Source organism: Miscanthus floridulus, chromosome 7 (genome assembly GCF_019320115.1).
Source record: "Miscanthus floridulus cultivar M001 chromosome 7, ASM1932011v1, whole genome shotgun sequence".
NCBI lineage: Eukaryota > Viridiplantae > Streptophyta > Magnoliopsida > Poales > Poaceae > Miscanthus > Miscanthus floridulus.
This window is the reverse complement of record NC_089586.1, coordinates 15,114,617-15,186,705: the sequence shown is the minus strand read 5'-3', so window position 1 is coordinate 15,186,705 and position 72,089 is coordinate 15,114,617. Positions and strand designations below refer to the sequence as shown.

Sequence of the window (72,089 nt, the reverse complement as noted above, 5' to 3'; positions counted from 1 at the left end):
AAACGCAGCCCACCTTTAGTCCCGGGTGTAGCCACGGCTCGGGAGTAAAGGGCATTTTAGGCCCGGGAGTAATGGTGGTCTGCAGTTGTCTTTCTCCGGTTTCCATAAGTTTTTTCCTTTTTTATATATTTCTTTTATATAAAAATGCATATAGTTATTAATTGCTTAATAAATAAAATATTACCAAAAAAATTATAAAAAAATCCTAGACTTGGTTTTGCATTATTATACACAACAAAAAATTGTAACCTAAACTCTTTTTGTTTTACTGTATGAATATTTGACATAGTGTAAATAATAATTACAATTTGCACCATGCAAAAATATACTACTTAATTAAAATCATTAAAACTATTGCTTTTCGACAGGAAATTAGTTTTCACATCTTATTAACGTTGATCATTTGGTTTTTCATCACACATTCTCCACGGGAAATCCACCGTCTAGCAGAAAATTCATTTAAACCGTAGAAAATATGAAAACACGACAAAAAAATCTAAAGTCACAATTATTACATAATAGGTCTAATACATCACTAAATATATCAAGCGGGCACAGTAGTGAACTTCTTAACGTATATCCCTTGGTTATGATCGCGTTGTAACCATGGAGTGTCCTCATCATTTAGCTGGATGCTTGGGTCTTTGTTCACTGTGAAGGGTGGAATTCGGTCATCCTTTTCATAATCTTCTGATATGTCTGACTTGTCTTCAATTCCGACGATGTTTCTTTTCCCTAAAAAAACTATGTGGCGCTTTGGCTCATAGATTGGGTCGTTGTTGTTTTTTCCTCTCTTCGGTTTTGTAGACATGTCCTTGACATAAAACACCTGATTCACATCCTTGGCAATGATGAATGGTTCGTCTTTGTACCTAATATTGTTGAGGACTTAAGTAATGGCGTCCATCATCTGTCTTCTCTAGATGTAGGTTGTCTCGTTCTTTCAAACATCGTAGGTCCTGTCGTGCTTCAAGTGTGTCCTTAGGCTTCCCATACACACCCATGAAGCCTAACAGGTTCACACAAAGATTCTTCGTCAGGTGTATCACGTCGATCGCGCTACGGACCTCTAGGACTTGCTAATAGGGTAGCTCCCAAAATATGGACTTCTTCTTCCACATGGGTGCGTGACCGTCGGCGTCGTTCGGAACAGGTTCGCTGCCATGTGCTTTTCCAAATACTACTTTCACATCCTTGACCATATTGAGTACATCCTCACCAGTTCGGTTGCCTGGCTTGGACTGGTGGTCTGCCTTACCTTTAAAATGCTTGCCTTTCTTTCTTAGGGGGTGATTTGTAGGAAGAAATCGACGATGGCCAAGGTACACGACCTTTCGACATTTTTTCAAGAATATACCTTTAATGTCATCGAAACAGTGTGTGCATGCATTATATCCCTTGTTTGATTGTTCTGAAAGATTACTTAAAGCAAACCTTAAGTTTCTTGCGTCATTTGCAAACTTCGAGAATTCTCTATCGATTGCTCTCCACTGGGACCCATCAGCAGGGTGTCTCAACATATTGTCTACCTTACGGTCTTCTTTGTGCCATCGCAATAACTTTGCATGGTCTTTGTTTCTGAACAGACGTTTCAAGCATGGTATTATAGGAGCATACCACATAATCTTGGCAGGGATTTTCTTCGTGGGATGTTCGCCCTCAACATCACCAGGGTTATCTTGCCTGATCTTATACCACAATGCATGACATACCGGGCATGCATCTAACTTCTTGTACTCCTCGCCACGGTAGAGGATGCAGTCATTAGGACATGCATGTATCTTCTAGATTTCTAATCCCAAAGGGCAGACTACATGTTTTGCTTCGTACGTAGTGACGGGCAATTCATTATCCTTTGGAAGCATCTTCTTTTGGATTTTTAGTAACTCCCCAAATCCCTTGTCAGATACACCATTTGAAAGCATCTAGGCCCCTAGTTGGATTTCGGTGATTAATGTCAATACAAAATTACTATGACTAACGTGTGTTTTGCAGAGGCAATTAAGTTAGGTCATGGTAATGGAGATCGATTAGGCAATCGAGGTGGTCATGCCCCTACAATAGAAATCGTTTCAGTTTCAAAGGATGGACGATAAGGTTAAGGATGACTAGTTCTAAGTGTCGATTGGAGTTGGAGTGACACTTAGAGTAGTTTAGGACTTTGTTTTTCCTTTGGCCATACTATTAAGGGGGGTATGGATGGGTAGCTTGACCTAGGTGAGTCTAGTGAGTTAGGTGTGGTGCACACTTGTTAAAGCTAGCACTAGGTCGCTCCTACGAATGCCTAAGACCCTTTGGAGCAAACTTCATTCACATATGTTCGAGAGTTGGAAGTGAATGGAGGGTCAAATGCTGACCGGACGCTGGCTCCGGTGCAACCGGACGCTGGCCATAGGGTCCGGTCAGTTCATTTGATCAAGGTGATTGCGTTTGGTGCGACCAGACGCTGGAGTGGTCAAGTGATCGGACGCTGAGAGGCAGCGTCCGGTCGACTCCAGTAAGGTTCTAGAGAAGGGAATCTGTGACCGGACGCGTCCGGTCAGTGCTGACCGGACCTTGGGGGTTCAGCGTCCGGTCGAGTACAACAAGGTTCCAGTGAGGGTTTAATGCGACCGGACACGTCCGGTCAGTGGTGATCAGACCCTACCAGCGTCCGGTCAACACTTTATCACTGGTGTGCAGGTTGAACTGACCAGAGCGTCCGGTCAACATGACCGGAGCGTCCGGTCACCCCATAGAAGCTCATAACGGTTCGTTTTTTAGGTTGCCTTATAAATAGAAGCTCCACTCATGTGTGGAGTTACTTTTGCTCATTCCAACAGCTGAGAAACACGTTTGTGAGTGCCAAGAAGAGCAAGGTCCTAGTGAGGTGATTGAGATTTGAGAATCCAAGAGAGTAGCCTCATTAGTGAATCAAGAGTAGCAAAGTGTGCATCCATCTTCTCATTAGGCTTCGCGTGGTCAAGTGAGAGTTCGTGCTTGTTACTCTTGGTGATCGCCATCACCTAGATGGCTTGGTGGTGATTGGGAGCTTGGTGATCACCCGACGGAGCTTGTGGGTGACCCAACTCAAGTTGTGAGCGGCTTTGGGTGATTCGCCGTGATGGAGTGTCGAAGAATCAACCCGTAGAGAGCACTTGATCCTTACGCGGATCAAGGGGGAGCTACACCCTTGCATGGGTGCTCCAACGAGGACTAGTGGAGAGTGGTGACTCTCTGATACCTCGACAAAACATCGCCGCGTTCCTCTCTCTCTATTTACTTTGAGCATTTACTTTGAGCAATTCAATACTTGTCTTTATATTCATAGAATTGCCATGCTAGAGTAAGTTGGGAACATAGGTTGCAAGTCCGTTGTGCATTAGAGTAATAGAAACACTTTTCTAGGCACAAGGGGTTAATTGGGCTAACCATAAGATTTAATTATTGCAAGAAAATTTAGAATTAGCCCAATTCACCCCCCCTCTTGGGCATCTTGATCCTTTCAATTGGTATCAGAGCCTCGTGCTCATGTTTTAAGCTTAATCGCTTAGAGCAAGATGTCTCACGGGGATGGACCTCCTCCTATCTTTGAGGGAGATGACTTTCCATATTGGAAAATCTGCATGGAGGCATACTTGGAAGCTCTAGACGTTGGTATTCTTAGAGCTGCCTCACAAGGCTTCCCAAAACCTCGGGATGCTACTAACTTACAAGGCGATGAGGTTAATTATGAAAAATGAAATGCAAAGGCTCGAAACACCATCTTTAGAGGCCTTTACAAAGATGTGTTCAACCGCATAAGGAACCACAAAGACGCCCATGCACTATGGTCGGATGTTTGTGCGCTCCATGAGGGAACCAAGAGTGAGCGTGAGGAACGCTATCATCTTGTAATCAAAAAGCTAAATTCTTTTGAGATGCTTCCCAAAGAATGTGCTAATGAAATGTATTCACATTTAAATGTTCTTGTAGAGGAAGTCAATGGGCTTGGACTTACTCAAATGTCACCATCCGATGTTGTGAGAAAGATCTTGAGTGTCCTTCCCATTGACAAATATGGGCATATTGTGACCGTGCTACATCAAGGTGATCTTTCCGCCGCTACACCGACACAAATCTTGGGAAAGATCAATGCTCATGAACATGCACATCACACCACAAGATGGCTCATCCTCTACCAAGAAGAAAGAGAAGGACATAGCATTCAAAGCTAGCCAAGATAAGGGCAAAGCAAGACTTGAGTATGAGAGCTCAAGTGATGAAGAAGATGAAGATGAAAATCTTGCTCTCATGGTGAAGAAAGCTACCAAGATGCTAAAGAAGCTAAACAAGAGTGGCATTAAGTTTGACGGCAAGAAGAAGAAGTTCTTCACTAGCTCAAGAAGAAAGCCAATCTCCGAAATGGATTGCTACAATTGTGGCGAACTTGGCCATCTAGCTCATCAATGCACAAAGCCCAAGAAAGACAAGTTCAAGAACAAGAACAAGGGCAAGAAAGATGACTCATGCAATGAAGATGAAGATGAGAAGAAAAAGAACAAGCCATACAAGAAGAGAGATGGCAAAAAGAGGGACTTCTATAAGAAGAAGAAGAGTGGAAAGGCCTACATCGTCGGTGATTGGCTCACGGACATTGACTCATCTAGTGGATCATCCGATGATGATAGTGACAATGAGAAGGTGGCCGCCATTGCTATTGATCTTCCATCTTCACCGCCACCATCGCCATCATCCTCTACAGACCTATGCCTTATGGCCAAGGGTGAACGCAAGGTATCAAATGATGATGATAGTAGTGATGATGAACATGCTAGTGATGATGATAGTGATAGCGATAGCGATGATGATGATTCACCTTCATATGATGATCTTGTCAAAATACTAAGAAAATACACTAAGATCATTAGAAAGAGTAGAGCTAAAAATGAAAAACTTGATGCTAAAAATGATTCACTCTTAGCTAAATGTGATACATTGGAAAAGGCTAATGTTGAGCTCAAAGAAACAAATGATTCTATATCATCCAAACTCAAGGAGCTCAAATCTTCTAAGAAAGAGCTTAAAGATAAACATAATAAACTTGAGTGGGTGCACAATGAGCTCATCACTAGCCACAACAAGCTAAAAGATGAATACACTACTCTTAAGATCAATCATGATACTCTTGTTATTGCTCAAGAATTTTTACCAAATGAGCCACATGATGCTACTAACCATGTTGTTAAGATTGATATAGCTACTTCATGTGATGATTTAATTGATGAGAGCATTGAGCAAGGATCTAGTAGCAAAGGCAAGCAAGTGGTTGAGTGCAATGACTATGATGAGTATGTCAAGCTCAAGAGTGATAATGAGAAGCTCATGAAAGATCTTGAAGAGATGAAAAGCCACAACACCATTGTGCTAGAAACTCTTGATCATGACAAAGAGTTGATCCTTGAGAATGAGAAGCTCAACGAAGAAAACAAGAAGCTCAAGGAAGAGAAGAAAGATGATGCTCTAAAGGAAGAAAATAAGAAGCTCAAGTTGGAGAAAGAGCATCTCAAGATTAGGTTGAGCAAGTTTGCTAGAGGCAAGCACCTCCAAAGTGAGCTACTTATGAACACCATCATGAAGATGGATAGAAGTGGCATTGGATATGTGGCAAGTGTAGAGAAGAAGAAGGCTCAAGCTCAACAACAACAATCAAAGCCAAAGCCAAAGCCAAAGCCAAAGAGATGTTTTGAGTGTGGACAAGAAGGCCACTTTGCTCATGAGTGTCAAACTCCACCGCCACAACCCTTGCCCAAGCATGCTAGACCCTTTGCCTTCAATGCTCATTACATGCTTAGAAAGGATTCTAGTGGAAAGATGAAAGTCATGTTCTTAGGACCCCCTAACAAGAATAGACCTAAGAAGATTTGGGTGGCTAAGTCACTTGTTGAGAAGGTGAAGGGCCCTCAACAAGTTTGGATTCCTAAAGCTTGAATCTCTTGTGTGTAGGTGAACTACAAGACCGGTGGAAGTCATTGGGTTATTGATAGTGGTTGCACTCAACATATGACCGGTGATCCTCGTATGTTCACCTCACTAGATGAAGAGGTAGATGGACAAGAGAAAATAACATTTGGAGATAATTCAAAGGGCAAGGTTAAAGGATTGGGCAAAGTGGCAATATCAAATGATCATTCCATCTCCAATGTGCTATATGTTGCTTCATTGAGCTTCAACTTGCTATCCATTGGATAATTGTGTGATCTTGGCTTCCAATGCTTGTTCACCGAGAAGGAGGTTGTTGTATCCAAGGTAGATGATAATCAAGTGATATTCAATGGATTTTGATACAACTTATATCTAGTGGACTTCACCTCTGAAGATGCAAATTTGAAGACTTGCCTATTCACCAAAACAACACTTGGGTGGCTATGGCATAGAAGACTTGCTCATGTTGGTATGAGTTCACTCAAGAAGCTTATGAAGAATGATTTGGTGAGAGGGTTGAAGGATGTGAAGTTTGAAAAGGATAAGCTTTGTAGTGCATGTCAAGCCGGCAAGCAAGTTGCAAATACTCATCCAACCAAAGCTTTCATGTCAACCACAAGAGTGCTAGAACTCCTTCATATGGATTTATTTGGACCAACAACATACAAGAGTTTGGGAGGAAATCTTTATTGTCTTGTGATCGTTGATGACTATTCAAGGTATACATGGGTATTCTTCCTTCATGACAAATCCGAAGTTGCATCTTGCTTCAAGAAGTTTGCCAAGAGAGCTCAAAATGAATTTGAAGTGAAGCTCAAGAAGATAAGAAGTGACAATGGAAAAGAATTTGACAACACAAACATAGAAGCTTATTATGATGAAGTTGGGATCAAGCATGAAGTCTCCGCAACTTATACTCCTCAACAAAATGGTGTAGTTGAGAGGAAGAACCGGACTTTGATCACTCTTGCAAGGACAATGCTAGATGAGTACAACACCCCCGAAGCTCTATAGGCGGAAGCAATCAACACCGCATGCTATGCATCAAACCGCCTATTCCTTCAAAAGTTCCTTGGCAAGACTCCTTATGAGTTGCTCAATGGGAAGAAGCCGGACGTCTCCTTCTTTAGGGTGTTTGGTTGCAAATGCTACATCTACAAGAAGTGGCAACACCTAGAGAAGTTCCAAAGACGTTGTGATATTGGTTTTCTTGTTGGTTACTCATCAAAGTCCAAAGCATATAGAGTATTTAATCATGCCACCGGCTTGGTTGAAGAAACATATGATGTGGAATTTGATGAATCTAACGGCTCCCAAGGAGCACATGAGAATCTTGATGATGTAGGTGATGAACCATTGAGGGAGGCTATGAAGAATATTCCGGTGGGAGACATCAAGCCAAAAGATGATGAAGATGATGTACAAGTCATCGATCAACCTTCTTCATCAAGTGTGCCACAAGATGGTGAAAAAGATGGGAGAGTAGAAAATGAAGATACTCATATCTCCCATGAGCAAATGGTGGTACAAGCACAAGATGTTGATGCTCCACAACCTCCTCCTCAAGTGGTCAATAGAAGAAATACACCTCTCCTACAAGATCATCCACAAGATCTCATCATAGGGAGTCCATCAAAGGGTGTAATGACTCGATCTAAAAAACTTACTTCATTTATAACTCATCACTCTTTTGTCTCTTGCTATGAGCCTACCAAGGTAGAAGAAGCTCTTAAAGATCCGGATTGGATCAATGCCATGCATGAAGAGTTGAACAACTTCACTCGCAATGAAGTTTGGACTCTTGAAGAGCGACCAAAAGGTGCAAGAGTCATTGGAACAAAGTGGGTGTTCCGCAACAAGCAAGATGATCAAGGAGTTGTTGTGAGGAACAAGGCAAGACTAGTTGCAAAGGGGTTCTCCCAAGTTGAAGGTTTGGATTTTGGAGAGACCTTTGCACCGGTTGCAAGATTAGAAGCCATCCGTATCCTACTTGCATATGCATCACATCATGAAATGAAACTATATCAAATGGATGTGAAAAGTGCATTTTTAAATGACTTTATTAATGAACTAGTCTATGTTGATCAACCTCCTGGGTTTGAAGACCCTAGATATCCTAATCATGTTTATAGGTTGTCCAAGGCACTATATGGGCTTAAGCAAGCCCCAAGAGCTTGGTATGAGCGCCTTCGAGACTTCCTCATTGAGAAGGGCTTCACCATTGGGAAGGTCGACACCACACTATTCACCAAGAAGCTTGATGGGCATATCTTCATTTGTCAAGTATATGTTGATGATATCATCTTTGGATCATCAAATGAAGACTCATGCAAAGAATTTGGTGAATTGATGTCGAAGGAGTTCGAGATGTCAATGATTGGTGAGCTTACATTCTTTCTTGGTTTTCAAGTCAAGCAAATGAAAGAAGGCATCTTCATCTCTTAAGAGAAATACACAAAAGATCTTCTCAAGAGATTCAAGATGGATGAATGTAAGCCAATCAAGACACCAATGCCTACCAATGGACATCTCGACCTAGATGAGGGAGGTAACCCGGTTGATCAAACTCTCTACCGTTCCATGATTGGTAGATTGTTATATTTAACCGCATCTAGGCCCGACATCATGTTTAGTGTGTGTATGTGTGCTAGATTTCAAGCTAATCCTAAGGAAACACATTTAATTGCCGTAAAAAGAATCCTTAGGTATCTTAAGCACACACCAAGCATTGACCTTTGGTATCCCAAAGGAGCTATATTTGAATTAATTGGCTATTCCGATTCGGATTACGCCGGATGCAAAGTTGATAGAAAAAGCACATCCGGAGGGTGCCATTTGCTTGGTAGATCACTTGTGTCTTGGTCCTCCAAGAAACAAAATAGTGTGGCTTTGTCCACCGCCGAAGCGGAATACATTGCCGCGGGCGCTTGTTGTGCACAAATATTATACATGAAACAAACTTTGCTAGACTATGGTGTAGTTCTAGAAAAGGTACCTCTTTTGTGCGACAATGAAAGTGCGGTAAAACTTGCAAATAATCTGGTTCAACACTCTCGCACCAAGCACATAGATATCCGCCATCACTTTCTAAGAGATCATGTTGCTAAAAATGATATATCACTAGAAGGTGTAAGAACCGAAGATCAATTAGCGGATATCTTCACTAAACCGCTAGATGAGGCTACATTTTGTAGATTGCGGAATGAGCTCAATGTACTTGATTTTAGTAACTTCACTAAAAATTGAGCTTGTGTTGTCCCTTGCATTCATTGTAATATACAACATGTTTAAATTTTGGTAATGCATATAGGGCTTGTCTAACATGGTTAAGATAACCGCCGAAAAGCGTGTGAAGAAGCTTAACCTTGGATCAAACTTGACAAGCAACTAGATTTACTTACAAAGTACTGCATATGCATGGATGTTGTTTTGTCGTTTTGTTCCATTTGCCCTCTTATTGCCTATTTTCTTAAAAAGAATTATAGCCTAAGGCAAAATATTTTGAAAAATGTGAGGGTTTGAGAGAGGTCACTCATATCAGTCCCAATTGGTGTTTATTTGGATCTTATTCATGATGGGACTCGATTGGGAACAGGTAGCGCGAAGGAACTTTGAAGATTTGCTGGAAAAGAGTGACCGGACGCTGCACCGGACTCTGCGGTCCAGCGTCCGGTCAGTTCATAGGAGGTGAACAGAAGCTGAAGGAGTGACCGGACGCTGCATTTGTGCGTCCGATCAGGAAGGGATCCAGCGTCCGGTCGATCTACATGGAATTCAAGGCAACTGACTAGACCCAGGCTACGTCCGGTCATGGACCACCGAACGCATCCGGTCGTGATTCCAGAGGAATTGGACCTCTCTGGAATCGACCGGACGCTGGGTGGTAGCGTCCGGTCACTACCACCGGAGCGTCCGGTCAGTAGATCTCGTGCGGCTTTAGGACTCTTTTTCCGTTTCCTTTCTTGTCGCGTTGGGGGGACCTATTTTTACCGCGTGCCGTACCTTGCCCCACATCCGCCGTGACCTAGCCCTAGCCCGGGCCGCCGCCAGCTCTAATCACCGACGAGCACTACCGCCCACCGCATCAGCAAGACCGCGCGCCTCATCGAGCCACCTACGCCAACCTTTCCCACGCACCCGCTGTGCCCGTCCACCGCCACGCATATGCCTCCCTGCGCTTCCACCGCGCCGATCCGCCGTGCCAGCAGTGCTCAGGCTAGCCTTCAAGCACCACCGCAGCCGCAGTTCCCGTGCCCTACCTGGCCTCCGCCGCCGTGCTCCAGCTTCTACTACGCTGCAGTGGTTGCGCCATCCAAGCCCACACCTACCGTGCCCTAGCCCTGCCTCCTCGTTGGTAAGGCCAAACCCTTGCTCTCAATTTGCTTTGCTTGTGACCTAGATCAATTGCAAAGCACTGTTTTAAATTGCATTCAGGGCTTTCGATCAAAACCCTAGCCAGTTCCGAGGTTCCCCGCGTGACGTCTCTTCTTTTCTCGGATCGCCGATCGTCAGGTAGCATGCCCGTTGCTTCAATTTCGTACCTACATTGCTTGCTTCCTAGGGTTTCGCATCTACTAGATATATCATATTTATCTGTATATCCATCTATTCTATCGTGCAGCGAGTCGGTGCCGTTGTGGTTCTAATGGCAGTTGTCAGACAACTCGGGGCCAAGCTCATGAGTATGGATCGAGGCCAAGCCTCGGGAGTGTCAGTTTGATAGTTGATCTTCGTTAGCAGCAGTTCATCTTCTTGTCAGATCAGATGGCTCGCACAAAGAATGTTGGGGGTGGTCCAGGAGATGACGATCGGAGGCCCCCGCCTCACCAGCCTACAGGACCTAAAGGCAAGGCGACGAAGCAGGTTGCATCTAAGAAGCGCAAGTACCCCGATGTAGAGACTGCGAGAGCAGCAGCAGTTGCTGAGGCCGTAGAGCGTGCCGAGAGAGGAGGTGCTCGCAGTGGTGTGGTCATTGTAGATCAGCAGCTTACACCTGCATAAAGGGCAACAGTTGAGGAGGCTGAGCGTCGTCATGGTGGTCCACCTGGAACTGTCATGATGGCAGGACGTCATCTGGCTATTGAGGAGCCTCAGCCTCAGGGGGAGTCCCAACAGGAGCCACATCAGTAGCCCCCACCAGTAGAGACTCAGCCAGCTCAGGAGACTCAGGAGGGCCAGCAGGCCGAGGAGGCCGAGGAGATCGAGCAGGCACCCCAGCTACGCCGCTCTGGTCGTACCAATGCTACAGTTCCACCGAGGCTAGCTACACAGCACAGGGGTTCACGCCCACCGCCTAGACCACAGGGTCCGCCTCTAGTGGTACATCTTGACTTGAGGGCCACCATGGCCAGGCAGGTTCGGCAGCAGAGGTTTGTAGAGTTTGAGGTGTGGTTTCCTCCAAGGAGGGATGAGAGAGCAGTAGAGGGTTTCTATACGCCACTACAGGAGGATTTCTACAATGCTTATCTCAACAGTGGGGCAATGTTCAGATCTCAGAGAGTCTGTAGTATTGAGGCTATTGTGGCAGCAGCCGGAGAGCATATCCGCCCCTACTTATCATATTTGTCGGGGCTGACAGATCTGATTGGCTGGACAGGAGTCTATGTACCATCTTGGGTTCGGCAGTTTTATGCTTCGCTCTACGTTGACCCGCATCATAACTTCATACACTTTGCATTCAGAGGCAAAGACTACAGGGAGATGAGTTTTAGGGCCAGGGAGATACTGAGGCTATAGGAGCAGCCTATCAGATTGCATGAGGTATGTTATGGATAGCAGGAGCCTCCCAGGCGTCCTCATGGAGGGATGGTGCCCCCTACTGATCTTGTGCGACATTGCTTCAAGGAGCCCTTTGGTGAGGGGTCGAGGAGGAACCCCAGTGACCTTACTCCTACAGCTCAAGTGCTAGAGGCTATCATCCGGAGGACACTTCTTCCTAGGTTGGGATACAGAGAGGGCTTGACTCGCCTCCAGCTTTGGCTCCTCAACGCCCTGATGTAGCAGACCGTGTTCGACATTTGGGACCTCCTTCTATCATAGATGGAGGATACTATAGCTGAGGGCTTCAAGGGTCGCATGCAGCTTCCATATGCACATTGGATCACATTCCTGATGCTCAAGTCTGTGTAGGTTAGGACCCCAGAGATGGTTGCCGAGTATAGAGGTGCCACCATAGAGTTTACAGCTTATAACATGGCACAGAGGATCAGGCACAGCACACCACAGGCACCCACTCAGCCTAGCCATCGTCCAGATGTTCTAGAGTCAGAAACTCAGCAGGACGAGATTATCAGAGGCATAGCCGCTACTAAGGAGGAGCAGCTTGAGGCACAGCAGGAGGTGATAGAGTCTAGTGACAGTTCAGATGACGACTATCTACTGATTCCTCATATGCCTCCACGCAGACACGATGCAGAGGCCGGCAGTTCCAGCTCAGCTCCACCTGCGCCACAGATGAACCCTGCTTGATTGCCATTCTTGAGCGGATGCAGCAGGATCAGGCATGACAGGCTCAGGAGACCGCTGCCAACTTTGCATAGTTTTAGGCTCGTCAGGACGAGTTCCAGCGGCAGCAGCAGCAGCAGCAGCAGATGCATCAGCAGCAGTTACTCATGCAGCAACCGCTTATGGGATTTATGCAGCATGTAGTAACAGCACTTGGGGCCCCACGGCCACAGCTTTCACCCCAGCTTGCTCAGCCTGCCACCACTACGATGACTCCAGCAGTACATCCCAATGGGCTTCAGAGTCAGGGATAGCCTCCAGCTCTGTTTGCTTCACCCACAGTTCAGGTGTCCCAGTGGTTGTCCTCACCAGTGGTAGCCCTGTAGTTCACACCATATCATACGGGCTTCTCACCGGATCAGTCTTCCTTGCTATTTGTGCCTGACACGTCAGTCTCCAGGAGTCTTGGAGCATCCTTCAGCGAGTTGACAGACATGCCTACACCGCCTCATATGCATACCACCGGTCCTTCTACAGCAGCCCCTGTCGCCATGACTACTCAGAGGCTCCCTTCGTTTGTCGCCTCTTCAGATCCTACAATAGACGTACTAGCAGCATCACAGGCAGCACATGCCCCAGCTCAGACCCAGACCGCTTCAGAGATGCTTCCAGCCACAGAGGGTCAGTCAGTATAGAGCTCAGGGTCAGATGATGATGGCGCCTAGTTTCATCTTGCTGCACGTACTTCAGCGCCCGGCTCGTCCGCTGTAGCCCCACCGACCGACCCTTAGGTTTTGGTGTTTGACGCTAAAGGGGGAGAGGGTTCGAGTATGTAGACTCAGGGGGAGCGACATTTAGGGGGAGCTAGTTATCTATTATTAGCTTATTATATACATTTGGAGTCTTATTTGTGTGATACACTATTACGTTTATGCATTCGTGTGTTTACCTTCATGCATACTATTATATCTATGTGATAGTGATATCTACGTGATTGTGATATATGATATGTGTGCTCTCTACTTTACATTATTTATATGTCATATCACTTGTGTTATGCTCATTTGCCTTTGCTTCCACGTTTATACACCGATGCAAATGAGCTTTATTACTTGTACTCTTGCTTAATTCATATCCTTTGAGTACATCGTGTTGGCTTGGGTCATATAAGCTTGCCTAACTATTTTGTTCTTATTGACAAAAGCTTATATGAACCAAGCCCATCAAAAACCTCACTCTTTCACATACTCGAGGTGGTATTGTCATCAATCACCAAAAAGGGGAAGATTGAAAGCATCTATGCTCCTAGTTGGATTTCGGTGATTAATGTCAATACAAGATTACTATGACTAACGTGTGTTTTGCAGAGGCAATTAAGTTAGGTCATGGTAATGGAGATCGATTGGGCAATCGAGGTAGTCATGCCCCTACGATGGAAATTGTTTCGGTTTCAAAGGATGGACGACAAGGTTAAGGATGACTAGTTCTAAGTGTCGATTGGAGTTGGAGTGACACTTAGAGTAGTTTAGGACTTTGTTTTTCCTTTAGCCATACTATTAAGGGGGGTATGGACGGGTAGCTTGACCTAGGTGAGTCTAGTGAGTTAGGTGTGGTGCACACTTGTTAAAGCTAGCACTAGGTAGCTCCTACGAATGTCTAAGATCCTTTGGAGCAAACTTCATTCACATATGTTCGAGAGTTGGAAGTGAATGGAGGGTCAAATGCTAACCGGATGCTGGCTCCGGTGCGACCGGACGCTGGCCACAGGGTCCGGTCAGTTCATTTGATCAAGGTGATTGCGTTCGGTGCGACCGGACGCTGGAGTGGTCAAGTGACCGGACGCTGAGAGGCAGCGTCTAGTCGACTCTAGTAAGGTTCCAGAGAAGGGAATCTGTGACCGGACACGTCCGATCAGTGCTGACCGGACCCTGGGGGTTCAGCGTCCGGTCGAGTACAGCAAGGTTCTAGTGAGGGTTTAATGCGACCGAACGCGTCCGGTCAGTGGTGATCAGACCCTGCCAGCGTCCGGTCAACACTTTATCACTGGTGTGTGGGTTGAACTGATCGGAGCATCCGGTCAACATGACCGGAGCATCCAGTCACCCCGCAGAAGCTCATAACTGTTCATTTTTTAGGCTGCCTTATAAATAGAAGCTCCACTCGTGTGTGGAGTTACTTTTGCTCATTCCAATAGCTGAGAAACACGTTTGTGAGTGCCAAGAAGAGCAAGGTCCTAGTGAGGTGATTGATATTTGAGAATCCAAGAGAGTAGCCTCATTAGTGAATCAAGAGTAGCAAAGTGTGCATCCATCTTCTCATTAGGCTTCGCGTGGTCAAATGAGAGTTCGTGCTTGTTACTCTTGGTGATCGCCATCACCTAGACGGCTTGGTGGTGATTGGGAGCTTGGTGATCACCCGGCGGAGCTTGTGGGTGACCCAACTCAAGTTGTGAGCGGCTTTGGGTGATTCGCCGCGACGGAGTGTCGAAGAATCAACCCGTAGAGAGCACTTGATCCTTGCGCGGATCAAGGGGGAGCTACACCCATGCGCGGGTGCTCCAACGAGGACTAGTGGGGAGTGGCGACTCTCCGATACCTCGGCAAAACATTGCCGCGTTCCTCTCTCTCTATTTACTTTGAGCATTTACTTTGAGCATTTACTTTGAGCAATTCAATACTTGTCTTTACATTCATAGAATTGTCATGCTAGAGTAAGTTTGGAACATAGGTTGCAAGTTCGTTGTGCGTTAGAGTAATAGAAACACTTTTCTAGGCACAAGGGGTTAATTGGGCTAACCATATGATTTAATTATTGCAAGAAAATTTAGAATTAGCCCAATTCACCCCCCTCTTGGGCATCTTGATCCTTTCACCATTCTTTGCCTTCCATTGCAGCAATTCCAGTGTGGTACCCAACTTTTTCTGTCCCGCATCACAAGTTGGGTATAGCAATTTCTTGTGATCCTCTAGCATGCGCTCGAACTTGATCTTCTCCTTTTCACTTTCGCATTCTCTTTGTGCGTCACGAATGGCCTGACCAAGATCATCAGCGGGCTCATCTTCTGCCACTACCTCTTCTTCAGCTTCCCCCATTGCAATATCATTGAAGGCACCATATTCAGCAATAATGTCATCATCGTCTCATTGTTCTTCTTCACCTTCTTCCATTACAACCCCGGTTTCTCTGTGCTTCGTCCAACAAATATAGTTTGGCATGAAACCCGACTTCAACAAGTGTGAATGAAGACTCCTTGAGCTAGCATATTCCTTCAAATTCTTACATATGACACATAGGCAGCACATGAAACCATCGCGTTTGTTTGCCTCGGCCACACGTAAGAAAGAATGCACGCCCTCAATGAACTCTTGGGAGCGGCGATCAGCATTGTACATCCAATACCGGCTCATCTGCATTGCATGACATACATACCATATTAAAACCTAGAACATAATCAGCTAATTATACGACATGCATGCCACCACACAAGGTATTAATTTATGAAAGTCTCGCTACAATGTAGACAATCCCAACTACCACTAAAAAACTAAAGCTAAAATGCACTTCAGCAGCATAAGGATTTCGCGACCAATCCCAACTAAAACAGACAGATCATGCATTTGTTCAACATCTATGGGCTTCTTTCGCAGGATCACTGCCTCATCAGCCGCCGTAGCCGCCTATGCAAGAGAGTTTTGCACGTGTTCAACATACTCTTCCTTCTAGTACCAGCCTGAACATCCAGTTCCATCCCACTGAAATTAAAACAAAAAATTAGAACTTTAATCACAATCATCATGAAAATAAGTATAAATTAACCATAATCATCAAATGCGACAAAATAACTCACATTGCGATCCGGACACTTGTAGAAGATACGGCCCTTGTTGGGACACTCCTTCCTCACCCGATACTCCATCACAATCTTCTCCTCACACTTGCTGCATGCAATGAGAGGAAGGTCCGGCCTCAGTCGCTTTGGAACCCGATGAGAGGCCGAGGATCCGGAAGCAGTTGCCATCTACTCTCTATACTCATTTTTAATATAATATAAATTTCTCATTTTATAAACAAATAAAATTAAAAAAACTCTAGAATTCTCTATATCTCCAAACCATGAAGTGTGCTATGCATGCTAGAATTGAAAACTCAATACTAGTTTTGAATAACTACTTTAACCTTCCTTCATCCAAATACGCAAACTTTAAAGTGATTTTGAGCTTAATTGGCTTACAAATAAAAAAAATCTAACATAAAAAACCCACATATATATCTAGTCCACAAAATGAAATAAGCTACTAATGAAACATAAGAGTATAAAGTTGGTAACCTTCAGAACCGAAGAATCGATGGAGGAATAGAAGAAATCTTGTGATACACCGGTGATGAGGAAGAAGAGAGGCCGGCGATGAAGCAAGAACACTGAGCTCGAAGTGGCTCGGGCTCGGGGAGGAACAAGGGCTATATAGGAGGAGACCTTTAGTCCTGGTTGGAGACAGAAACCGGGATTAAAGGTCCCTTCCTAGTCCCGGACAGAGCCTCCAGCCGGGAGTAGACTTTTACTCCCGGTTGGAGGGACCAACCGAGAGTAAAATTTAACCTTTAGTCCCGGTTGGTAGCTCCAACCGGGACTAAAGGTCCCCTGCAGCAAAAGCCTGCCACAGTAGCCGTTGGGCAGGGTCCTTTAGTTCCGGTTGGAGCTACAAACCGGGACTAAAGGTATCTCTAGTTCCGGACGCGAAAAATACCGGGACTAAAGCCAAATTTTGAGGTGGGATCAAAGGTCGTTTCTCTACTAGTGGTATTAGACAAGAGGTTAAATTGTGGGTACATTTCAATGGAAAATAGTGCCTCTCCTGCACCATTGCGAGACAAGACTAACACTACTAATGGAGGTAACCAAAATAGAAGGGCAATTATTATTTTCAATACACCCTATTGTTTATATTATATAAATGATAATCAATAGTATATGGATGTAACACTGTAGGAAGCGATGTTGCACAACGCAAGAGAGAAAGAGATAAGGCTCGATGGCACGCAATGTCTCAAGAGAAAAGGGACGAAAAAAATAAAAAACATTGAGAAACATATAAAAGAAGAAAGCAGCAACAACTGCGTACCAAAACTACCAATGGTTGTATAGTAGAAATGATGGTGAATAATAATATAGATATTACTATTGATGTTTCTTATATGTGTTGTGTCACAATTGTTAGATGGTCAGGATGCATCAAACAAGGAAAATATGGATCCTAATGAAACAGATGACTGGTTGCATAGGAATGATTCACTCTATGCAAATGATATACTTATATCCAATCGGCTGTCAGGTAATTTAACTGTTATTAATATGTCATCAATGCCTACATTTTTGTGTTGGCGAATCTTTCTGTAGGTTTATATACAATGAGCGGATCGTTGATGGATATCTAGTGTGTTTTGTTTGTCTTGCTACTATTTTAACTCAAACACAACTATGTAGGTGATGACGATGAAGTAATTACTGCTGGTAGTATAGTTAATCAAGAAATGCAGTCACAATGCACCGATGCTTCACGTAAGAGAGAATTAACAAATGAACAAGTCATGGCTGATCGTGCAAGGTGTAAGATGACATATGCAAACATGACACCTGAGCAACGGGAACAAAGGCGCAAGCGACCGAGGCTTTACAATCAAACTCCATCTTGTAAAGAGGCAATGAAAGTGGCTAAAAAAACACTCCAGGGAGGTGCGGAGGCAGACCTTAAACAGTGAGTCCATCGCAATGGAGAATCCACTATTTAATCCAAAGATGGTGTGGCCCACTACAAACTCATCTAGGCCTCATGGACCCACAGTAAGCCCCAGCGACTGTGTTATCCCACAATGCAGTGCAACACCTATTTGCTTCCCACAAGCTACTGAGGAGATAAATGATGATGATGAATGCGGTGATATATTGCCTGGTCATATGACACATAGACAAAATGTTCCACCTGGTCAAAGACATGCATTGTTAGTCCGTCGCAACACTACGTTTGAGCGCCACATCGATCGAAACACAGGACTGGCTAACAAATGATGTTGAATGCATGACTAGAGACCACGCGGATGAAAATACGTCCTTACCTCACTCAAGCGTGACCAATAACGGTAAGTAACAAGGCCTCCCCACCCTCGTTCCTTACATGAAACAACTGTATTCCTATCTCAACCATGTCAATTATGTGATTGACAGAAAGCGCTGGACCACGCAATCAAAATGCATCAGCTACACCTGCACAACCATTATTTGATGACACCGGTAATTTGCACTACTTTTTACATTCTTTATTTTATTTGCTTTCCTTTATTGTTACCCAAGCTGTAATATCTCATGGCACTATCACGATCATAGACGATGATGAGGGCGATATATTCAAGGATGATGAGTAAGAGGACAAGAGATACTTGTTTGTTGGGCAAGGTATTTGTACTAAATACCGAATACCTTTATAAACATCCACTCCTTTATCTAACCTTTATTTTTGGCTTCAAATGTCATTTTAATAGAGGAATCAGATGATGATGTCCAAAGTGATACTCCTGAGGAAGACATGGCTTCTAACCCTGAAGTACCTAACCCATATGAAAAGGTGTATAGTAACATGCCTAGGGAGACACACATGCTAAAACCGGTCCCAGATTGCAGCCACTGCGGTGTGAAGAGGTTTCCAAAAGAACCTCCTGGGTTCTTTTGCCACAGTGAAAAGGTCGAGCTGAATGCGCCAGTCATACCAAACCAGCTCATGAGGTTTTAGACGAGCTCCGACGCAGACGCTAGGCACTTCCGTAACAATATCAGGTTTTTCAATGGCCACTTCTCTTTCACTTCCCTCTATTGTCGCCTCGACAGTGCTATTGCTAACATCAGAAACAGCGGCATATATACCTTCTGTGCACATGGCATGATCTATCACAACATAAGGTCATTTGGGAGAGAAGATGCTTACGAGTCCAGACATCTTGAGCTTTACTTCTATGATGATGATCCGAGCCTTGAGCACCGATACCGAAGGTGTCGAGAAGAGAAGTACCAAAAAGATAAAGAAGTTATAGAGAGATTGGTGGCCATCCTTCGTGGCAACCCGTACTCACAACATTTTAGGAGTATGGGACAGGTTGAACATTTCGAGGACTATCGTCTCACACTTAACCTTGATCAACGATTGGACCAAAGGACATACAACGTGCCGATGGCTTCGGAGGTGGCTGCTGTTTGGATCGAGGGTGGTGAACTCCTTGGTCAGTTTTAGAATAGTGTTGTCCTGCATGGGAAATATAGGAGTAGGCACATCATCCGATCATACCATAGATGCTACGATTCTCTTTCATACCCACTCTTCTTCCCTAGCAGTGAGCTTGGATGGCATATGGATATCTCAAAGAAAGGTGTTACCATGGAGGATGTCAACATGGCTCGTGCCCTGCGTAAGGCTGGTACAGAAGAAGAAGAAACATGTTTATTTATCTTCTTATACTTTTCATGTATACCAAACCGTTATCCTAGAAACACCTCTAATACCATAGTTTTTTTGTAGACTCTCCGGGAAATTTATGTGTTTCTATGCGTGACTATTACTGCTACAAGTTTCAGATGTGACCAGGAATCTTTAATCCCATACTTTATGGCCAGCGTCTTTTCCAACAGTTTGCGGTTGACACGTACATCAAAATTGAGAGTTCTCTATTGAATTACATATGCAATCATCAAAAGGAGATTAGGGCCGACCTCTACCAAGAATTGGTTGATAACATGCATGCTGGTGAGGGTAGATCAGAAGCTGTTGGAAAGCGAACGGTGATGCCTTCGTCATTTATCGGAGGCCCGAGGGACATGAGGCGTAGGTATTTGGATGCCATGGCACTGGTGCGGAGGTTTGAAAAACCAGACATCTTCCTGACTATGACATGTAATCCAAAGTGGGATGAGATCATGTGTGAGTTGTACCCTGGACAAACACCACATGATCGTCCAGATCTTATTGAACGAGTCTTTAGGGCAAAACTGGAAGAGCTTAAGCACATGTTGATAAAAAAGGATATCCTTGGAAAGGTTCGTGCACACGTGTATGTTGTGGAGTTCCAGAAGAGGGGTCTACCGCACGCATATTTTTTGCTAATCATGGAGGGACACTAGAAAATCACGTGCCTAGAGCAGTATGACCTTCTCATCTCAGCCGAGCTCCCAAACAAGAAGAAGTATCCGGACTTGTATAAAATGGTTACAAAGCATATGATGAATGGCCCTTGTGGAGTACTTAATCGCAATTGCCCGTGTACAAAGGGCCATGAATCATGCAAGAACTGTTACCCGTGACCTTTATGTGATGCCACATTACTGGGCAAGGATTCATACCCAGTTTACAGACGGCGTGACGATGGTAGAAAAGAAAAAGTTCATGGGCATGACCTTGACAACAGATGGGTCGTGCCTTACAACCCATACCTCCTACGTCTATTCAATTGCCACATCAATGTTGAGGCGTGTGGGAGCATCAAGGTCGTCAATTATTTGTTTAAGTACATTTACAAGGGTTATGACCACACGTATGTGGCTGTGAGAGAGGCTGACAAGGAGGACAATGAAGAAAACATCGATGAGATCAAACAGTACATGAATGCTAGATGGGTAAGTCCACCAGAAGCCTTACGGAGGATATATGGTTTTGATATAAGTGATAGGTCCCCTTCGGTGTTGTCCTTGCAGCTCTATCTTTCTGACATGCACATGGTGTCATTTCACCAGTTGTGACTGCACGTCCACGGTCCACCCCTTGACTTGAAACTAAAGTAGCCGCGACATCATGAGCCGGTCCCTGAATTAAATCTTTTACGAGCACTTCAAGCTAAAAAAGCCTAGAGTTTTCGCCCTCTTTCTTGCGAAAACACTGGTGACCTCTTTCTTGCTCAAACACTGGTGAAGGTGAACTAAGAGCATATCGATTGGCCTGTAGGCTGTAGCAAGTATCTTCCTCAGTACTAGCAAACATGTCTATGCGTTACAGCGGGAGAAAAAAAGTTATCTATTATATTTACAAAAAATGAGGATAGGAAATGCTATACGGCTGTTTATGTTTTACCTCCACAATTTCAGTTAACATTGGCGATAATATGACAATGACTAAGCATGTATCGATTTTTTTTTGCAAATTACGCAAGTACAGACGCGGACGCTCAACACGCACGCACACTCACCCCTACGAACACACAGTACGCAAACCCTAATCCTATGAGCACCTCTGAAAGACACTGTCGGCGCATCTCGAGATTGACGAAGTCACCACTGACGCCTCACTGTCGACGGGAACGTCGCCTACCACTGAAAGCACAACGCTGTTAATTCCTGAAATAAATCTAGGAAAATGTGAGCACCCGTGCCAAGTCGAGGACTTAAACCCATCACAAGGAACCTAACCAACTGAGTTAGGCTCAGTTCGCGCCTGTATCGAGTTTAATACAACTTTGGTAGTTTTTTTTTCTCCCGATGCAAAGCACATAATATTTATAAAATATCATAACTTAGTTTTAGAATTGCTACAGTTAAATATCAAGTCACGTGACTTTCTTTGAGGACCATGAAAATCCGTGGTTCTAATATCTTATTAAAGTCGACAAGGAGTTGTCCGGGATTAGTTTGTTCACTGATGATTATAATAGAAGACATCTCTCACGTGGCAATCCTGGTCGGTGGTTATAGATTATTATTATAGAGATACATTTATTTAGACGGGAGTAGACAACATATATATATATATATATATATATATATATACACACTAATTGATTAGTTGGACCATCGACTGCTTCAGAATTTAATAAGTATATGTTTTGTTTCTAATTAAAACTACATCAATAATTTGTGAAAGTGCATGTAGCCTAGGAGTTACAAGAGCCTAGGGAGCAAATATTCCGGAGTTAACGGCTTTGTGCTTTCAGTGGTAGGTGACGTTCCTGTTGACAGTGAGACGCCTTTGATGACTTCGTTAATTTTAAGGATTTACCGGCCTAGTCTTAGAAGGTGCTCATAGATGTAGGGTTTGCATGCGTGTGTTTATATGGGTGAGTGTGCGTGCGTTGTACTATGTAATCTCAAAAAAACTACATCAATAATTTGGGAGTGAAAATATATTTATTTATTAAGAAAGAGTCGATGGATGAAAGGTCCATGATGTTATATTTATTATTTATTTTTGACATTTATATAAGGAAAAAACAAAAAAATCACCAGAGCTGATGAAGAGATGGACAAAAAATAGGATCGAGCGTACAACAGCGGAGGAACCAGTGAAAAGCGGGCAAATAAAAAACGATAATGGTTGGATACGGGCGACCGTCCCATCCGGACGCGCCTCCCTGGACTGCCGAGCTATCCGGCCTGCTCCCCCTCATGACCCATCTAAAAAAATGAACAACGTATTTTTCTTCCTTCCGGCCAACCCCGCTCCTCTCCGTGGCGTGCGCCGCCGGCTCCATCCCTGGCCGCCGGCGGTGCCCTCACCCATACACGGTGTCCTCCCCCACCGCGGCATCCTCCTCCCCCCACCGTGGTGGTGCCTTCCCCCACGCCGGCGGTTCCTTCACGCACCCCGGCGTCCTCCTCCCCCCACCCGGCGGCTCCTTTCCTCACCCCAGCGTCCTCCTACCCCACCCCGGCGGCGCCCCTCCCCAGACACTGGCGTCCTCCCCACAGGGAGCTCCCAACGCCCTCAGATTCGACGGCCATGGTGCTCCCCACGGCCAGGCTCTCTCTCTCCCCCATGTGTTGCAATTGCATGTTTCAATTGTTTAAGATATTTCAGAGGTATGTTGCAGTTGAATCATATGGATGTTGTAAAAGTAGATGGGGGATGTTGCACATGTTGTATATGTTGCAAGTGTTTCAAAGGCATGTTGCAAGCAATTGTTCAAAATGTTTCACCTGTTTCTAGGCGTATGTTGCAATCGTTCTGATTTGGATGTTTTATATGCTTCTCACAAATGCTGTAATAATATGTTCCAAATGTTTCAGCTTCTCCAGTCTTATGTTGTAGCAGTTGTTCTATGCTGTTGCAAGTGTTTTATTCAAACGTTTTATGTTGTTCGGCCAGGGGCGAGCCGGGGCCAGCGGACGGGGGCGAGTGGCTCGCGAGGTGTGTGTGGGGGGGGGGGGGGGGCTAGCGGATGGAGGCGCTGGGGGCCGGCGGATGGGGGTGCTGCGGTCAGGGGGCGCTGGGGCGTGCTCATCGCGCACGTGGGGCGGTGCGAAGGCGGACGCGGCGTGCTACGGGGCCAGCTGGGGGCGTGCAACTCGCTGAAGGGCTAGCAGACTGGGCTGGGGGCACGCTGGGGGCGTGTGCATGGGGCGGGGGCGAAAGCTGATGCGGGGGGTTGAGCACTTTTGAGCGGGAGTCCGAACACACGTGGTGCACCGGACGTCCGGGTGCTAGTTTAACTGAATAAAAAAACTTGGGGAATAACAAATCAAAACGTGCGGGTAAAATAAAGGACGAAATAAAAAAGTAAAATCACAAACGGAAACGGGGAACTAAAACCAATCAAAGACGGCTAAAATCGTGCGAACAAAAGAATAACAGATTTTTTAGCAACGTCACCCTTTTTATTTAGCTAGGAGGATTGTACATATTATAAACACCATCAGGTGGGTTCAAGAACCAAACATGCGAACCTAACTCAGCATCGTTCGAGCTACGAGCTACTATAAGCATCGGTATTTGGGTCCCTATGCTCATGTACAAACTCGGTACTTCTAAAAGTTGCCTTCCTCACATTGATCTCCCAAATAACCCATCCATAGATTCTGAGGTCGTTTTATTGGGTACTCTTCACGACATCCTGATAATCACTGGCTAACCTAAAACTGTCAGCTCATAGGTATGAAGCGAGAGCCATCCCTTATCTGCATGCAATGGATTCTGTCACCTCCAGGTCGATAATTCCCCGAAGGACCAATGTCAAGGCTCCCATAAATCGACCATCCTCATCTCTTGCTTGTTGCTGCCGCCGAAGCCATGGATGTGTCCTTGGATAAAGCCACGTATGACTGAACTAGATGGAACATGAACTAGATATTAATTGGGCTTAGTCCAACCTATTTTAATTAAATTGTAAGGCCCATAATAAATAGTGCTTCCCCATTCCAAATTATAAGGCATTTGACTTTTTTGACCCCAAGTTTGACCACTCGTCTTATTCAAAAAATTTGTGCAAATATAGTCAAATTTAAGTCATTCTTGAAGAACTTTTATTAATAAAGCAAGTCACGACAAAAGAAGTGATATTTTACACAAATTTTTGAATAAGAGGAGTGGTCAAACTTGGTGTCAAAAAAATCAAACGTCTTATAATTTTGGACGGAGGAAGTACTTGCTACAAAGGATTAATCCCGTACCAGCGGTTAACTGGAAATTGACTCAAGTTGGATATGAGGAAGGCGTATGATCGGATCGAATGGCCATACTTGAGAGCAATTATACTTCGTCTAGGTTTCCATCGGATTTGGGTTGAGATGATAATGAAGTTGGTCACGTCAGTGTCATTTTTGTTTCAACTCAATGGTGACTGCTTGGAACTGTTTACTCCAACACGGGGAATCAGACAAGATGACCCAATCTCACTCTATCTCTTCTTGTTAGCAGCAGAGGGCATTTTGTGCCTCTTGAAAAGGAATCAGTCATTAGCGCTCAATGTCATTAGGGTGGGACGGTCAGCTCCGATGGTACTTTGCAGATGATAACGTGCTGTTTTCTAGGGCGGATGGGGAGAGTCAGTGGCGAAGCTAGAGCTGAAACGAGGGGGTGTATCACTTCAGTAGTACATAACCATATGCAAATATTTACATGGTAAATTTTGTTTTTTTAAGAGTAAAAAACATCAGCAATCTTTGAACTTGTGGGCTGCCACATAGGTTAAAATGGTGCACTGCACACTCTAAACTTGTAAAATGATGCACTGCAGGTTCATTTCTGGACTATACCGACCACTGTGGTGCATTATTAACAAATTTAGGGACCTAGAAATGTTTTTTTAAAGTTCGCGGACCTGAGTGACACCCCTTAAAAAGTTCCGAGGCGCTCAAGCATTTACACATTTTTCAAAGTTTGACCTACGTGACATCCCTTGAAATGTGTGTAGAGTTTGTGTATACAAAATTAGATGTCGATTATTTGCCACATAATCAGATGACAGTAGTAATTCAAATGGCATATTACCATGGCCAAACCATTTAAATCCTAAAATTTTATTGAACTGTATAGTTTGATAAATCAAGGCTATATAACGGGAGCTCCTAATAATTATGAAATAATGAAAAATGAGTCTCTACTTAGGGTCTATTTGGATCATATAGGCTAAGTGGCTAACAACTTGTAGCTAAAATTTTGCTCAGTTCACCCAAATAGGAGGCCTAATTTTTAACAAGCCTTGACTAGTTGTTAGCCCATTAGCGAAGGATACAAACATACACCGACTAGTAATTAGATGGCTAATTTCTTAGCTAGCTTTTTAGCTTGGCTAATAATTAGTCTTAGCCTATCTAAATAAACCGTACTATTCTTATGTGTACTTGATATCGAGCCTAGCTGTACCCTGAACACAATACAAATCTGGACACCAATTTTGTATCTATCCCTATGATGGAGATAATCTGCAAACAAGCAATAATTACTAGCTTGCCATTGGTCTGAGCTTTCACGCTTCCATGTTGGCTCGTGGGGGGTGCATGATCATTGATTGAGGGGGGTGCACAAGTGGTGAATGTGAGATAGTTAATACTAAATTTTGTTTTTGTTGTGGGTGCATTTGCACCCACTAATGTATTCGTAGCTTCGCCCCTGGGGAGAGTGCTCGTGAGGTGAAGGATGCGTTGAACATTTATTGTCAAGCTTTGGGCCAGTAAATAAATATGGACAAATCTTCGATTCACTTTGCCAAGGGCTGCGGCCAAAGCTTGAGGGAGGAGATCAAGGGTATCCTTGAGGTACTGAAACTCTTAATGGAGAAATATCTGGGCAATGCCATCAGATGTGGGCTCAGCGATAAATGGAGCTTTCAAATATTTAAAGGATTAGGTTTGGAATAGGGTACAAGGATGGATGGAGCAATGTCTATCAGCTGGTGGGAAGGAGGTTCTCATCAAGTCTGTAGCGCAAGCAGTTCCCACCTTCTCCATATTGATAGGGACAAACCCGAGCGAAGGTCCGATCTTCACGGTAGTAGGTACGCGCAAGGAATAATTTGCTGAAAATTCAGCCAAGGTAAATAGCTTTATACCTGACAAAGGTTGGGGTGTGGCCAAGAGATGTGAAGAGAGACACCGAGAATCCTTGGACCCGACTCGATCTCCATGAACTCAAGAACACAAACCAGCAGCTTTAGACCTGGCCAAGGTTGGATGAAGCCAAGCGATGGGGAGAGAGGCACCGAAACCTTGAAGGACTTCGACTCGATCTCCGAACGGCTGCAAAACCACACAAAAGGACCAAAATCCTTGAGCACGAATTAGGGGGTCTCTAAGGAACCTTCGCGTATACCGGTGAAATGGTCTCTCACAAGCCTATGAAGAACTCGCAAGAAATTTGGGGTAAGTCACTCAGCTCTTGGCTGGAACACCATAAGGTGGGTTTTCTTCAATCCAAAAAGTCTAGTTTTGGCTTAGATACAACAGGTATTTAGACTAGGAACGCCCCTCCTAGATAGGTGTGAATGTCTCATGAGTTCCTTCTATGATTAGGGAGGTGAAAGGGTGGAAACAAGGGGTTCCCGAGAAGCCTCGCCTGTCCTTCGTCCTTCCTGGCAGTAAATTGGACATTACTACTTAATGGAAAGTCGAAAAGACAAGCCGTTTGTTGGAGGTGAAAGTAGACTTGATTATCTTTCTGTCCACATGCATCTTGAATGGTGAATATTCATCAATTGGTGTGTGTAGCTCTTGGAACTTTAGTCTTCTGTCAGCATGTAGTGTGATGGTTCAGCTTCCATGTACTGACCATTTTCTCCTTGGTGTGACTGATCTCCTTTGGTCCAGCGGCATCACCTTCTTGTGTAAACCTTAGTAAAACATATGTAGATCATTTAGGTAGTATAAAATTCTCATTTTTAATAAATTCATATTCGGTAAGGAAAGAGTTCACCTCTTGTTGTAGTTTCTTTGCACGACTTCGCGTAATTGGTCCTTGTATTGGCGTAGTTGGTGCGTGGCTTGGTGCAGCTTGTGTATGGCTTCGACCAATGTTTACATAGTCACTTTCATGGTTTATGTCCATTGGTTCTTGGCTGAGCTTATGGTTTACATGACTTGAGTCATGGTTTACATGTTTGAGTCGGATGTCCTCATCACATGTCTTGCTTCAGACTGCCCCGCGGACTGTGCCAACATATAGATGGCATACTGTGCAAATTTTGGTGGGGTTGCAGAGATGGTAAGCAGAAGACATGTTGGGTGGCGTGGGATGACATGACCCAACCGAAGTGTTTTGGTGGTCTTAGCTTTTGTGACATGGAGTTGTTTAACCTAGCACTCTTAATGAAACAAGCATGGAGGATCTTACAGGATGGTAGCTCACTGAGTGCTCGGGTGCTAAAAGTGGTTTACTTCCCATACGGAGATTTCCTAGATGCTAGGATCAGACCGTCTCCCCCTCGTATTTGGCGATTCATTGTTGAGGGCTGTGAGGTGCTAAAGGGGGTCTAATACGACAAATTGGGACAGGCGAATCAACCAATGTTTGGTCGATGGACTGGATGCCTATGTCGTGGTTGAGAAGGTCGGTGCCATGCAACCAGGCAAACCCCCCTCAGTTGGTCAGTGAACTTATTGACTCAACGACAGAGAGTTGGGATCGTGGGAAGTTAATGGAATTTTTTACACTGGTTGATGTGGATGTGATCACAAGCATCCCACTAATCACGAGGCATCAAGAAGAATTTTGGGCTTGGCACTTTGAGAAGTGCAGTGTTTTCTTGGTCCAGTCGCCGTAAAGAATGCTTGCACATCGCAAGTTTCTAGCTGAAACTACCGGCTCCTTTTGCAGACAAGCCGCTGAGAAGGAGCGGTCTACATTGTGGGGAATCAGGTCCCCTCCAAAGTGCGCGTGTTCTTGTGGAGGCTATCGAGGTGCTCTCTCCCATCAAAGGATGTTCTTCTTCACAGGAATACGACACGGTATGTGGAGGGATTCGTGGCCGATATGTGGAGCAGGGGATTCGTGGCGCCACTCGCTCCTCGAGTACAATATAGCACACTATGTTTGGCCGCCGGAGAAGGAAGAGATAACTAAACATATCTGTCAGATTGAGGGACAAGATGCAAAGGGTTGGTTGGCCACGGTGATGAAGTCCCTGAATCATGAGGACCTAATCCGGGTGACCGTTACCCTATGGGCGATTTGGAATGCGAGGCGAAAAGTTGTGCATGAAGATCTCTACCAAAGCCCGATCTCAACTCACAAGTTCATTACCAATTTTGTGGCTGACCTCCAATCCGTGAAGCCATAAGGGACAGTTCAGAGAAGCCCGGCTCAGTGGATTCCTCCCCCAACGAGGTTGATGAAAATCAATGTTGACGCAGCCTTGGCCAAGAGCTAAGGTGTTGTCACCGCAGCGACTGTTGCTCGCGGCTCTACGGGACGGTTCTTGGGTGCCTCGGCAGTGGTGATGGAAGGAAGAATGGAACCGGACACGGTGAAGCCATTTCGTGCAAAGAAGGTCTGGCACTCGCCAGTGATTTGGTCCTACGCGACTTCAGATTGTCATGTGCCAATGCCGGAGTTGTTAGAAGCATCTGTGATGGAAATGCCGGAGTTGTTAGAAGCATCTGTGATGGAAGCATGGGCTCTTATGGTCACGTAGTACAGGATATTAGAGCTCGATCACGAGAGCTTAGATTTGTTGAGTTTGTCCATGAATGGAGGCAATTAAACGTGGATGCTCATAACTTAGCTAGAAGTTGTATTTATGCCGAACTAGAGAAACATGTTTGTTTTGTATTTTTGATGGCGTTTGTACTTATTATGAAGATCAATAAAGGGTTTACTCCGCTAAAAAAACCCTGGAAATTGACTCAAATTTAAGAAAAGATAAAGGTACGCTACATGCATATGTGCCATGTTGCGGCCTGTATGGATTCAGGTTGGATTGGCTACGCTCATGCTAATAAAATTTTTGCAACTCCAAACTAATAAGAGCATCTCTAATTTTCTCTTCAAGAGATGTTGTAAATGGCTTAGTAAAATCCGATTGAGGGGGGTGTTTGGCGGAGCCGTTTTGAAGCTGCTTTTTATTAAAAAAACGGCATCTCAAAAAAAATTGGGAAAATGGTGTTCTTGCCCTTGTCTGGTACTTCAATTGTGATTTTACCCTTGTTTTTTCAACTTTGTGTTTTTGCCCTTGTTATTTTGAACTGAACTATCCGTCTACCCCTACTTTGGATGTCCAGTGAATAAATGAATTAAAAAAAATCCAAACCTCTAAAGAAAAGACCAAATGCCTACGCTGCCCCTTATCCTTCCGGGTTGTTCCTCGACTCCTCCAAAACACCGACTCCTCCAAAACACATCGGAGAGGGAGCGGGCGGCGCGGTGCCTGTCGGCAGCGCGGGTGTGCGGCGGCGTGGAGCGGGCATGCGGCGCGCGACTGCTACTCCGAGGTGCGGGACCAGGAGCGGGCGGCGGGTCTCCGATGGTAGCGCCCTGACGCACGGTTGGGCTGTAGGGTGGGCGGGCACGGTGGCCGCACGGCCAGGCTGCAAGGCGGTAGGCCACGGTGGCCGTGTGTAGTGCGAGCGCGCGGCCTCCTCGTCGGCCGGAGATGCGGGCACGAGGGCCACCGTGGGTGCCAGCGCCGCCGTAGACGCGAGCTCTGTCGCGGGCGCGAGTTCCAGCGGGCGCGCGTGGTTCGTCGAGGTCACGACATACTGCTCCGGCGGCCGACGAAGGAGGAAGAAGCGGATCCGGCAGTCTCCGCGACGACGAGGTGCATGAACTGCTGCGGAAGGAGGAAGGCGGAACGAGCTTCCAGTCCTGGGCGGGGCGGTAGCCGGTAGCCGCCAGCAGAGCTCGTGTCTGCTTGGGAGCGACGTCTCTCTCGCTTGCTTTTTTCCCTTTCCTGTATCCTTTTGTGTGCTCTGAGGAATGGCGGTCTCCGCACTCATTCCTCCTCAGTCTCCCTCACCGGTCGCGTTCTCTTTGTTTTCGTGGTGGGCGAGCATGGTGAGCAGCTCGCGGTGGGAAATCGCCAGGAATTCGTTTTATGCTTCTCTCGTGTTTGGCGGCCCCGTCGATTGATTCGCCGTTCTTGCTTATTGTCTGATGCCACAGGAGGAGGAGGCGGCGGTGGCTAAGGGCTCTGATCGGCGGATGGCGAGTCGGATTGGAGCAGTCGAGTTTGGGGGATTTCCTGTCCCTCTGGAAGGGATCAAATGCGGCACCTACCTGGTGGACTGGGCGGAGCTCTAGTGTCAGCTAGTGCTCTTCCTACTGGCGCGTGCCTCATCTATGTGTGAAACGACCTGATTTCCACGAAGGGAAATCCATAGAGTCGAAGTGTAATAAGACCGTTGTAGATCATATTACCCCAAATTTCAGTCGAATATCACATCCATACAATGTAATATCAGAGTACAAATAGTGCGGAATTACATAAATTATTACATCGCCGCATTGGCGGAATCAAAAGTAGCATTCATTCAGAATAGCTTGAAGATGAGATCACCAAACTCGAGCGTAGGAACGAACTCCTCAACCATCCAACTCCTCGGAGCTATACTCCTCAGCAGAACCTGTGTGCCAAAATTTATCAGTACGATTTGTACTGGCCACTCCCACCCTATGAGCATTGCTTTGTGGAAATTGGATGCAAGTTGGATATATTCAAAAGGAACCTATAAGGCTGGGGTTTCCTATGTAATAGCATATCAAGTGTATAATAATAGTTGGTCAAGTTTTAACACCATTCCCACACCCATTCCACCCCATACCCTTTCCAGAGCCAGGTTTCGATCCTGTGATCGATATACCACCATCTCCACACCATCATCATACCATCGCTCAGTCGACAGGCCAACTCCCTCTCGGCACTGTCTCAAGGCCCGTAGCCCTTGGCTACGACCGACACTCTCTCACGGGGGAAGAAGAGGACTCATCTCTCTATCTAGTTTAAGCGAAACCCAGGAAAGGTCCATAGCCGACAAGTCGGCACATGTATCGATCGATCAACCATACACTCTGCAGAGGTTTTACATAACCACAAGATCCGCCTTCCTCCCTGACCGTCGTCAACTGGGCTGATTCCGGCCGCTTGCTAGCCTAGGATAATGCCACTCTACCATTCAGCCCTGGTACACCCCAAGTCTAGTCTGGGGTGGCTGAAACTGTGAGTCATAAACCGGGTCCACAAGGTCTCCATGAAGTCTCAGAAGGGTGTGGGGGGAAATCCTCCGTGCCCCGTACCTCCTTACACTGTCCGCTACCAACCTAGCAGTAGTGGCAATATCCTACCAAGTAGTCTGGCCGTCCCGCACCATATAGGGCGAGTGGTACGTAAGGCTTTCCGATGAATCTAAGTACTAGTAAGTCCTTAGGGATGACCAAGCCAGAATGTCTTCAACAGGGTTTCCATTTACCGTGCCACCACAACACCTCCATCCCGGGCTCCTCCCATCACAGGTTCACACCTAGGGCCACCTCATATACCATTTTACCCACCACAGGTATCCATTCCAGGGGTGCCCAGGTAGCACCCCATGGCAAGACTTGCCCTCGGCTCGTCGTATACTCCAACTTGGTCGACACAACCCTTACCCTCCACACACCCAAGTCACACACGCAGCACTCTCCCCATAGTCCGGATAACACCAGTTTCCACCATGCATTTAATGTAGTATAAGCGTAGTAGAGGTATAAGCAATGAAATATAGCAGTAAGCGTGTGTCTAGCCTAATAGCAGGGTATGCAGGGGTAAGGTTGCGTCAAGGTAAAGGCCATCAAGTAAGTATACTACCATGCAAGTCCTATCTTAGTATGATTACAACAGTAAAGTAAAGTAAAGCAATAACAGTTCTATATTAGCCATGTGTAATAGGTGCTACGAGATTGGGTGTGATGTGGCATCTTCAGTGTAGTTGTCTCCGTACTCCTCATGGTACTCAAGATCCTCATCCGTCTGGGTCTCCTCTGAGTCTGCAAACGATCGCATTACAGTCGCGTTAGCGACGTCTATAGAATAGCACAAAGAAGCAATGGAAATTCAAAAGAGCCAAATGCACTCAAACATGGGTTCATTGCGTAGAGCTTGATTTTAGATGAATTTTGGTCCTGGTTTCGTATTTTTCTGAGGTCGTATGAATTAGTTATGAATTTCCGAAGTTTAATTCCTCTCTGAAAATGGAAAAGGCTGAATTAATCCTGGGCTGACACGTGTCACGCTGTGACTGGTCCACGTGGCGTGCTGATGTCATCGGCTCGGCTCTGAGCTGACAAGTGGGGTCCTGCTGACGTCAGCATGACATCATCAACGTCATCGTTCTGACAGGTGGGGCCAGAGGCTCTTGGGTCACTGACATGTGGGTCCGACCAAAGTCAACGGCGAGTCAACGGTCAATGGGTTAGGGTCACTGACGTGTGGGGCCAAGGCTGCTAGCGTCAGCAGCTGACGTCCTCGTGACGTCAGCATGACGTCACCTCGACTGTGTTATTACTGACAGGTGGGACCCGCATGACGTCGTCATGACGTCAACATGACATCACCTACTGACAAGTGGGTCCAGTGGCTCTGTGTCGCTGACATGTGGGTCCAGGTCAACAGTCACGTTGACCGGTCAACGGTCAACTCGGACTGGGTATCAAACGGGTTCTGGCGGGCTCGGGTTGGGCCGGTCTAGGCCAGGCTGGCCCGGACACGTGGCATGCTGTGGCGCTACCACGTCGTTGCCATGGGCCTCCACTGGGCTTGGTTCACAGGCATGGTCCACGGTGGACGCAAGCGTCGGTCTACGGTGGACCGCGTCTCCTTCCGGTGAACCGCGTCCACTCTTCCTTTCTTCTCTCTATGGTCTACGTGTACCGGGTGCAGGCGCGTGCAGCCGGTGAGAGGAAGGATTCCTCTGCTTCCCTCCCGGCGTGTTCCCGCCGGTGGTGTGCTCACCGGCGAGTCTTCCACAACGGCGATGGCGTCCGATTGAAGTGGGAATAAGCTTTGCTAGGCCCCGACGAGTATGGTGGTAGGGTCACGGTGGTGGCCAGGGTTTCCCAGGGCGTTGGCCACGGTGGTCGGCGGCTCGGCGGTGCTTGCTGGTGGTGAGGTCGCACATGTAGGCTCCCTGGTGGCTCAGCTGGGCGGATATGGGCTTCTACGGATCCGTGGGGGCACGGCGAGGGCGTCCAGGGACTCAAGGCGGGGCTTCAGGTTCCCATGTGGCCGGTAGGGGCTCCACGGCATCCACGACGGCATGATGTCGATGGCGAGGCATGCAGGAGCACTACGGGGCGCCGGTGGGCGGTCTCGGTGTGGTCGTGGATGTGCGCGCGAGTGCGTGTGTACCTAGAGGCCGGAGACGGCCTTGGCCTACGCGCTCCCGGTGTGGAGCGCCATGGCCGACACAGCGAGGTCTGGCGGCGAGCAGGGGAAGACGGGGCTCACCTTTGGTGTCGTGGAAGATAGGATGGTGACGCAGTGGCGGGTTGCGGCCGTGTAGCTCTGGAAGCAGCGCGGTGTAGTGCAGCGCAGCATCGACGTGCTTGATCAGGGCGACGTCCTCCGCTCCGGTGACACCGGCGACGTCGCGCGGCTTTGGCGATCCCCGTCCTTCTTCCTCTTCTTCCTCTTCTCTCTTGGCTCGGGTGCGCGGTGGACGGCCACAAAGTGGCGGCGGGGCAATGAGAGAACTTAGGGGTTCCCGGGTCGGGGCTTTTATAGCCGAGCTCCATGGCACCCATGGCGGACGACGATCGAGCGGTGGAGGCGCGTGCATCGCATCCAACGGCCCGCGCGTGGTTGCATAGGCGCGGCGCAAGGAGACAGGGTCATGCTCCCAGCGTGACCCCTGGCCCGCACCTGCCACGCCGGTCGGGGCTCGGTCGGAGAAGGAATCGGCGTGGGGAGGAAGACGATCCTGTGGCTGGGAGGCGGCTGACGTGTGGGGCCCGTGCGGCAGCGACATCAGGCGAAGCGGACGAACGCGTGGGCGGAAGCGGCGTGCTAGGTCGGCTCGTGGGCCGCGTGCGCGCGCTGGGTGGAAGGCGGGCGCGGTTGGGCTGGCTGGGCCGCGAAGCCGAGCAGGCCGAGGCGGCTTGCGAGGCCTTCCTCTTCTTTTTCTTTTTCTATTTTCTTTTTCTTCTTCTTCATTTTGAATTCAAATTTGTTTTAGAATTCGAATTCAAATCTAGTGGAGTTTTTGTTATACAAAAATGGAAATAGTTTTCTCTTTAAGCATTTATTCTTTGGTTTGAGTAATAATTACTTTATGGTTTATGTCTTCAAAGGAGTTGTTAAGCATTACATGAAGCAAATGAAAATCCAAATCACCAGTGGTATTAAGGTGCATGCAAGGTTCATTTAGCTAGAGAACTTAAATCACATGTTTATGCCAAGAGTTATGTCATGCTTATGTGTTGACTTAGGTTGGGGTTATACCTAATGCATCTCTTAGGTTGGGTTTCTATACATGACACACAACAACACATGGGAGTTTTTGAGAAAAATTTTGTAGTTGGTATTTTTGGTGTATGGATTTTTAGGTTGTTACAATGTGGTTCGGCCATCCAAGGAGAGCCCAGACGCGCTGAATTTTCTCTTTCCACTCGGACGAGCACAGCCAGAGGCTCCAGAGAGTGTGTTCCAGCCCGGCTCCTTTCTTTACGAAGGATGCAACAACAACAGCTGATTCATGTCATTCTCTTTTCCAGTTGTTATCATTATGAATCTTTTGGTTTCAAAATTTTGAATATTTATAAATATTAAATCTGAGTTCAAATAATTGCAAGTTGTGCCAAATATGTTTGATCAAATTTAATTAATTGTCAGCATACAATAAAAAAGTCTAATTACAAATCAAGATAAAATCACAATTGGGCTTAACAAACAGGGGCAAAATCACATGGACATTTATGTCCTTTTGTACAAAGTCTAATACTGTTAGGGGTGGACGACGGAGCAGAGGCAAACTGGTACTCTGTAAATGACACAGTAAGAGTAAATTCACAAAGTCAAAAAAAAAAATAGGAACAAAATTACAATTTCAATACACAGCAAGGGCAAACGCAAGGCCTCCGGCGGCGTGCCAAATAGCGTCGTTTGCTCTCCACCGGCTTCTCCAACTTTCCCCACCTCTGTCCCGCGAGTTCCGCTCGGAAGAAAAAGCGAGTCTCGTCGCTCGGCATTCCGGGTCGCTACTCCCTTCCCGCGGGCCTCATCTGCGCGCGTCCCTCTCCCGCTCCTTCCAAGCAAGCAGGTGCACCTCGCTTTTTTCCGTTTCCTCGCGGGCATTGCTGCCGATAGCGCCGCCCTACACGCCGTCGCTATGCCCCAGCCGCCAGGTGACCCAGTTCGTGCCTCCTCGTGGCAGGGATACCGTGGATGGTCCTTCCAGTTCTCCCATCTGCAGGAATCAGTGTCCCCTCTTCAATCCGTGCAGCCAGTGGGTGCGAGCAGGATGGCCACACCTCGTTGCACTGGTTGGAGGTAGCTGGAGTTGTTGCCTTCCTCCCGCTGGTGTCGATGGCCGGACTCCATCTTTCTCCTTCAACGAGATGCGCTCTGCTGAGATGGCTGCAGAGATTTCCTCAGGTGAGATGCTTCTGTGGTGGTCTGATACATGCCGTGTAGTGCTTTTTTTTTTGGCAATTGAGATAGGCGATGTGTGGTAGTGCTCAAATTCGTGAGATCGATTTCAATTTCTTTGAGGCAGCATGCTAATGTAGTAGATGAGATATCAGTAACAGGTACAAGTGATTCTCTTGTGTGGTAAAACTTTTGTGTAATAAGTGGTCTGATTCTCTTGTTGACAAGAGATGAAGCCAGATATATTTCCACTATTTAAAACAGAAGTAACAGGTACAAGTGATTTTTCTGCTATCTTTTTTATGTGGTCAAGAGAAAGTAGTGAATTGGTAGATTGGAGTTCATATTAGATTTTATATTCAGTCAGTCAGTGATAATAAGCCATTCACCCACTGATAATACATGAGCAACTCAATAATGATTTGCGTATGCTTGTTAAACTCTGCATTTGAACTGACTGCTAACTAACTTTTGCTTGTTTGTCACAGCTGCCATGGATCAAGGAATAGTGCTACGTCATAAGCAGAAAGACCACAAGCCATAAATGGGTTATCTGGCCACATAATTACAGACAGGGCCTGTTGATGTTTCACCACTGATAGCCTGCCACGGGGGTACACGGGACAGTTTGTTCGGGCTTCGGCGTATGCAGAATTCAACGGTAAGCGTAAGAGACGGTCGATTTATCCTGGTTCGGACCCTCGACCGTGATCGAGTAATAGTCCTACATCCAGTCGGTGTTAGCCTTTGCGTTGGATTGATGGTAAAGTGTTGTCTCTTTTTTCCTTCAGGAACCCCGCCCTCTTTTATATAGTCAGGAGGCCAGAGTCCTAGTCGGTTTACAATAAGAGTTTCTAGTAGGATTATAAAATAATACTACTACTAAGATTACATGGAAAGAATCCTAGTTAGACTAGATCTTCTCCCTTCCTTGAGGGGTATCCCGTGGGTCCCGCATCGACAAGCCCCCGAGCACTTCATGGTTGAGCTCTGGAAGTCTCGTCTCGTTCCTTCAGGTCTTGCCGAGTAGGAACAAGCGTCGTCTGAGTGCTTTTTTTGAGCAAAATCGTGTAGCGCTTCATGAGATCTTCGGGTGGTGTGTATTTTTTTTGAAGAAAAAGTACTCCTATCTGGGTGTAGCCCCCGAGCCTCTTGCTATTTGAAACAAGGAGCTAGAGGGTCTTGTCTTGAAATTGCTCTGATTTTTCGTCGAAGGGCTCCCGAGCATATATCCGGGTTCTTTATCAAAAAGAACTCGGATATAGCTCGGTTCGTGGTTTTTTTTTGTCGTGAGGCTTTGAAGTGGTCTGTCTTGAAGAAGTCTTCTTGGTGACGTGCGCTTTTTCGAAGAAAAAAGTGCACTCACTGAGTGTAGCCCCCGAACCTCTTTCTATTTAGAATAAAAAGTTGGAGGGTCTTGAATCTTAGTTGTTCAAAGAACTAAAAACCTCTCCTGTTGCAGCCCGTGAGCATATATCTGGGTTCTTTTATTCAAAAAGAACTCGGATACATGGTATTGGCATATTCTCTGGTAGTCTGCTGTTGTCAGATGTAGTTGTATGGTGGTGGTTGAGTGTAAATGCTGTTTGTTCACGGGTTGTACAGTGTTTGTATATTCTTCCGAATATGCTCGTTCTTAAGTACTGTTCCTTCACGCCTGAGTCCTCTTTCATTGAATTCTGTCTTTTCACTGTGTCCTTTGTTTGGTTTGTTCTGTTGGTGCTCCTGGTCCATGTGCACCGCTTCTTTGGTCTATAAATACCCTCCTGGTGTGCTGTTTTGATTCATTGAGTATTTTGTTTTGTGGTCTGAAATCTCCGTAGTCATGAATATGATAGTTTGGGAAGCAGAACAACCCCTGGGCGTATTTTGTAGTTCTTGTATATCTTGTCGTAGCTGGAGGGAGTCTTGTGATAGGAATTAGAGGTAGACTAATCTCGCAGCGACATTGTATCAGGAAGTACGTGGCGGTAGTTGGAGGAAGTCTTGTGATGTGGGATACGTTCCTTTATCCGACAGTTCTAGGTTGATCCTCCTCGCCTGCCCTGCGACTGTCCGGTGCAGATCAACACCTGATCCGACATCACATCGGACTTGGGTAGACAGATGCCTGCATGCCTCCCCTGGTCCATGTCCTGCCGTGCTGCTGATTTCCGCATTGGATGTACTGCGTTCGTCCTTTGAAGAAAACAGTGTAGCCGAGTGCGGTTTGTTCTACCGAGTAGTAATTTAGAACACGTAGTCGTTCCTGAGCCTAGTTGTGTCCGGGTTCCTTTTTGCTACCTTGCTTGTCATAGTACCGAGTTCATTCGGTCTTGTAAGATGTGTAATCTTGTATTTTATGAAGTCATTTGTAATGGAAAGAATCTTGTCTTCTGAGTTGTCATTCTTTTTTCTGCTGATGTCCTAGTTGTTTATGAGATTCCCGAGTTCTTTCTATAAGAACCGGGTTCTTTTGTTCCTTGTGAGATAACCCTTCGTTGCTTCATGCTTGATGAATTCTTTTTGTAGCAATATGATAACTCTGCCGTGGTGCTGGATGGATAAGTCTAAAATTTGCCCGTTGAACTGTACCGTTGTGTAGAAGTGTGCCGTCCGTCATTTCAGCTGTCAGTTGTGGTGAGAAATGGATCGTTGCGTTCTCATGCCGTGTTTAAACGGGCATGGTGGGCCGCGTTTTTATTGCTGTAAAATCTATTTAAAGGCCTGTCTTCTTCTTTTTCTTTGCTGCCTTGCTTTTGCCTTGAAACCCTAGTCTGCAAAACTTCGCCGTCGCCATTGTCGCCGTCATCTGAGCGTCGTCGTCTGAGCATCATCGTTTCTTAGTGCTTTATTGCTTTTGCTAGTATATGGGTAGGAAGAAATCAGCGAGCAAGTCCCAGGCAACCTTTGTGGACGAGGAGACATCGCTTTCTGTGATTGAAAATCAAGAATTCATAGCCATGAGGGCTGCTCAGAAGATCTGGCCGGCTCTGACTACGACTGAGGATCAGTTACGCGAGCTTGTCAGTGATGGTCTGATCCAGGGCAAGGAGTTTGCTGATTGGAAAGCTCCAGGCCAGCACCGGGTCCCAACTCCAGGTCCTGGTGAGATTGTTCTTTTTGTCTTCTTTATCCGTGCTGGACTCTGTCTTTCTGCTTCTGCTTTTCTTCATCGATTTCTCAGTTATTTTGGGATTAGCTTGAATCATCTTGCTCCCAATGCTGTCCTTCATCTTTCTATTTTTGTTCATCTTTATAAAACTTTTCTTGCAATTCCTCCTCTTTCTCTCTTTCGTTACTTCTTCCGTCTGAAGCCCCAACCCCGCAGCGATGACACCCATGTTCTTGGTGGCTGCGGGATTCAGTTTGGTCAGGGTCGTAAGAGTAAATTCTTTGATTATGACTTGGTTGATTCTGTGAGGGATTGGCGTGCCGACTAATTTTATGCCGCCAATATGATTCCTCCTCTTGCTGTTCATTCTGGTTCTGGTCCCGTGGTTAATGACCGATGGGAAAAAATCTCCTGGCGATGGATGAGCTCCAGGCGATCAAGCCGTTTCTTGAGAGGATATGTACTCTGAAACAGCAAGGCTTGACCGGCTTCGGGATCATTTCCAGTTTTCTTTGCCGCCGTGTTCAACCTCTGAAGGAGCGAGAGAATTATGGTTTTGAGTACTCTGGGCGGAGGACACTTCTCGTATGGTCCCTGCCCTTGAGTTGACTGATGAGGAGGTGCTCGAGCACCTTCGGAAGATGTTGAAAGGAGTAAGCGTCGTCCCGCATGTTGTCCCTGAGTATTGTGCTAACAACCCGCCTCCTGCTGTGAGTTGTTTTTCTTATGCGGGTACTTTTTGTATTTCCTTTGTTGTCTCCACTTTTTGCTTAATCTTTCTCGTCTCGTTGTTTTACTCTTTTATAGGAATTGGGGTATAACTTCATTGATCCGATCCCCCTTGATGACCGCCCTGCCATGGTGGAGACTGGGGAGAGTCTTGCTAGGGCATCTTTAACCAGTAAGTTTCAAACCACCATGATGTTTCCTGATGTTTCTTCCATAGTTCTTGACGCATATGTAGAGTATGTTCCTCGTCTAGTTCCTCGAGCTCCTCGTAGTTTCAGAAAAAGGGGGCGAGCAGATTGTTTTTCTTCTAGTTTGTCTGCTACCAAGAAGTCTCGCTAGTCGAGTACTCGTCTAGGTACTCAAGTTATAGGTAGCGTGCTCCTAGGTGAGCATATTAATACGTTTTGTTTTTTTGTTGTTTGTTTGTGCCTTTAACCGAGTACTTTTCTTCTTTTTTAAATGGCGCTGTGGTTGACTTGTTTGAGAGCGAGGTAGATGAGGATGATGATGCGGCCCTTGTCATGCGTCGGTGAGTTGTTTTCTTGTTTTTCTGTTGTTAAACACCTCTTTTTGTTCTAACTTTGGCATTGTTCTCTTGTAGTAAGCGGTCGTAGAGCTCGAGTTTTTCTGGGGCTCCGGTACCGACCACGCCACTCCTGTCGCAGAGTGGTGGTGATATTTTTGCTGCTATAGTTCCCCCTCTAAGGTCTTCTGTTCGTCTTGGGGGTTTTATAAAGAAGAAGATAGCTAAGTGAGTGAATCCTGGTTATGTTTCTTTGCTTCTGTTTTCCTTTTTTCTGATTCATATTCTTATCGTCGAGTTTCCTTATCATCTTGCAGACCCTCGCCTTCCCTTAACCCTCAGTCGACCTCTTGTCAGTCCTCTGGTGCGCCCCTGTGTACTGAGTCTCAGGACTCGGAATGTACGGTCGACGAGGTGGCTGTGAGGGAGACAGGGTTCCCTGGTGATCACGCTGCTGCGGATTTGCTGACTCCGGGCGGTGGATCCATCTGAGGAGGTAGCTAGGGCTTCCTAGGATACGGCCCTGGTCTTGCCTTCTTTGCATCGACTGGCTTCTCCCTCTGCTCCTCTTGCTACTGGTGGTCAGCGTTTGGATGATGATGTGTTGCAACAATTCGATGCCACTTATCGGTTGTCAGAGCTGACCGCTGCCTAGGGAACCTTTGCGACTTCTTTTGGGGAAAAACTCTAGGTAAGTTTTTCTGAAGTTCTTTCTTTGGATGTTCGTCTTTCTTCTGTTCTTATGTCTTGTTTTTTTCTCTGTCTTTTTGTTCAGTCTTTTTCTTGGGATCATACCGGCTTCTTTTTCTTGTCTGAAACCGAGAAAAAGTTGTCTTCTAAGGTTAGTGCCCTAAAAACAGAGCTTGACCTCTGTCGGGCCGAGATGGAGACCGAGCGTCAAATGCACCAGAGGGAGGAACAGGCTCTTCGTGCCCGGGTGGTTGAGGCAGAAGAGCGAAGGGATGGTGATGTCTAGGAGGCCGTGAAGAATGTGGAGGCCATGAAGAATATGGAGGCCATGAAGAAAGAGTGCAATAGTATTGCGGGTTCTTTTTTGTTTCCTTTTGTATTCAAATTTCCCTTTCTGCTGACTTATTTTTTGGTGCCTGGTCTAGCTCTCTGAGTTAAAAAGCAGAAGCTCTCGGAGGGTATTGAGGAAATGAAGATACTTGTTCGCAATAATCACAACAGGGCTGAGGAGGTAATTACTCGTGCTGAAGAAGAACTCACGCTTGCCAAGTTGATTAGGCGTGGAGCTGACAGGGATCTTGTGCAGGTCCAAAAAACTGTTGAAGTCTTGACTGGTAAGTTGGTGACGGCTACTGAGAACTAGAATGCTTTATGGAAATCATTTTGGTCAGTAGCCGACCTTCTCCGGACTCCAACAGATGATGGTCAATCTTGGGCTCAGTTTATTCCCTAAGTTCCGACCCGTTTCCAGGAGTTCGTGAAGAGGTGCGCCCAACTATGTACCAGAAATGTTCTTGCCCAGGTCCGGGTTCTTGCTCCAGAGGTCCCTTTGTCCAAGATTGCAGAGGAAGCCGAGAGTCAAGAATATCTGGATGTCGTTGAAAAGGTGGAGCCTGAGGTCGAAGATTTAGCTAGGAGGATTGTGGATAATCTTAATATTGATATTTCTTCTCCTGATGACGATGCTTGATATAATTGACCTTTGTACTCCAGCCTCTGTAATAGGATATTATACTTCTTTTTGAATGAAGATTCTTTATTTTTGTTGATGTCTTCTTTGCTTAGATGTCTTCACCCTGTTTATTCTTTAAATGAGTTGTCCAAGTGATCATAATTTTTTTTGAGTAGTCGTTTGTTGGTCGTGGTGCGCATCCACAGTTTATGGTGGTCGTGTTGTTTCATCCGTTGTAGGATCACTCCTTGATAGGTCAAGCGTTTGTATGGCTTTTATCTACGCTGTGTAATCAACTCGGTATATGTAGATCGTTGTCTTGACAAATCTTCTTGATTTGTCAAGTGCTTGTCTGGCTTTTGTCTGCGTCGTGTAAACAACTCAGTATATGTAGATCGTTGTGTTGACAAACTTTCTTGATTTGCCGAGTGCTTGTCTGGCTTTCGTCTGCGCCGTGTGAACAACTTGGTATATGTATATCTTTGTCTTGACAACCTTTTTGTTCTTGTTAGTACTAAAAAGACTTAGGACCAGCGATCTCAAGTATCTTCAGCTTCTTCTTTTTAGCTTTTTTGCTTAACTCGAGATGTGGCGAGCATCTGGCTCTTTCCCTAGTTGTAAAAACATCTTAGGATCAGTTCGGGTGTTGGCTTATCAGCTACCCCCATCGGCAGGCTCAAGCATCTTTTCAGCTTTTTGTTCACGACCGGTATGCTCAGGCATAGTTTTAGCCATTTTGCTTTTTGGTTTGGGTGTTAGCTTATTAGCTACCCTCATCGGTGGGCTCAAGCATCTTTTCAGCTCTTTTGCTCTCGGCCGGTATGCTCAGGCATAATTTCAGCTATTTTACTTTTTGGTTCGGGTGTTAGCTTATTAGCTACCCTCATCGGCGGGCTCAAGCATCTTTTCAGCTCTTTTGCTCTCGGCCGGTATGCTCAGGCATAATTTCAGCCATTTTGCTTTTTGGTTCGGGTGTTAGCTTATTAGCTACCCTCATCGTCGGGCTCAAGCATCTTTTTAGCTCTTTTGCTCTTGGCCGGTATGCTCAGGCATAATTTTCAGTCATTTCGCTTTTTGGTTCGGGTGTTAGCTTATTAGCTACCCTCATCGGTGGGCTCAAGCATCTTTTCAGCTCTTTTGCTCTCGGTCGGTATGCTCAGGCATAATTTCAGCCATTTTGCTTTTTGGTTCGGGTGTTAGCTTATTAGCTACCCTCATCGGCGGGCTCAAGCATCTTTTCAGCTCTTTTGCTCTCGGCCGGTATGCTAAGGCATAATTTCAGCCATTTTGCTTTTTGGTTCGGGTGTTAGCTTATTAGCTACCATCATCGGCGGGCTCAAGCATCTTTTCAGCTCTTTTGCTCTCGGCCGGTATGCTCAGGCATAATTTCAGCCATTTTGCTTTTTGGTTCGGGTGTTAGCTTATTAGCTACTCGCATCGGCGGGCACAAGCATCTTTTCAGCTCTTTTGCTCTTGGCCGGTATGCTTAGGCATAATTTCAGCCATTTTGCTTTTTGGTTCGGGTGTTAGCTTATTAGCTACCCTCATCGGCAGGCTCAAGTATCTTTTTAGCTTTTTGTTCACGGCCGGTATGCTCAGGCATAGTTTTAGCTATTTTGCTTTTTGGTTCGGGTGTTAGCTTATTAGCTACCCTCATCGGCGGGCTCAAGCATCTTTTCAGCTCTTTTGCTCTCGGACAGTATGCTCAGGCATAATTTCAGCCATTTTGCTTTTTGGTTTGGGTGTTAGCTTATTAGCTACCCTCATCGGCGGGCTCAAGCATCTTTTCAGCTCTTTTGCTCTCGGCCGGTATGCTTAGGCATAATTTCAGCCATTTTACTTTTTGGTTCGGGTGTTAGCTTATTAGCTACCCTCATCGGCGAGCTTAAGCATCTTTTTAGCTCTTTTGCTCTCGGCCGGTATGCTCAGTGAAAACAACTCGGGGAAAGCCATAATAAGACATATGTTGTCGAGGAACACCATCTTTATTGATCATGAACGTTGATCTCTTGTGGCTTGTATATATATTCTTCCGTGGGTTGTTTTCATGCGTAGAATCTTCTTAGTTGGCTGATGTGCCATGTATTGTTGACTTCTTTTCCATCTTCAGTTATCAACTTGTATGTGCCTGGTCCGGTAACTTTTGTGACAATAAAAGGACCTTCCCATGGACTGAGTAGTTTATGGCGTCCATCAGTTTTTTGTATTCTTCTTAGTACTAGGTCTCCGATTTGGAGTGATCGAGGCTGGGTATTCTTGTTGTAGTGGTGTCTTAAACCTTGGAGGTATCTGGCTGATTGAAGGGTAGCGTTTACTCTGACTTCTTCTGTACTATCAAGTTCTAATCTTCGGGTGTGTTCTGCTTCTCCTTCGTCATATTATTCTATCCTTGGTGACGTCCAGATCAACTCGGCAGGTAGTACGGCTTCTGATCCATAAACTAGGAAGAAAGGTGAGTATCCGGTGGCTCTGCTTATTTGAGTTCGTAGCCCCCTTACTACTTTGGGTAATTCTTCAATCCATTTGGATCCATAGTCCACTAGTTCTTCATACAATCTTGGTTTTAATCTGGCTAGTATGAGTCTGTTAGCCCTTTCTACCTATCCGTTGGCTTCTGGATGTGTGACTAATGCGTAATCTATGCCGAAGCCGCAATCCTGTGCCCAACTTTGGAATTATGTAGCTGTGAAGGGAGAACCCAAATCTGTGATTATGTACCTGTGCCCAAGCTTGTCTTGCGAACATTTGACAACCTTTGCATTTTCTGACGAGTTCTTCTGCGTCTTTCAAAGCGGTTGGCCAGTAGAATCTGGTGTGGAATGCTTTGCCGACTAGTGTTCTTGAAGCGGCATGATTTCCACAGCAACCTGAGTGTATTCCGTCTAAGATCTCTTTGCCTTTTTCAAACGAGACACGTTTTAGGAGTACTTCTGATGATGCAGCTCTTCTGTACAGCTTGTCCCCTACTAGGACGTAGTTCTTGCTTCTGCGAACAACTCGGGTAGCCTCCTCTTTATCTGCTGGCAACTTATTCTCTTTGATATAATCAATAAAAACCTGGGTCCATGAGGTGGTGATTACCAAAATCTGGGTGCCTTTAGCTTGGAGTTCAGGCGTTATCTCACCAGGTGGGACCTTCGCCCTATCAGATCCGAGCTTGGCGAGGACGTCTGCTGCAATATTAGAATCGCGTAGGATATGTAGAATTTATAATCCTTGAAAATGTTTTTTGAGTTTTCGTATTTTAGCACAGTAAGCGCCCATGTTTTCTTTGGTGCAGTCCCAATCTTTGTTGACTTGGTTGATGACTACTGTTGAATCGCCGTATACGAGTAATCGCTTGATTCCGAGGGTAATTGCCACTCGAAGCCCGTGGATGAGGGCTTCGTATTCTGCTTCATTGTTTGTAGCTTGCCATAATATCTGAAGGACATACTTGAGTTGTTTTCCGTCTAGAGAAATGAAGAGAACGCCTGCACCGGCTCCGCCTAGCTTGAGTGATCCATCAAAGTACATCTTCCAATGGTCAAGGATGGTATTTGACATAGGTTGTTGAATTTCTGTCCACTCGGCAACAAAATCGGCAAGGGCTTGAGATTTAATTGCCTTCCATGGGGTGAAATCGATATTGAGAGCACCAAGTTCAACTGCCCACTTAGATATGCGCCCTGTTGCGTCTCTATTGTGTAGGATGTCTCCGAGTGGGAAATCTGTCACCACGGTAATCTTGTGGCTTTCAAAATAGTGGCGAAACTTGCGTGAAGTGATCAGGAGGGCGTAGAGTAGATTTTGTACATGTAGGTAACAGATTTTTTATTCTGACAGTACTTCGCTGATGTAGTATACGGGGCATTGTACTTTATATACGCGCCCTTCTTCTCTTTCTATGACTATCGATTGTGCGGATCACAGTAGAAGTTACCACAATGTACAACATCATGTCTTCGTATTTTCTTTGGAGGCTGTGAGAACGAGCGAGGAGGTGAGGTATGCCTTAAGTCTTTGAAAGCTTCGTTGGCTTCTTCTGTCCCACTCGAACTTGTCTGTCTTCTTTAGTAGTTTAAAGAAAGGTAACCCTTTTTCGCCGAGTCTTGATATGAAACGATTGAGGGCCTACCATGCAGCCTGTAGTTTCTGCACATCTTTGACACTTCGAGGAGGGCCCATCTCTGTTATGGCTCGAATTTGCTTGGCGCTGGCTTCGATTCCACGATGACTGACCAAGAATCCGAGTAGTTGTCCTGAAGGAACTCCTGAATACATACTTGTTTGGGTTCAATTTCCATCTTCCAGCTTTTTAGGTTTTCGAAGGTTTGCTTTAAGTCTTCAATTAGTGTGTCCGAGGTTCTTTGTTTTTAGTACTACGTCATCCACGTATGCCTCTACGCTTTCGCCAATCTGTTCACCAAGGCACGTTTGGATAGCTCTTTGGTAAGTGGCACCAATATTCTTGAGTCCAAATGACATGGTCTTGTAGCAGTAGGCACCGAACGGAGTGATGAAAGATGTCTTGCTCTGGTCTTGTTCCTTTAATGCGATCTGGTGATATCCTGAATAGCAATCAAGAAAGGATAATAGGGCATATCCTGCTGTTGAATCAACTATCTGATCAATGCGTGGTAGCCCGAATGGATCTTTCGGGCAGTGTTTGTTGAGATCTGTGTAGTCGACGCACATGTGCCACTCGTCCGTATTCTTTTTTTGTACTAGAACTAGGTTTGCTAGCCAATCTAGGTGAATGATTTCTCTAATGAATCCGGCTGCCATTAGCTTTGTGATTTCTTTTTTAATTGCTGCCTTCTTGTCGGGTGAGAATCGTCGTAGCCGTTGCTTCACAAGCTTGGAGCCTTCGTTGATATCGATTCTGTGCTCAGCCAACTCTCTTGGGACACCTGGCATGTCGGCCGGCTTCCAAGCGAAGATATCTTTGTTGTCCCGAAGAAAGTTGGTGAGCACGAGTTCATATTTTGCCGAGAGGTGGGCGCTGATGGTTGCCGTTTTGGAGGGATCACCGGTGCCCAGGTCGATTTGCTTAACGTCGGCTTCTTTTGGTGTTGCGAGGATGTTGGGCTTTTTAGCCGGTATCTCTAGTTCTTCTGGGCTCATTTCTGTGGCAATAGTGGCTATTTATTTTCTATCATTGTCGGCTTGTGCTTTGGTTGCAATTTGGATTGGCTGAACGTCGCAGTCAAAAGCGCGCTTCAAATCACTTCGAAGGGAAAGAACACCATTAGGCCCTGGCATCTTAAGCAATAGGTACGGGTAATGCGGTATCGCCCTAAATTTTGCTAGTGCTGGGCGCCCGAGGATTGCGTGATATGATGAATCGAAGTCTGCAACTTCAAACTTGATGAACTCTGTATGGTAGTTTGAGGGAGTTCCAAAAGTAACCGGTAGAGTGATTTGTCCAAGTGGCATGGCTGCCTTGCCGGGTACTATCCCATAAAAGGGGTGCTCGTTGGTGTAATCATCCCGGCGAGTTGTAGTCCCATCTTCTTTAGCGTTTTAGAAAAAATGATGTTGAGTCTGGCTCCCCCATCGATTAGTACTTTTGTGACAGTCATACTAGCGATTGTTGGATCTAGAACTAGTGGGTAATAGCCTGCATTTCCTATGCTAGTCCATTGGTCTTCTCTTGAAAACTGGATTGGATACTGTGACCAATTGAGATATCTTGGAGTAGCCGGTTCTGCTGCCATGATGGTTCGTAGAGCTAGCTTTTCTTGATGTTTGCTTCTGGAATCTAGGGCCCCGGTGAAGATCACTGCTACTGTCCCCCTGGATTTTTCGAATCCCTTGTCTTCGTGGTTGTCTTCATCCTTTTTCTGATTGTCTTCTTTTGTGTTTCCCTTACTATCTTTTCTTGTGTATCGATCATTGAAGTGTAGCAATTTCCGATGGTGTAATTTCCTTTAGGGTGCCAGATGCAATGCATGTTTTCAATGTCGTCATACCTTCTGGGTTTGGAAAACTTCCTTGATTTGTCAGCCACCGCTATGGTGTTGTCTAGTCCACGTTTTCTTTCTTGATGTCTGATGTTTCGATGATTTTGCTTGTCTGGGTTGTCTCGGTTGTTTCTATCTGGGAACCTTTCTCATGTCTTCTCCTCTGCAGTAATCATCTTTTCTACTGTTGTTGATGCAAAACGTGGATCTACAAACACAAAGGGCTAATACCCGAATCGATATCCAAAGCGTGCCAGTCGATTTGACCTGTTAATCGACAAGGATGAAGATACGAGCACTTTGGTCCTGACAACAGCGATACGCCCGGAAGTCACGGCCAAGAGGTACTCACGCGGAACTCGAGAATCGCCGAAGGTCGCACTGAAGCTATGCAACTCGCCGAATCAATGAGAACTCGTAAAAAGGAAAAAATATGCAAATTGACGAAGTCGCCGAAAAAGTAAGTAGATGCAAATATGAGTAAAAATTGGTTTTGATATTGATTGATATCCATTACATTGCCCCTCAATCTATATTTATACCCTGATCTAAAGAGACATAACCAAAATACAACTAGGACACCAAGTCCATATCTAAGGAAACACGTGACTCTTTATATGAATCATACTCTAACAAATATAGAAAAGGAAATCAACTCCTATCTATTTCCCTGTCCGCTTCAATTACGATGGAAATCTCACCAACCTCCTTTCCATCGGCATACTTCCTATTTCATCGGCAGTAGTCTTCAAGCCTCCCTTCATCGGCATCGACAATAACATCTCCAACCTTATCGGTAACGCCCGAGTAAATCAACTTCTCCATCGATCACCACCATTCATCGGCAACCATCTTTACAAGCTGATTTTCATCGGTTGTCAACGTATACAGTAACTTTCCACCTGCCGATTAGCCCACTCTGATCATTGACACGTGCAAAAAACGGTGTCAACACATGCCCCCCAATTTCAGAGTATAAAACCATTAATGCTCCGAAATTTACTCCAGATAACATTTGCCTTCGCCCAATTACCGTAACTCATCCTCCAAGCCAAAACTTGATCTGTTATCAAATCTAATCAAATCTAGTCCTGATTCACGCACCTCAGTAAATATCGCACAATTTCCAACCACTCTTGCCCTGATTATGGTTAAGATACCGAAACAATAATCCATCGGCAAGATCCTAACATAATAATGCCGCCATTTTCAGAATTAAAATATCCTGTACCGAGATCTCTTCCAAATCATGATTACTTGTCATCAAATCATCTGTACAATTCCTTGATTATCGTGTGAACAGTTACCATATCCATCTGAATCATCTCGACCTACATGCGCGCGGCATAGAGATAAGTCCAAAATACCCCTACTCCAAGCGGCTTATAAATAGATTTCTCCAGAACCCTCGTTTTCTACCCTCAGACTCCAATCTTTGGCATTCTCTCTTTCCGGCGGCGACTCCGACGAACAACTGCGCGACCTCAACCAACAAGAACTTTTCTCCATCGTCAACCTCGAGTCTCCCACTCATGCCTCCATCTACCTCAAGACAATGGCAATCAACTTCGACGTCTCTGCGGTTCGTTCCACTTCCGTTACTTTTTACCTTGATTGCGAGTTCATACAGTTGGTAATTTTTCTCTTTTTCTTTGTTCTTCGGATCTTCTAAACTTAGGAACTTTGCAATAAATTAGTTATTCCAACCGATCAGCCGCATTTCCAATGCCTAGGACCAATGGGCAACCCAGATCCAACTGATCTGATTAATGTAGAGGTTAACAGAATCCCTTTTAGAGCCCAAAATTTCCCTCTGAATCTTTGGAAAGATACATTCCGATCTTGGCCCAAACCCACCAAAGGGTGGAAACATTGGTACTTGAGGGTCAACAGGTCGATGCAAGTACACTGGGCAGAACGGAAGCTAGACCAATGCATCAGGCTATCCATTGCCGATATGCAAAAGAACGAGTCAATGATGATTGCAGCTGCTTACTTCTGGTCAGACACAACAAACACTTTTATGTTTGGACATGGCCCAGCTACTCCCACACTTGCCGATGTCTACATGCTCACTGGCTTGGACATTTCAACTACCGATGAAGGCTCCATCTATGGCAGAAAATCTGAACATAGGGTGAATACCCGCAACATCGGCGGTTGGACAGGATATATTCAAGAATGCCAGAGGACCGGGACAGTTAACCAAAGGGAACATGCCACATTCTTGAATATGTGGTTAGAAAAATTTATCTTCTGTGGTCGATCAGTAGGACCAACCAATGCCTTCCTCCCCGCGGCTAAACTCTTGGCCAATGGTGTAAGGTTCCCTCTTGGCCGATACCTTCTGAGCTCCACTTATCATCTTCTTCATCAAGTGTCTCAGAAACTTTTGCTTGGCGAACCCATCGGCAACTTAGGAGGCCCGTGGTGGTTTATCAACATGTGGCTGAATGCCCATATGCACAAACGTTTGCAATGGGACTTCTTTGCCCAACAATTCCACGAGAAATTAATGAAGACCACGTGCTTGGGGATGAGGAATCGGCAACACGCTCACCCCTCAATTTTGGTGAAGCCATAATTGTCCTCCCTAGGAACAGAGGCCAATGAAGACCAGATTGGCAGATTCTTCCAAAGCTTCTACAATGGTCTTTCTCGTGATCATAGGGCCTTGGGTACCTTATATCGACGAAGAAAACAGATTCCCCCTTCTTTTCAACTTTGCCGATGACACTCTGAATCAAGATAACTGAACTCATGATGGCCATCATTACTCCCAGGGCAATCCCAGTAAACACATTCGGTAGCGGGAAAAACACCAATATCACGTATGAATTCTACAATCCATCGGCAGTATCCCGTCAATTGGCTTTTGGGCAACTGCCAATCAAACTTTGTTTTGCCGATGTGATCAAACCCAGAGAAACAATCACCTGCGGAACAGATTGGAGCAGGGTAGTGCGACTCTCCCCCGATGCCGATACTACAGATGTCGATATATCCATCTGGACGCCAGCATCTTTTATGACCGAATCATATAAGCAATGGTGGCGAGAGTGGAGGGAACAACTGTTTGCAACATCTGCTCACACATATCGGCACATGATCGACCCTGAATACGCCATTCCCGATGACGCAGTAAGTTTCTTTTAACTCCCTTCTGCTTTTTCCTTTCATATATCGGTAACTAACTTTCTCGTGATAGGTTAACGACCCAGCACCATCTATGAGCAAAAGTGGGAAACCCTTCGATCTTTGGCCTATTTCTCCGATATCACCGATCGGCTACAACGCCCCCACCTTAGCTGCTTTGGCTCATCAGAAGACCCGTGCCAAGACCATCACCTCCAAATCCAAATTGGCTACAGCTAGGGCCACTCCATTGGCTGCTGCTACAACCCTTACACTTGTTTTGCAGCAACAAATGGGTACATCGGCAAGCATACCAGATGTTCAAGCTCCACAACCAACAAGTGCCGATGCCCCCCAGCCAACCGTTGCTGAGGCCCAAGCAAAGCGTAAAGCCTTAACAGATGTCGAGGCACAGCCAAAACGACAGAAGTCCATGCCGATCCCCACATCTGCCCCAACGTCTGCAAGCCGGCCAAACTCAGTTGAATGCAACTGAGCAAGCAGTTAATCCTCCTATACAGGACATACCATCGGTCATCATACCCCAAGGGCCAACCACCGACGAGGCCACAGAGGATATCCCATCGGCAAGCTCAGCCGATCCTCCACACGGCATACTCCAGGCTACTTCCTCCAGCCAATTACAGGAAATTGTCTTGAAACAGGTAAGCCGATTGACCTAGTCGATTTATAACATTCATACTTATCCTTAACTGACCTCCTTTTCTTTTTCTCAGGAACAAGACTCCCCAAACAACCTATTTTCCTTTGCCATTGATGTTTCTGACGATGAGGGAGAGGAAACAAGTTCTTCTCTTGCATTGGGAACAATATCGGTAGAAACTAAGTCTAAGTTGGAAGCTCTCCTGAACTTGTTACAAGCAGGATACCGCCCAACTGGTAGATGACTCGGACCCCGCAAAGGCAATTTTCAAAACAATCCGTGGCCAGGTCCCTGCCGATGTTGAAGAAGCACTCTTCCCAGCAGCCCATTTAGAAAGCCGCCAACTGCAATATCAACGGGCTAGCTCAACGCATTGCTGATAGAGCAGCTCAGGCTCAACTCAAAGAAGAGATGCTACAACTGAAACAGATTGCCTGATGAGAAGCACAAGGGCATCGGCAACTTGCAGACTTCAGGCGCTGAACTTAAGCAGAAAATCTTAGATTTATCGGCAAAGAGGATGGCTCTATTGGCTGAATTGAAAGAAGTCGAGGCAGCCTTAACTCATGCCCAACAAGAAGAAAGCCAGCTACCCGATGCCATCAAGGCCCTTCAGCAAGAAAGAGACATCCAGGCTCGCAAAGCCTTGGCCATGAAGAAAAAACTCAAGCCTGTGGAGGGTGCTGCCGATGAAGACATCAAAGAAATGAAGGAAGCCGACCAGATTCGCCTGCGTGCGATATTGGCTATCCAATCCTTGTTAAACTTGTAAATCTTGTCTATTGCATCGGCACTTTATGAGACATTGACAGTCCTTGTATAATTCTAGCCGATAGGACTGTTATCGGCACTTATACTTTTATGCATCCATCCAGATACTAGGGTAATATTTCTTCAAATATTTTCCATTTAATGCTCTGGGAAACACAACCCCTTCGAGGGTTTCTAGAATATATGCGTTACCAGGAACAGACTGATTTATCCTATATGGACCTTCCCAATTAGGAGACCACTTTCCAAACTTTGAACTTTTAGTCCCAATCGGTAAAATCAATTTCCAGACCAGATCTCCATCGGCAAACTCCTTTATCCTTCACCCTTCTTGTCATACCATCTGGCTACTCTTTTCTTATTTTCTTCGATGCTAACTAAAGCTCTTAACCGATGACCCGCCACATCTTCCAACTCATCCTTCATAAGAGTATCATAATCATCGGCTGTCAGCTGATTTTGAGAACGTATTCGCCTAGAGCCAGTTTTAATTTCCCAAGGCAATACTGCATCGTGTCCATATACTAACTGATAAGGCGTTACTTTGGTTGCACCATGATATGACATCCGATATGACCACAAGGCTTCATTTAATACTGTATGCCACCTCTTAGGATTTTCTTTAATTTTGCGCTTAATGAGTTTGATGATCCCTTTGTTAGAAGCCTCAGCCTGACCATTAGCTTGAGCATAATATGGAGAAGAATTTAAAACTTTAATTCCCATACCTACAGCAAACTCATCAAATTCTCCCGATGTAAACATAGTACCCTGATCGGTAGTGATAGTCTGAGGAATACCAAATCGGTAAACAATATGCTCTTTCACAAAATCGATCATATTAGCCGATGTCACCTTTTTTAAAGGAATTGCCTCAACCCATTTTGTGAAATAATCGGTAGCAACCAGAATAAATTTATGTCCTTTGCTTGATGGTGGATAAATCTGACCGATGAGATCGATAGCCCATCCCCGGAACGGCCAAGGTTTAATTATAGGGTTCATAGCCGATGCAGGCGCTCTTTGAATATTACCAAACTTTTGACATCCCCTGACATCCTTTAAAATATTTAAAACAATCTTCAAGAATAGTCGGCCAATAGTATCCATTCCTTCTGATCATCCACTTCATCTTGAAAGCCGATTGATGCGCCCCACACACTCCTTCATGAATTTCACCCATCAAACTTTTCGATTCATCACTGCTAACACATCTGAGTAAAACTCCATCTATAGTTCGATAATATAATTCATCATCGAGGAGCACATACTTGGTAGCTTGGAACCTTATACGTCTTTCAACCTTTTTATATGGATCCTTTAAATAATCGACAATCTCCTTTCTCCAGTCATCGGTATCGACTGCCGATGTTAGCACTTCCTGAATAGGCTGATACCCTGAAGCATGCTGAGCTAGTCGATTAGCCTCTTCATTATGCAGTCGAGAAATATGTTCAAGACGAAAATCTCTAAACCCTTTCAACAATTGCAAACATCTTTCATAATACGAAATTAAAACTTCACTTCGGCATTCATAAATCCCAGCCAATTGATTTATAACTAGCATAGAATCACCAAAGATTTCAACAGCATCGGCACGTATCTCCTTCAGCAATTCTAACCCTTTTATCAAGGCTTGGTATTCAGCCTGATTGTTTGTCGATGTAGCAACAATCGGCAATGAAAACTCATACTTCCTTCCTTGAGGTGAAATCAACACAATGCCGATACCTGCTCCTTCACCACATGTAGGACCCATCGAAGAAAAGTGTCCAAGGAGCAACCTCCAGAGAGTCCACTGTATTACAATGCTGAGTGACAAAATCAGCCATAACTGCCCCCTTAACTGCCTTAGTCGATTCATAACGTAGTTCAAATTCTGATAATGCTAAAATCCACTTGCCGATTCTACCACTTAATATCGGCATCGACAGCATATACTTGACTACGTCGTCTTTGCATATGACCGTACATTCGGCAGATAACAAATAATGTCTTAATTTGACACAAGGAAAAGTATAAACACAGACATAATTTTTCGATGGCCGAATACCTTGTCTCAGCATCCACTAATCTTCTGCTCAAATAATAAATAACACGTTCTTTCCCTTCAAATTCTTGAATAAGAGCTGAACCGATAACGGTATCATCAGTTGACAAATACAACCTGAAAGGTTTCCCGTGTTGAGGTGGAACTAGCACTGGAGGATTTGTTAAATATTTCTTAATTTCATCTAGGGCTAACTGCTGCTCAGCTCCCCATACAAATTCCTGATCGGCTTTCAATTTAAGTAATGGACTGAAAGCCTTGATCTTACCCGACAGATTAGATATGAATCTTCTAATGAAATTAATCTTACCGATCAAAGATTGCAATTCAGTCTTATTGGCAGGAGCAACCACCTTGTTAATTGCATCAATAGACTTCCTACTGATTTCGATGCCCCGCTGATGCACCATAAAACCCAAGAATTGACCTGCCGATACACCAAATGCACATTTATTAGGATTCATCTTCAATCCATGCTTCCTTGTGCACTCCAGTATCTTTCGTAGATCGGCTAGATGTTTTGTGATATCTCCAGACTTAATCACTACATCATCAATGTAGATCTCCACTAATGTGCCGATGTATTCATGAAAAATAAAGTTCATAGCTCTTTGATAAGTAGCGCCGGCATTTTTCAAACCAAACGTCATGACTATCCACTCAAACAACCCTACATGACCTGGACATCTGAAAGCAGTCTTGGGAATATCTTCTTCAGCCATGAATATTTGATTGTAACCTGCATTACCATCCATGAAGCTGATAATTTGATGTCCGGCTGCAGCATCAATCAACAAATCAGCAATCGGCATTGGATAGCCATCCATCGGTGTGGCTTTGTTGAGATTCCTGAAATCAATACAAACACGAAGTTTTCCATTTTTCTTATAAACAGGAACCACATTAGAGATCCACTCTGCATATCGACACTGCCGAATAAACTTTGCCTCAATTAATTTAGTTACTTTGGCCTTAATGTCAGGAAGTATATTAGGGTTGCATCGGCGCGCTGGCTGCTGATGTGGCCGAAATCCAGATTTGATAGGTAACCGATGTTCAACTATCGATCGGTCTAATCCAGGCATCTCAGTATAATCCCAAGCAAAACAATCTTTATACTCTTTTAACAAATCAGTTATTCGCTGCTTACACTTGGAATCTAACTTAGCACTAATAAAAGTAGGTCTTGGCCTATCGCCATCACCAATATCTACTTCTACTAAATCATCTGCCGATGTGAACCCTTGACCTAATTTTCCATCATCGGCAAACCTATCCATTAAAACTCTTCTTCAGAACCGACTGCTTGGATCGGTGGAATTTCATAATCAGCAACTCTAAGGAACTCTTTTTCCCAAACTTCTCCTGATATGCATTTAGTTCGCTCATAAGTATCTGATTCTGCCGATGCGATGATATAAGAAGAATCACCAGGGACAACCTCAATCTTATCCCCAATCCACTGTACGAGGCATTGATGCATTGTAGAAGGAACACAACAATTAGCATGAATCCAATCCCTCCCTAGAAGCAGATTATATGCACCCTTGCCATTAATAACAAAGAACGTCGTCGGCAAGGTTTTGCTGCCGATAGGTCAATTCAACGCATACTGCCCCTTTAGCCGGTGACACATTGCCTTCAAAATCCTTCAGCATCATATCGGTTTTGGTCAAGTCTTGATCTCCCTTACCAAGTTTCCGATACATCACATAAGGCATAATATTAATCGCAGCCCCTCCATCGATAAGTATCTTAGATACAGGCTGCCCATCAACTCTGCCTTTCACAAACAAAGCCTTAAGATGCTGTCTCTCATCATCGGTAGGTTTCTCAAAAACAGCCATCATTGGATCTAGTGTCAACTGAGCTACTTGATCAGAGAGAACAACTTCTTCCTCATTATCAGATAGTGCCAAAAACTCCATCGGCAACATGAATACCATATTAACATCTGCCGATGGACCCTTATTTTTGTGTTTTACCTGCCACTGCTGATGACCGGACCTCTCATTGGAGGAATTTTCCTCTCGGTATAAATCCTCCTGATGCTCACGTTGCATCCTCCTTTTCTGTGTCTTTGTCAGACCCTCCGGGCACCATCGAGGAAACTTGGTTTTCCAAACCGGCTGATAACAGGTCCTAGTTGATTCTACACGGCGTATATTAGGGTCCCTGTAGAATATTTCTTCATCGGGAACTCTTGCGTTTGCCATCTCCTCAAGCTCCTCTTGATTCCTTGGAAAATATCCAGCGCGTTTACCAAGCCTCTCATGTACACTAAGTCTGCCCCCCAGCCGATCATGCACTGATGCTCTGCCTCTGATCGGCTCATTGATAAATAAACCCTGATTGCCAGGTTGAAACCTCCTTTCTGACCGATTGACCCCATAATAACCATTGCACTCAGGGCAATTTTCAACAGTTGGCAATTTAATACCTTCTTCCCAGCAATGGATGAAAAACGGGCACCTCCAATGATCTTTATGCCGATACCATTCTTCCCGACGTCTCTCTTCTTGCTGTTGTCGATATCGGTCCTTACGCTGACGCCAACCCTCCTGCTGCCTTCGATGGGTAATCACAATGCCAGGTCGAGGAGGGTTTTTGGAACTACTGCTTTCTCCCAGCAAACCCTTACTTTTTGCATCATCGGTAGTTATCCGATGTTGGGGATCCACTGATGCGTTTTTCTCAGCAGCCTCTGACGTCAATACCTTGGTCTTCCCTTTGGCCTCCAACATATTTGCTGGAAAAGGGTGTTGATCAATTTTCATCGGCTTCTGGGCCTTGGAAGTACCAAACTTAATTCTCCCAGATTCAATAGCCGATTGTAACTGTTGCCTGAACACCTTGCACTCATTTGTACTGTGTGAAGTTGCATTGTGCCATTTGCAGTACAAGATCTTCTTCAACTCTTCTGCCGATGGGATCACATGATTAGGTGACAGCTTAATTTGGCCCTCTTGAAGCAGAAGATCAAATATCTTGTCGGCCTTGGTGATATCAAAGGTAAACTTTTCTGGCTCTTTCTGACCAAAGGGACAAGATATCGGCTTTTTATTCTTAACCCACTCAGCTAAGCCGATAACTGGTTCTTCATCAGAATCAGAATCTCCTACTTCTTCAACAAATGATACTTTTTTACTCCAATTCTTTTTAGGTTCAAAAACCCTAGTATCTTGATCAGAGATCCTTTGCACAAGATGACTGAGGCTTTCAAACTCCTGAGAAGCATATCTGTCTTTAAGATGTGGCAATAACCCTTGGAAAGCCAGATCGGCAAGCTGCCGATCATCCAGCACCAGGCTGTAGCACTTATTTTTTACATCTCGTAGCCTTTGCACAAAGCTTTCTACCGATTCATCATTACGCTGTCTCAATTTTACTAAATCGGTAAGCTTCTTTTCATGGATTCCAGCAAAGAAATACTTATGAAATTGTTTTTCTAGATCAACCCAAGTAATAATAGAATTTGGTGGTAATGAAATGAACCATGTAAATGCCGATCCAGACAAAGATGATGAAAATAATCGAACTCTTAATTCATCTCTGCTAGCTGCCTCTCCACATTGAATAATGAAGCGATTGACGTGTTCCATTGTTGATGTATCATCTTGCCCAGAGAATTTAGTGAAATCTGGTACCTTGTACCGATTTGGGAGAGGAATTAAATCATATGCAGGAGGGTATGGAGTCCGATAAGAATAAGTATTGACCTTGGGCTTTATCCCAAACTGATCCTTCATAATTTCTGCTATCTTATCGGCCCAAAAAGCATCAGCCTCCTACTGACGAACTGGCTGAATTTCTACAGGAGGTGCCTGCTGATATCCCTCCACATATCTTTGTGGCCCACGATCTCCAGCAATCGGCATATTTGCCGTTACTTGTGGTCCATTAACCTGTTGGAAAGGATTCATCGGCTGAGCTGCCGATGCTTGATTCTGGAAACCAGCTTGCATATGACCTTGTTGAATCCCTGCAACCTGCTGATTTTGCTGAACTATATGTTGAACAGGTAACTGTCCTGACCAACCATTATTAGAACTCATCGGTACAAAACTTACCGATGGCTGGTAATTTGCTGACATTGTTGGATAATTATAACCAGCTTGAGGCATGAACCTGAACCCCAGTTTGACTCATAGCAGGGGCTTTCTGCTGCATCGGCAGTAAGCTTGCCGATGGACTTGAATTGGGTGTTTGAACCAAAGGCATCTGGAAACCTCCTGGAGTTGGTTGCACAGTAGTTGCTGTGGCATATTGAGGCACTTGAGCCATCGGCGAAACAGCCGATGGTATAGGAGCTTTTCCTACTGCATCAAACACTTGAGGTAACCCAGGATTGAAAGCAGATGACTCCGAGGCATACCATATCCCCACCAATTAGCAGGAATCTGGCTATTCTGAGACACAGGGCCTGACATAGCTGATGCCGATAGATCTGTATTAAGCTGAACTCGTCCTCCTGGTAGTACCTGATCTGATCGTATCGGTGTAGATTGAATATTAGGTAAGCCTACCGATACTGGAGGGGAAGTAACTTCTGTACCCACAACGGCCGAGGGAGCCGATGGAGTATTGACAGATGCCGGCTCTGGTTGGTGATAGGCAGGCCCAACGTAATGCGGTGACGCTTGTCCTTCTTTGAGAGTTCGAACCACAGCATTATGAACAGTATTGGACAGCACATTGGAATGATTAATCAAAGCATGATTTACTGTAGAATTAACCATCTCTTGAAGTTTACCAGGATTGGAGTCAAAGGTAACCTGTCGAGGCAACGGCAAATCTTGCTTCTGGATGACTTGTCCACTCTTGTTCAGGCTAAACTGATTTCAGACAAAGCTGCCTGTATTCTTCTACAGCCTTTTCCATAGCCTGCCTCTGCTCTTCCTTAAGATCTTCTTCTGATACCGCGATAATGTTCCCTGAATCGATCTCGGAATTGAACATATTGATCGGATTGATTGGTCCCACCGGGCGTGCCAAAAGATGTGTTGATGCAAAACGTGGATCTACAAACACAAAGGGCTAATACCCGAATCGATATCCAAAGCGTGCCAGTCGATTTGACCTGTTAATCGACAAGGATGAAGATACGAGCACTTTGGTCCTGACAACAGCGATACGCCCGGAAGTCACGGCCAAGAGGTACTCACGCGGAACTCGAGAATCACCGAAGGTCGCACTGAAGCTATGCAACTCGCCCGAATCAATGAGAACTCGTAAAAAGGAAAAAATATGCAAATTGACGAAGTCGCCGAAAAGTAAGTAGATGCAAATAGGAGTAAAAATTGGTTTTGATATTGATTGATATCCATTACATTGCCCCTCAATCTATATTTATACCCTGATCTAAAGAGACATAACCAAATACAACTAGGACACCAAGTCCATATCTAAGGAAACACGTGACTCTTTATATGAATCATACTCTAACAAATATAGAAAAGGAAATCAACTCCTATCTATTTCCCTGTCCGCTTCAATTACGATGGAAATCTCACCAACCTCCTTTCCATCGTCATACTTCCTGTTTCATCGGCAGTAGTCTTCAAGCCTCCCTTCATCGGCATCGACAATAACATCTCCAACCTTATCGGTAACGCCCAAGTAAATCAACTTCTCCATCGATCACCACCATTCATCGGCAACCATCTTTACAAGCTGATTTTCATCGGTTGTCAACGTATACAGTAACTTTCCACCTGCCGATTAGCCCACTCTGATCATTGACACGTGCAAAAAACGGTGTCAACAACTGTGCGTCTGAATTCTTCATTGTTTCTCGGGTTTTCTTTGTACAAGTCCTGAAATTGCCACCTAGCCATGATTCCATGAGAGAAAGCTTCGATTACTTCTCGTTCGGTGATGCCATGTACTTGAGCACGTAGTTCGCCAAATCGTCGATAGTAATTTCTGAGACTTTCGCCCCATTTCTGCTTGAGTCCTTTTAATTCTGCATGGGTGACGGGGTGCGTAATGATACCCGTGAAATTTTCATAGAAAACTCTTTGCAAGTCCTCCCAATTTCTGATTGACCCTGGATTCAATTTGTCGAACCATTGGAGGGGTATGGTTTCTAGGGCCATGGGAAAAAACAAGGTCTTGATATCGTCGTCTCCTCCGTCTAGTTCAATCGATTACGAGTAAATCCTGAGCCGCTGCCTTGGTTCGGTCTTGCCATCATATTTGGAGTGGTTGGACGACTTGAACTTGTGAGGTAGTCGTATTGAAGCAAGTCGGTTTTCAAAATAGGGGAATCTATCGTGCGTTCTGGCTTCTTTGTATTCTGATTCAGCACCTCCTTCTAGCCAAATGTTGTTTTGGTGAGAGTAGTTCTGCGGGGCTGTCTGAATAGGTACTTTGCTTCTGATCTTTCTTGGTTGTTCGACTCGGTAGTTTTGACTATGGTCCCTTCTACTTTCTCTATTGTGACTTCCACTTGGTCCAAGTCTCTCGAAAGCGGACTTCCTTTGATTTTGATCTTCCTGCTTATGAGATGTTGACCTGGCAGGTAGTCTTGAGCGGGTCCTTCCGTCGTTTGTCCTTAGGGCTGTTGACCGGAGAAGGTCCCGGAGTTGTTCCTATTTTTCACTAGGATGTGAGGTCGCTCTGAGTTCTTCTAGTGCTTCTCGGATCCTATTGTAGGGTGTATTCACCGCGCGTCTTTCTTCGACTTCTTGTTCTGATTTTCTTCTATTGTACTCGGCCAAATCTGACTCATATCTGATCCAAGCTTTCTTGCACTGCCTAGCACGGCGTTGGCGTCCTTGTTTCAATTTGTTTCTTCTTTCTCTGGCTTGCTTCTGATTCTCGGTCTCACCATCGTGCCCCTAGGTAAAGGGTGATATGTTGGACTCAGATTCATCCGATGACCTAATGTCGGGTGCTTCTGGGGGGACCAATGGTGATCAAGGACGGCGAACTATGAATACTTCTCGTGCATGAATTGTTCTGTTATCGGCATCGGTTTCCACAATGTCATAGTTGTTGATAACTTTAGTAGAGGCTTCAAGGTATAGTCAGGAGACTAGAGTCCTAGTCGGTTTACAATGAGAGTTCCTAGTAGGATTACAGAATAATACTACTACTAAGATTACATGGAAATAATCCTAGTTAGACTAGATCTTCTCCCTTCCTTGAGGGGTATCCCATGGGTCCCACATCGACAAGCCCCCGAGCACATCATGGTTGAGCTCTGGAAGACTCGTCTCGTTCCTTCAGGTCTTGCTGAGTAGGAACAAGCATCGTCCGAGTGCTTTCTTGAGCGAAACCATGTAGCGCTTCATGAGACCTTCGGGTGGTGTGTACTTTATTTTTGAAGAAAAAGTACTCCCATCTAGGTGTAGTCCCCAAGCCTCTTGCTATTTGGAACAAGGAGCTGGAGGGTCTTGTCTTGAAATTGCTCTGATTCTTTGTCGAAGGGCTCCCGAGCATATACCCGGGTTCTTTATCAAAAAGAACTTGGATATAGCTCGGTCCGGGTTTTTTTTGTCCTGAGGCCTTGAAGTGGTCTGTCTTGAAGAAGTCTTCTTGGTGACATGTGCTTTTTCGAAGAAAAAGGTGCACTCACTGAGTGTAGCCCCTGAGCCTCTTGCTATTTGGAACAAAAAGTTGGAGGGTCTTGAATCTTAGTTGTTCAAAGAACTGAAAACCTCTCCTGTTGCAGCCCCTGAGCATATATCTGGGTTCTTTTATTCAAAAAGAACTCGAATACAGGGTCTTGGCATATTCTCTGGTAGTCTGCTGTTGTCAGATGTAGTTGTATGGTGGTGGTTGAGTGTAAATGCTGTTTGTTCACGAGTTGTACAGTGTTGGTATATTCTTCCGAATATGCTCGTTCTTAAGTACCGTTCCTTCACGCCTGAGTCCTCTTTCATTGAATTCTGTCTTTTCACTGTGTCCTTTGTTAGGTTTGTTCCGTTGGTGCTCTCGGTCCATGTGCACCGCTTCTTTGGTCTATAAATACCCTCCTGGTGTGCTGTTTTGATTCATCGAGCATTTTGTTTTGTGGTCTGAAATCTCCGTAGTCATGAATATGATAGTTTGTGAAGTAGAGCAGCCCCCGAGCGTATTTTGTAGTTCTTGTATATCTTGTCGTAGCTAGAGGGAGTCTTGTGATAGGGATTAGAGGTAGACTAATCTCACAGTGGCATTGTACCAGGAAGTACGTGGCGGTAGTTGGAGGAAGTCTTGTGATGTGGGATACGTTCCTTCATCCGGCAGTTCTGGGTTGATCCTCCTCGCCTGCCCTACGACTGTTCGGTGCAGATCAACACCTGATTCGGCATCACATCGGACTTGGGTAGACAGATGCCTGTAGGCCTCCCCTGGTCCATGTTGTCCTGCCATGCTGCTGATTTCTGCCTTGGATGTACTGCGTTCGCCCTTTGAAGAAAACAGTGTAGCCGAGTGCGGTTTGTTCTACCGAGTAGTAATTTGGAACACGTAGTCGTTCCAGAGCCTAGTTATGTCTGGGTTCCTTTTTGCTACCTTGCTTGTCGTAGTACCGAGTTCGTTGGGTCTTGTAAGATGTGTAATCTTGTATTTTTTGAAGCCATTTGTAATGGAAAGAATCTTGTCTTCTGAGTTGTCATTCTTTTTTCTACTGATGTCCTGGTTGTTTATGAGATTCCCGAGTTCTTTCTATAAGAACCGGGTTCTTGTTTTCCTTGTGAGGTAACCCTTCATTGCTTCATGGTTGATGAGTTCTTTTTGTAGCAATATGATAACTCTGTCGTGGTGCTGGATGGATAAGTCTGAAATTTGCCCATTGAACTATACCGTTGTGTAGAAGTGTGTCGCCTGTCATTTTAGCTGTGTCAGTTGTGGTGAGAAATGGATCGTTGCGTTCTCATGTCGTGTTTAAACGGGCCTGGTGGGCCGCATTTTTATTGCTGTAAAATCTATTTAAAGTCATGTCTTCTTCTTTTTCTTTGCTGCCCTGCTTTTGCCTTGAAACCCTAGTCTTCAAAACTCCACCGTCGCCATTGTCGCCATCATCTGAGCACCGCTGTCTGAGCATCATTGTTTCTTAGTGCTTTATTGCTTTCGCTAGTATATGGGTAGGAAGAAATCAGCGAGCAAGTCCTAGACAACCTTTGTAGATGAGGAGGCATCGCTTTCTGTGATTGAAAATCAAGAATTCATGGCCATGAGGGCTGCTCAGAAGATCTGGCCGGCTCCAACTACGACTGAGGATCAGTTGCGCGAGCTTGTCAGTGATGGTCTGATCTAGGGCAAGGAGTTTGCTGATTGGAAAGCTCTAGGCCAGCATCGGGTCCCAACTCCAGGCCCTAGTGAGATTGTTCTTTTTGTCTCCTTTATCCGTGCTGGACCCTGCCTTCCTGCTTCTATTTTTTCTTCATCAATTTCTCAGTTATTTTGGGATTAGCTTGAATCATCTTGCTCCCAATGCTGTCCTTCATCTTTCTGTTTTTGTTCATCTTTGTGAAACTTTTCTTGGAATTCCTTCTTCTCTTTCTCTCTTTCGTTACTTCTTCCGTCTGAAGCCCCAACCCCGCAGCGATGACACCCATGTTCTTGGTGGATGCGGGATTCAGTTTCGTCAGGGTCGTAAGAGTAAATTCTTTGATTATGACTTGGTTGATTCTGTGAGGGATTGGCATGCCGACTGGTTTTATGCCACCAATATGATTCCTCCTCTTACTGTTCATTCTGGTTCTGGTCCCGTAGTTAATGACCGATGGAAAAAAAATCTCCTGGCGATGGATGAGCTCCAGGCGATCAAGCCGTTTCTTGAGAGGATATGTACTCTAAAACAGCAAGGCTTGACCGGCTTTAGGATCATTTCCAGTTTTCTTCGCCGTCGTGTTCAACTTCTGAAGGAGCGAGAGAATTATGGTTTTGAGTACTCTGGGGTGGAGGACCCTTCTCGTATGGTCCCTGCCCTTGAGTTGACTGATGATGAGGTGCTCGAGCGCCTTCAGAAGATGTTGAAAGGAGTAAGCATCGTCCCGCTTGCTGTCCCTGAGTATTGTGCTAACAACCCGCCTCCTGCTGTGAGTTGTTTTTCTTATGCGGGTACTTTTTGTATTTCCTTTGTTGTCTCCACTTTTTGCTTAATCTTTCTTGTCTCGTTGTTTTACTCTTTTATAGGAATTGGGGCATAACTTCATTGATCCGATCCCCCTTGATGACCGCCCTGCCATGGTGGAGACTGGGGAGAGTCTTGCTAGGGCATCTTTAACTAGTAAGTTTCAAACCACCACGATGTTTCCTGGTGTTTCTTCCGTAGTTCTTGATGCATATGTAGAGTATGTTCCTCGTCCAGTTCCTCGAGCTCCTCGTAGTTTCAGAAAAAGGGGGCGAGCATATTGTTCTTCTTCTGGTTTGTCTGCTACCAAGAAGTCTCGCTAGTCGAGTACTCATCCAGGTACTCAAGTTATAGGTAGCGTGCTCCTAGGTGAGCATATTAATACATTTTGTCTTTTTGTTGTTTGTTTGTGCCTTTAACCGAGTACTTTTCTCCTTTTTTAAATGGCGCTGTGGTTGACTTGTTTGAGAGTGAGGTAGATGAGGATGATGATGCGGCCCTTGTCATGCGTCGGTGAGTTGTTTTCTTGTTTTTCTGTTGTTGAACACCTCTTTTTGTTCTAACTTTGGCCTTGTTCTCTTGTAGTAAGCGGTCGTCGAGCTCGAGTTCTTCTGGGGCTCCGGTACCGACCACGCCACTCCTATCGCAGAGTGGTGGTGATATTTTTGCTGCTATAGTTCCCCCTCTAAGGTCTTCTACTCGTCTTGGGGGTTTTATGAAGAAGAAGATAGCTAAGTGAGTGAATCCTGGTTATGTTTCTTTGCTTCTGTTTTCCTTTTTTCTAATTCATATTCTTATCGTCGAGTTTCCTTATCATCTTGCAGACCCTTGCCTTCCCTTAACCCTCAGTCGACCTCTTGTCAGTCCTCTGGTGCGCCCCTGTGTACTGAGTCTCAGGACTCAGAATGTATGGTCGACGAGGTGGATGTGAGGGAGATAGGGTTCCCTGGTGATCATGCTGCTGCGGATTTGCTAACTCCGGGGGTGACCGTGGCCGTGGCGGTGGATCCATCTGAGGAGGTAGCCAGGGCTTCCCAGGATACGGCCCTGGTCTTGCCTTCTTTGCATCGGCTGGCTTCTCCCTCTGCTCCTCTTGCTACTGGTGGTCAGCGTTTGGATGATGATGTGTTGCAACAATTCGATGCCACTTATTGGTTGTCTGAGCTGACCGCTGCCTGGGGAACCTTTGCGACTTCTTTTGGGGAAAAACTCCAGGTAAGTTTTTCTGAAGTTCTTTCTTTGGATGTTCGTCTTTCTTCTGTTCTTATGTCTTGTTTTTCTCTCTCTCTTTTTGTTCAGTCTTTTTCTCGGGATCATATCGGCTTCTTTTTCTTGTCTAAAACCGAGAAAAAGTTGTCTTCTGAGGTTAGTGCCCTAAAACAGAGCTTGACCTCTGTCGGGCCGAGATGGAGACCGAGCGTGAAATGCACCAGAGGGAGGAACAGGTTCTCCGTGCCCGGGTGGTTGAAGCAGAAGAGCGGAGGGATGGTGCTGTCCAAGAGGCCGTGAAGAATGTGGAGGCCATGAAGAATATGGAGGCCATGAAGAAAGAGTGCAATGGTATTGCGGGTTCTTTTTTATTTCCTTTTGTATTCAAATTTCCCTTTCTGCTGACTTGTTTTTTGGTGCCTGGTCTAGCTCTCCGAGTTGAAAAGCAGAAGCTCTCGGAGGGTATTAAGGAAATGAAGATACTTGTTCGCAATAATCACAACAGGGCTAAGGAGGTAATTACTTGTGCTGAATAAGAACTCGCGCTTGCCAAGTTGATTGGGTGTGGAGCTGACAGGGATCTTGTGCAGGTCCAAAAAACTATTGAAGTCTTGACTGGTAAGTTGGCGATGGCTACTGAGAACTGGAATGCTTTGTGGAAATCATTTCGGTCAGTAGCCAACCTTCTCCGGACTCCAACAGATGATGGTCAATCTTGGGCTCAGTTTATTCCCCAAGTTTCGACCTATTTCCAGGAGTTCGTGAAGAGGTGCGCCCAACTATGTACCAGAAATGTTCTTGCCCAGGTCCGGGTTCTTGCTCCGGAGGTCCCTTTGTCCAAGATTGCAGAGAAAGCCGAGAGTCAAGAATATCTGGATGCCATTGAAAAGGTGGAGTCTGAGGTTGAAGATTTAGCAGGAGGATTGTGGATAATCTTAATATTGATATTTCTTCTCATGATCACGATGCTTGATAGGTCAAGCGTTTGTATGGCTTTTATCTGCACCGTGTAATCAACTCGGTATATGTAGATCGTTGTCTTGACAAATCTTCTTGATTTGTCAAGTGCTTGTCTGGCTTTCATCTGCGCCGTGTAAACAACTCGGTATATGTATATTGTTGTGTTGACAAACTTTCTAGATTTGTCGAGTGCTTGTCTGGCTTTCGTCTACGCCGTGTAAACAACTCGGTATATGTAGATCTTTGTCTTGACAACCTTTTTGTTCTTGTTAGTACTAAAAAGACTTAAGACTAGTGATCTCAAGTATCTTCAGCTTCTTCTTTTTAGCTTTTTTGCTTAACTCGAGATGTGGCCAGCATCTGGCTCTTTCCCTGATTGTAAAAACATCTTAGGATCGGTTCGGGTGTTGGCTTATCAGCTACCCTCATCGGCAGGCTCAAGTATCTTTTCAGCTTTTTGTTCACGGTCGGTATGCTCAGGCATAGTTTTAGCCATTTTGCTTTTTGGTTCAGGTGTTAGCTTATTAGCTACCCTCATTGGCGGGCTCAAGCATCTTTTCAGCTCTTTTGCTCTCGGACGGTATGCTCAGGCATAATTTCAGCCATTTTGCTTTTTGGTTCGGGTGTTAGCTTATTAGCTACCCTCATCGGCGGGCTCAAGCATCTTTTCAGCTCTTTTGCTCTCGGCCGGTATGCTTAGGCATAATTTCAGCCATTTTGCTTTTTGGTTCGGGTGTTAGCTTATTAGCTACCCTCATCGGCGGGCTCAAGCATCTTTTCAGCTCTTTTGCTCTCGGCCGGTATGCTCAGGCATAATTTCAGCCATTTTGCTTTTTGGTTCGGGTGTTAGCTTATTAGCTACCCTCATCGGCGGGCTCAAGCATCTTTTCAGCTCTTTTGCTCTCGGCCGGTATGCTCAGGCATAATTTCAGCCATTTTGCTTTTTGGTTCGGGTGTTAGCTTATTAGCTACCCTCATCGGTAGGCTCAAACATCTTTTCAGCTCTTTTGCTCTGGGTCGATATGCTCAGGCATAATTTCAGACTTTTGCTTTTTGGTTTGGGTGTTAGCTTATTAGCTACCCTCATCGGCGGGCTCAAGCATCTTTTTAGCTCTTTTGCTCTCGGCCGGTATGCTCAGTGAAAACAACTCGGGGAAAGCCATAATAAGACATATGTTGTCGAGGAACACCATCTTTATTGATCATGAACGTTGATCTCTTGTGTCTTGTATATATATTCTTCCTTGAGTTGTTTTTATGCGTAGAATCTTCTTAGTTCGCTGATGTGCCATGTATTGTTGACTTCTTTTCCATCTTCAGTTATCAACTTGTATGTGCCTGGTCCGGTGACTTTTTGTGACAATAAAAGGACCTTCCCATGGACTGAGTAGTTTATGGTGTCCGTTAGTTTTTTGTATTCTTCTTAGTACTAGGTCTCCGATTTGGAGTGATCGAGGCTGGGTATTCTTGTTGTAGTGGTGTCTTAAACCTTGGAGGTATCTGGCTGATTGAAGGGTAGCGTTTACTCTGACTTCTTCTGTACTGTCAAGTTCTAATCTTCGGGTGTGTTCTGCTTCTCCTTCGTCATATTGTTCTATCCTTGGTGACGTCCAGATCAAGTCGGCAGGTAGTACGGCTTTTGATCCGTAAACTAGGAAGAAAGGTGAGTATCCGGTGGCTCTGCTTATTTGAGTTCGTAGCCCCCATACTACTTTGGGTAATTCTTCAATCCATTTGGATCCATAGTCCACTAGTTCTTCATACAATCTTGGTTTTAATCCGGCTAGTATGAGTCTGTTAGCCCTTTCTACCTATCCGTTGGCTTGTGGATGTATGACTGATGCGTAATCTATGCCAAAGCCGCAATCCTATGCCCAACTTTGGAATTATGTAGCTGTGAAGGGAGAACCCAAATCTGTGATGATTCGATTGGTCATGCCGAAGCGGTGCATAATGTCTTGGATGAACTCGACTGCTTTGGCTACGCTATATTTTGCGAGTGGTTTGTATTCAATCCACTTGGTGAACTTGTCAATTGCTACAAAGATGTACTCGAAACCGCCCTTTGCTTTCTTAAGAGGTCCTACTTGATCCAGCCCCCAGCAGGAGAAAGGCCAAGCGGGTGGGATGCAGATGAGAATGTGAGCTGTTATATGAGCTTGTCTTGTGAACATTTGGCAACCTTTGCATTTTCTGACGAGTTCTTCTACGTCTTTGAAAGCGGTTGGCCAGTAGAATCCGGTGCGAAATGCTTTGCCGACTAGTGTTCTTGAAGCGGCATGATTTCCACAGCAACCTGAGTGTATTTCGTCTAAGATATCTTTGCCTTTTTCAAACGAGACACGTTTTAGGAGTACTCCTGATGATGCGGCTCTTCTGTACAGCTTGTCCCCTACTAGGACGTAGTTCTTGCTTCTGCGAACAACTCGGGTAGCCTCCTCTTTATCTGCTGGCAACTTATTCTCTTTGATATAATCAATAAAAACCTGGGTCCATGAGGTGGTGATTACCAAAATCTGGGTGCCTTTAGCTGGGAGTTCAGGGGTTATCTCACCAGGTTGTTTGATAGAGGGAGCTGATAACTCCTCTATGAATACGCCGGGTGGGACCTTCGCCCTGTCCGATCCGAGCTTGGCGAGGACATCTACTGCAATATTAGAATCACGCAAGATATGTAGAATTTCTAATCCTTGAAAATGTTTTTCGAGTTTTCGTATTTTAGCACAGTAAGTGCCCATGTTTTCTTTGGTGTAGTCCCAATCTTTGTTGACTTGGTTGATGACTACTGCCGAATCGCCGTATATGAGTAATCGCTTGATTCCGAGGGTAATTGCCACTCGGAGCCCATGGATGAGGGCTTCGTATTCTGCTTCATTATTTGTAGCTTGCCATAATATCTAAAGGACATACTTGAGTTGTTTTTCGTCTGTAGAAATGAAGAGAACGCCTGCACCGGCTCCGCCTAGCTTGAGTTATCCATCAAAGTACATCTTCTAATGGTCAAGGATGGTATTTGACATAGGTTGTTGAATTTCTGTCCACTCGGCAACAACATCAGCAAGGGCTTGAGATTTAATTGTCTTCCATGGGGTGAAATCGATATTGAGAGCACCAAGTTCAACTGCCCACTTAGATATACGCCCTGTTGCGTCTCTATTGTGTAGGATGTCTCCAAGTGGGAAATCTATCACCACGGTAATCTTGTGGCTTTCAAAATAGTGGTGAAGCTTGCGTGAAGTGATCAGGAGGTCGTAGAGTAGTTTTTGTACCGGATTTTTGATTCTGACAGTACTTCGCTGATGTAGTATATGGGGAGTTGTACTTTATATACGCGTCCTTCTTCTTCTCTTTCTATGACTATTGTTGTGCTGATCACAGTAGAAGTTGCCGCAATGTACAGCATCATGTCTTCATATTTCTTTGGAGGTATGAGAACGAGCGAGGAGGTGAGGTATGCCTTAAGTCTTTTGAAAGCTTCATTGGCTTCTTCTGTCCACTCGAACTTTTCTGTTTTCTTTAGTAGTTTAAAGAAAGGTAACCCTTTTTCGCTGAGTCTTGATATGAAACGATTGAGGGCCGCCATGTAGCCTATTAGTTTCTGTACATCTTTGATACTTCGAGGAGGGCCCATCTCTGTTATGGCTCGAATTTGCTTGGCGCTGGCTTCGATTCCACGATGACTGACCAAGAATCCGAGTAGTTGTCCTGAAGGAACTCCGAATACACACTTGTTTGGGTTCAATTTCCATCTCCACCTTTTCAGATTTTCGAAGGTTTGCTTTAAGTCTTCAATTAGTGTGTCTGGGTTCTTTGTTTTTACTACTACATCATCCACGTATGCCTCTACGTTTTCACCGATCTGTTCACCAAGGCACGTTTGGATAGCTCTTTGGTAAGTGGCACCAGCATTCTTGAGTCCAAACGTCATGGTCTTGTAGCAGTAGGCACCGAACAGAGTGATGAAAGATGTCTTGCTCTGGTCTTGTTCCTTTAATGCGATCTGGTGATATCCTGAATAGCAATCAAGAAAGGATAATAGGGCAGATCCTGCTGTTGAATCAACTATCTGATCAATGCGTGGTAAACCAAATGGATCTTTCGGGCAGTGTTTGTTGAGATCTGTGTAGTCGACGTACATGCACCACTTGTCTGTATTCTTTTTTTGTACTAGAACTAGGTTTGCTAGCCAATCTAGGTGAAGGATTTCTCTGATGAATCCGGCTGCATTAGCTTTGTGATTTCTATTTTAATTGCTGCCTTCTTGTCGGGTGAGAATCGTCGTAGCCGTTGCTTCACAGGCTTGGAGCCTTCGTTGATATCGATTTTGTGCTCAGCCAACTCTCTTGGGACACCTGGCATGTCGGCCGGCTTCCAAGCGAAGATATCTTTGTTGTCCCAAAGAAAGTTGGTGAGCACGAGTTCCTATTTTGCCGAGAGGTGGGCGCTGATGGTTGCCGTTTTGGAGGGATCATAGGTGCCCAGGTCGATTTGCTTGACATCGGCTTCTTTTGGTGTTGCGAGGATGCTGGGCTTTTTAGCCGGTATCTCTAGTTCTTCTAGGCTCATTTCTACGGCAATAGTGGCTATTTCTTTTCTACCATTGGCGGCTTGTGCTTTGGCTGTAATTTGGATTGCCTGAACGTCGCAGTCAAAAGCGCGCTTCAAATCACTTAGAAGGGAAAGGACACCATTAGGCCCTGGCATCTTAAGCAATATGTATGGGTAATGCGGTATCGCCATGAATTTTGCTAGTGCTGGGCGCCCGAGGATTGCGTGATATGATGAATCGAAGTCTGCAACTTCAAACTTGATGAACTCTGTACAGTAGTTTGAGGGAGTTCCAAAAGTAACCGGTAGAGTGATTTGTCCAAGTGGCATGGCTGCCTTATCAGGTACTATCCCATAAAAAGGGGGTGCTCATTGGTGTAATCATCCCGGCGAGTTGTAGTCCCATCTTCCTTAGCGTTTCGGAAAAAATGATGTTGAGTTCGGCTCCCCCATCAATTAGTACTTTTGTGATAGTCATACCGGCGATAGTTGGATCTAGAACCAGTGGGTAATGACCTGCATTTCCTACGCTAGTCCATTGGTCTTCTCTTAAAAACTGGATTGGATACTGTG

General features: G+C 45.3%; 1 long non-coding RNA gene and 1 pseudogene across 2 annotated transcripts; both read left to right on the top strand.

Annotated features, from left to right (window-relative positions):
* Positions 1–17,221: 17,221 nt before the first annotated feature.
* On the top strand, positions 17,222–21,163 carry LOC136465127 (uncharacterized; annotated as a pseudogene).
* Positions 21,164–35,691: 14,528 nt separating this feature from the next.
* Positions 35,692–42,199, top strand: LOC136462654 (uncharacterized). 2 transcript variants are annotated; one of them, XR_010760784.1, is made up of 9 exons: positions 35,692–35,851; positions 35,966–36,186; positions 36,669–36,841; positions 40,082–40,175; positions 40,489–40,532; positions 40,605–40,754; positions 40,844–41,217; positions 41,302–41,727; positions 41,803–42,199. It is a non-coding gene; the product is annotated as an uncharacterized lncRNA (long non-coding RNA). The 2 variants fall into 2 exon arrangements; XR_010760783.1 differs by having other exon boundaries at positions 40,082–40,532.
* Positions 42,200–72,089: the final 29,890 nt, after the last annotated feature.